This window comes from Engraulis encrasicolus, chromosome 16 (assembly GCF_034702125.1).
Source record: "Engraulis encrasicolus isolate BLACKSEA-1 chromosome 16, IST_EnEncr_1.0, whole genome shotgun sequence".
Classification (NCBI taxonomy): Eukaryota; Metazoa; Chordata; class Actinopteri; order Clupeiformes; family Engraulidae; genus Engraulis; species Engraulis encrasicolus.
In genome coordinates, this window is record NC_085872.1 from 7,316,827 (window position 1) to 7,377,774 (window position 60,948).

General features: G+C 40.8%; 4 protein-coding genes across 5 annotated transcripts in view; 1 reads left to right on the plus strand and 3 right to left on the minus strand.

The window, feature by feature from the left end:
• Positions 1-12,369, minus strand: part of acin1a (apoptotic chromatin condensation inducer 1a) — a 24,229-nt gene extending 11,860 nt beyond the window's left edge. Inside the window, exons 1-7 of one of the 2 annotated variants that reach the window (XM_063218508.1) lie at positions 12,136-12,369; positions 11,000-11,065; positions 10,590-10,704; positions 7,322-7,383; positions 3,161-6,796; positions 2,363-2,512; positions 2,078-2,166 (exon numbers count right to left, since the gene is read on the minus strand). In XM_063218508.1, coding sequence (XP_063074578.1) covers positions 2,078-2,166; positions 2,363-2,512; positions 3,161-6,796; positions 7,322-7,383; positions 10,590-10,704; positions 11,000-11,065; positions 12,136-12,273 — 4,256 coding nt within the window. In that variant the 5' untranslated portion in view covers positions 12,274-12,369. The remainder of the gene's footprint in view (positions 1-2,077; positions 2,167-2,362; positions 2,513-3,160; positions 6,797-7,321; positions 7,384-10,589; positions 10,705-10,999; positions 11,066-12,135) is intronic. The other variant, XM_063218507.1, reaches the window with a different exon arrangement.
• Positions 12,370-21,044: 8,675 nt separating this feature from the next.
• c16h14orf119 (chromosome 16 C14orf119 homolog) lies at positions 21,045-22,762 on the plus strand. The gene is made up of 3 exons (XM_063218515.1): positions 21,045-21,153; positions 21,456-21,689; positions 22,192-22,762. The coding sequence occupies exons 2-3, from the start codon at positions 21,456-21,458 to the stop codon at positions 22,363-22,365; spliced, it is 408 nt and encodes a 135-aa protein (XP_063074585.1). The 5' UTR covers positions 21,045-21,153; the 3' UTR covers positions 22,366-22,762.
• A 112-nt stretch (positions 22,763-22,874) lies between these two features.
• Positions 22,875-43,567, minus strand: LOC134465079 (myosin-2 heavy chain-like). The gene is made up of 50 exons (XM_063218514.1): positions 43,493-43,567; positions 43,323-43,391; positions 42,858-42,947; positions 42,302-42,370; positions 40,565-40,654; positions 39,328-39,417; positions 39,140-39,229; positions 38,687-38,749; positions 37,807-37,869; positions 36,859-36,915; positions 36,426-36,503; positions 36,231-36,320; positions 36,062-36,145; positions 35,864-35,932; positions 35,691-35,780; positions 34,066-34,134; positions 33,412-33,501; positions 32,408-32,497; positions 32,214-32,303; positions 32,000-32,062; positions 30,861-30,923; positions 30,694-30,750; positions 30,515-30,592; positions 30,332-30,418; positions 30,152-30,232; positions 29,962-30,030; positions 29,771-29,860; positions 29,452-29,529; positions 29,260-29,349; positions 28,754-28,843; positions 28,530-28,619; positions 28,201-28,263; positions 27,884-27,946; positions 27,717-27,773; positions 27,533-27,610; positions 27,348-27,434; positions 27,169-27,249; positions 26,979-27,047; positions 26,788-26,877; positions 26,444-26,521; positions 26,252-26,341; positions 26,059-26,148; positions 25,848-25,937; positions 25,717-25,758; positions 25,380-25,439; positions 25,195-25,236; positions 24,749-24,874; positions 24,132-24,215; positions 23,788-23,826; positions 22,875-23,490 (listed from the first exon to the last, which is right to left on the minus strand). Exons 1-50 carry the CDS (start codon positions 43,542-43,544, stop codon positions 22,907-22,909), a joined length of 4,332 nt encoding a protein of 1,443 aa, XP_063074584.1. The 5' UTR covers positions 43,545-43,567; the 3' UTR covers positions 22,875-22,906.
• Positions 43,568-44,195: 628 nt separating this feature from the next.
• Positions 44,196-60,509, minus strand: LOC134465958 (early endosome antigen 1-like). Its single transcript, XM_063219856.1, has 31 exons — positions 60,485-60,509; positions 60,348-60,372; positions 59,950-60,018; positions 59,779-59,868; positions 58,827-58,895; positions 58,516-58,596; positions 57,941-58,027; positions 57,307-57,390; positions 56,829-56,891; positions 56,386-56,475; positions 54,806-54,871; positions 54,618-54,707; positions 54,023-54,112; positions 53,826-53,915; positions 52,953-53,015; positions 51,985-52,047; positions 51,561-51,617; positions 51,180-51,263; positions 50,091-50,180; positions 49,906-49,989; positions 47,773-47,835; positions 47,401-47,490; positions 46,948-47,037; positions 46,683-46,772; positions 46,303-46,392; positions 46,092-46,181; positions 45,860-45,922; positions 45,028-45,078; positions 44,839-44,895; positions 44,398-44,475; positions 44,196-44,287 (listed from the first exon to the last, which is right to left on the minus strand). The coding sequence occupies exons 1-31, from the start codon at positions 60,497-60,499 to the stop codon at positions 44,196-44,198; spliced, it is 2,304 nt and encodes a 767-aa protein (XP_063075926.1). The 5' UTR covers positions 60,500-60,509.
• Between the last annotated feature and the right edge of the window lie 439 nt (positions 60,510-60,948).

The following is a 60,948-nucleotide window of genomic DNA, read 5'->3' on the forward strand; positions in this document are numbered from 1 at the left end:
TAGTCCTGGGATTTATACATTTGTTTGGTCATCTCAGGGTCATGGAGGAACGTTTCCTTTATCGCGGTTGTTTCTAAAATCCATAACATGAACGTCAAAACAGTCCTGATTATTTATACAAAAAGCGTGCTGTCTTGTAAGCTAACACATGTATTAGGACAGCTCCTTTGTGTTCATCTCTTGCACTCACAAATTCATTCACTTAAAACATTTCCCATTCATTGTTGAAAGTTGTACATGAAACACAGGATATTTCCTCCCTCAAGACAAAAATAATGTACAATCCAGAGGTGTTGGCAACCATGCGTTAAACTTGGCAGAAATGACCCCCAGATAATACCATGCATTGGTCTGAGCATTCACACAGTGCATGTGGATGCGGCTAGGGTCCACTAAGGCATGCCATTTACACACGCATCCTGGCAAGAAGAATATGTCATTTACACACGCATCCTAGCAAGAAGAATATGTCATTTACACACGCATCCTAGCTAGAGACATGTCGTGTCATGCCATTTTCAAGTGGGCATGACACAGTTTGATCATTTTCTGCAAGCCTGTAATTCTGTGCTTCATTCGCCATGATAATTTCCTTCCAAGACAAGTGATTATTACAACAATGAATTATATTATAATTTGATTATTACAACAATAACTGCAGAGCGGGCTTCAGAGGTTTGCAATGTCAACATTAACTTGGTGCTGATCAGCAAGACCGTGTCACATACTATCAGAAGGCTTGGAGTGTGAGCAAAGGCTTTTTTCAACCCTAGTGTTATGTGTAGACCCTCCTCTCTAGAAAGGGTGAAGTCAGTGGTACATTTTTATTCTTCGGCTAGCTTGGTCCCAAAATAAGTAGAATGCTCCAGGAAGGCATTAAATGAACATGACAATTGTTTACCATATCTATAACTACACAAATGCCCAACCAAAAATATTCTTTTCAGTCCATATTTTAGTCCTATATATATGCTATCATTTCGGGAAAAAAGAAATCATTGTTCATTTGGTTAATGAGAGTCGACACCACAAGTCAGGAAAAAAACCTGCAAATAGGCCATAATATAGCTGCTATATAACATGCTTGGCAAGAACCAAGGGATCATTAAGTCCCTTAGCAGGTCCAGTCCACATCATGTTCTGTGGATTTCACCAAAAATTAATTTTATGATTTTTCAAAACTTTCATCAACCCAAAACTCAAGTCACAAGAATCAGGGCGGATCCGGATCCGGGGATTCTTTACCATTGCGGATGAGGCAAATTGACATTCTAGTTTCTAACTCCACAAAAACGAGGCAGAAAGACAAAAAAATAGGGTGCAACATAGTGAACTGATTATTTAACAGCTTCCTTAGCAGAGGTCTGTTCTCTCTGCATGTATTTCTAGTTAAAAGATGTAATAAAAGGAAAAGGGGTAACACTTTACGGTACAGTAATTAATGTGTACTTTCTATGTAACAACAGGGTAACATTACATGGTATCTAACAGGAAAAAAGGGTGTAATTACAAAGTAAATACCATGTTATACACATATCTCAAGAATTACTATGAAACTACTGGGTATTTTCTAACCATCTAATCATCGAACTTCTCTCTGTTACCCTGTTGTTACCCCATTAATGGAATTTACTTAGTAATTACCCCCTTTTTACCCTTTAGATACCATGTAACTTCTCTCTGTTACCCTGTTGTTACCCAGAAAGTACACAGTAATTACATAGGGTAACTGTACCGTAAAGTAAAGCGTTACCGGAAAAGGATTGCAATGGAGTTTTTTGGGGAATAATATCTTAATAGTCTATGCAATGACACCAGTATGGTTTGACTCTGATGAAGACGCACTGCATCGAAACATTAGTAATCCTTGCACCACAATAAAATAGCAGAAAAATGTAACTTGTGTGCTCCCAGTCATCCTTGGCCCAGTCTCTTTGAAGTGGACCAGCTTGTTTTATACCGTCTTACAGTCCTGAACTATGAGCACCAAAAAGGCTAGAGCGCAAGTGACAACCTTTTTTGTTGTTGTTGTTTACATGTAGATGCATTGATCCTCAATATATGCCTTTGAACAAACCTGGCAGAGTCTCCCTTCTTCATGTCCTCTTCTTTGTCTTCTGCCTTCTTGTCTGATTTCTTATCCAGTTTTACTTCCGGACAGGGTTGCTGTTAGCAGGTGAAAGAATGAAACGGAATGTAAAGCAAATGGGATATATTGTGGATCCATGAAATTAGTAACAATAATTATAAGTAAATTATAAGTAAAAGTTGTTACACCATCGAATTATACGTCTTCAAAAACTATGCAACAGCTGTGGATAATTCTCTAACCCAACTAGGTGAATGGTTCATGGTGCTGTACCTTGCTTTTGCTCACATCCTCATCGCTGACATCGTTCTGCTTCTCCTCCTCCTCCCCTCGCAGCCTTCGTTTGCGTGATGGTGTGGCTGGTGTGTCATTTTCTTTCTCACTCTTGCGCGTTTTGGCAGACTCCCTTTGAGGCCCATCAGACTAAAAAGGACAGAAAATGGTCACCTCCTTGCAAGACAAGTCCAATCTACACACATGCAAATCAGACAAGGTGTCTGGGGAGGAGAAAACTTAGAAGACAATATGACAGAAATGGTAAAGTCATGCAAAGAAATCAGCAAGCAAGCAGACAGGGGGTGAGGTGTAAGAATGGAAGTCCTGGAAAAGTACATTTAATTTAGGCATGCAACCGGTATCCACTTCCTGAAAGTTGAACCTACTGTTCGCAACTTGCTTGATGACTGACTGAAGAAACTCCTACAATGAGGACATTATCCATTTTATACCATGCAACTGAAACGGACTAGTTCTGACTGGAGTTATGATAACTTACTTTATATATGATGTTAGAAAGGCCTCGACTTATAACCCAATTAATGCATGTTAAACAAGAAACCTCCCCAAATGTCCAGAAACAACCCCTTTCAAGATAGAAGTATGACCCAAGAGAATAAGTGAGCTGTAACCATAACCTGTAACCCTTTGCTTCACCTGACCAGAAAACAACCATGGTGATGGATAGTTAGTACGCACGACACCGCTGATGATCCGAAAGGCCAGAAGAAATGACAGCCACAGAGGCAAGAGATTTAGAGATTTTAGATAAGATTAACCGGCGTGACCACTCACCCTCCTACAAGCGGAAGAGGAGCGGCTTTTGTCCTGCGAGGACGAGGAGGAGTCCGAAGAGCGAGACGAAGACGAGGATCCAGAGTCGGAATCAGAAGACCCAGAGTCACTAGATGACGACGAGTCCCTCCTCCTCCTCTCTTCTTTCTTTTTCTTCTTATCGTTCGCATCTTTTTCCTTGGACGCATCCGCCTCCTCTGGTGGAGGAGATGGGGGCAGTACGGTGGCTGGGGTCGTGGCCTTCTCCTCAGACGCTCCGTCCGTATCCGCTGTTTTGGTCAACTGCTTCCCCTGATCAGATTCTCTTTGTTGTTCTTTTTCTTGTTTTTCTTCTTCACCTTGACGAACATCCCTGGATTCTGGCTTTTCTTTTCCCGCCTCGGCAAATGGCACACATGGTGAGGACGTTGCAATTCCTGTGGGTTGTTCGCCTTCGTGCCAACCGGCCCTGAGGGATCCAGAGACGAGCACTCCCTGCCTCATGAGCTTCTGAGGGGAGTTCTGACTGCCGGGCGCCTGCGTACCCTGCGGGGATGCTTCCACCGGGCCTGGGCCTGCTTTAGTTGGGGAGGTGATTGGGGACGGGGTCTGAGGGAAGGGGCTGTCTGAGAACGTGCGGGGCACCCTGGCCACGGGGTTGGCAGAGGTGGGTGAGAGCACAGGGGCGTCTCTCAGAAATCTGAACTTCTTGAAGGAGGACTGGGGGGACAGGGGCGTGGGGACAGGTGGGGATTTGGGCGGGAAGACTCCTCCCGATTGTTGAGGTGGTGCCACAGGTTCGCTGCCCTCATTATCCTTCGCCTCTGTTGTCGTGGTTTTACCAGGTATGGCAAGCGGATGGGCGGGAGAATGAGAAAAGCCTCCGATTTCACGTCCACGCTTCCAAGGGGGCAGACGGCTCTCCCTCTCCTTTTCCATCATCCTCTCCCTCTCCTCTTTCTCTCGCTCCATGGCTCTCTCTCTCTCCTGCTCGGACGCTTTCAGCCTCTCTTGCTCCAGGGCAGCCTTCCTCTCCTCTAGCTCACGTTCTAAAGTGCGCTGTTGAGCCCTTTCCCTCTCCTCTTCTTCCTTCTGCTCTTGTTCTGCAAGACGTCTCTTCTCCTCTTCCACTCGTTCTCTCTCAAGAGCCTGCTCTCTCTCTAGTTTCTCTTTTTTCTCTTCCTCAATGGCTTTTAATTTCTCCAGCCTCTCTCTCTCCAGAGCCTGTTCTTTCTCTCGTCTCTCCTCTGCTTGTCTCTCCCTTTCCAAGGCTTGTTCCCTCTTTCTCTCCCTCTCCTGAACTTGTTCTCTCTCTTGCCGTTCCTTCTCCAGCCTTTCTTTCTCAAGAGCTTGCTCTTTCTCCAGCCTTTCATTCTCTTGTCGTTCTTTTTCTAGCTGTTCCCTTTCTAGTCTCTCTTTCTCCTGACGCTCTTTTTCTAGCCTCACTCTCTCCTGTCGCTCTTTTTCTTCTCTTTCTCTCTCCAATCGCTCTTTTTCTTCTCTTTCTCTCTCTAGTCGCTCTTTCTCCTGTCTCTCCCTTTCCAAACGCTCCCTCTCTTGTCTCTGTCTGTCCAAACGCTCTTTCTCCAGTCTTTCCCTCTCCAATCGCTCTTTCTCTAGTCTCTCTCGCTCCTGTTGTTCTTTCTCCATCCTCTCCAAGCGCTCTTTTTCTAGTCTCTCTCTCTCCTGTCGTTCTTTCTCCATCCTCTCCAAGCGCTCCTTTTCTTGTCTCTCCCTCTCCAATTGTTCTTTTTCTCGTCTCTCTCTGTCAAGACGCTCTTTTTCTAGTCTCTCACTCTCCAGTCGTTCTTTTTCGAGCCTATCCAAACGCTCTTTTTCTAATCTCTCCCTCTCCAAACGCTCTTTTTCTAGTCTTTCTCTCTCTTGTCGTTCTTTCTCCATCCTCTCCAAGCGTTCCTTTTCTTGTCTTTCCCTTTCCAAGCGCTCATTTTCAAGCCTCTCTCTCTCTAAACGCTCTTTTTCTTGTTTCTCCTTCTCCAGTCGCTCTCTTTCTAGCCTCTCCCTCTCCAACCTCTCTCTTTCTATTGTCTTTTCTCTTTCAAGTCTCTCGCGCTCTAGAGCTTGCTCCCTCTCAAGCCTCTCTTTTTCAAGTCGCTCTCTCTCTAGTCTCTCCCTCTCGAGGGCCTGTTGTCTCTCCCTCTCAAGGGCCTGCTGTCTCTCTTTCTCCTGTCTCTCCCTCTCGAGGGCCTGTTGTCTCTCCCTCTCCTGTCTCTCCCTCTCCTGTCTCTCCCTCTCGAGGGCCTGTTGTCTCTCTCTCTCCTGTCTCTCCCTCTCGAGGGCCTGTTGTCTCTCCCTCTCCTGTCTCTCCCTCTCGAGGGCCTGTTGTCTCTCTCTCTCCTGTCTCTCCCTCTCGAGGGCCTGTTGTCGCTCTCGTTCTAGCCGCTCGCTCTCCTGCTTCTCCCTCTCCAGGGCCTGTTGTCTCTCCATCTCCTGTCTTTCTCTCTCGTGGGCCTGTTGTCTCTCCCTCTCCTGTCTCTCCCTCTCCTGTGTCTCCTTCTCTTGTCTCTCCCTCTCCTGTTTCTCTCTTTCCAGACGCTCCTTTGTCTCTCTTTCTTGAAGCAGGGCACGCTCTTTCTCTTTCTCCAGGGCCTTTCTCTCCTCCTTTTCCTTCTCAAGTGCCTTTAACCTCTCATGCTCCCTCTCCCACAGCCTCCCCCTCTCCTCACCTTCCCGCTGCCAGGGGAACTGAGGCTCGTGGTCTTGTTTGAGTGAATCCCTTTCCTCCATAGTGCCACGAACAACACTGACAGGTCCTTGGCTGTGGACGTGAGGGCCACCGATGACAGAGATCGATCCCGGGTAGCCTAGAGCCGAAGACGCATTCGCAGTGTGGGTTATAGCAGACACAACCGCATCCTGGTGCCCTCTGCCTGGAAAAACAGTCGCACTGCCGCCACTGCCATCCTCTCGCCCCTGGGCCTCGTCGCGTCCGCGTCTGACGACTCCTGAGAAGGCTCCTTCAGACTCCATCTTGCGCGCCAGTAAGGAGAGTGGACCGGGCCGGCGATCCGCAGCGCCACTCTGTGGCTCTGGGCTGCTACTGCGGCTGCCACTGCTGGAGCTGCCGGAGCTGGATGTGCTGCTTGTGCGCTGCCTGGATGGGGGCTCTTCCCCTGGGCTCGGGGGACTCTGTTTTGGGGTGTCTGGCAGGGGAAATGAAAGCTCCGGGGGTGGGGACGGTGGCGGCGTGGGCTGTCGCAGCTGTGGAGACAGCAGTGGGGGAATGTGTTGCTGAGGTTGCCTAGAGTCCCCAGACCTTTCTCTGGCCAGCTGAGCTCTCGGTGCCAGCAACTGCTGTTGCTGCTGCTCCACTCTGTTTCTACGCGAGGCATTCATATCCCAGTCGTCCTCATCGTCTTCTTCGTCCTCGTCATCTCTACCGTCGCTCTCCTCGTCACTATCAGTGGCGGCACGGCTGGGCGACGTGCCCTTTTGGGCCGCTAGGGCCCGTATGGACAGCGGGGCCACAGAGGGATGCAGGGCACCGGGGGTGGGGCCGGACACCGACGGAGGCCCTGCCAGCGCCTCCCTGTCCCTTGCACCGTCGTGTGTGTTCGCCTCACCTGATACCTGGAAGCCCTGGCCCAACGAACGGGGCGGACTTTTGTGCTGGTCAACTAAACCTGGGGCGACGTCCTGGTGGAGAGATGTGCAGGAGAAGGCAGGTTGAGGCAGGAACCTACAGCGGTCTACAACTCTGATCCAATAATATTTTCAAAAATAACTAATCATACCATAAGGGCTCTGTCTGAAATGTACACTCGTTCACTTAAAAAAAATAAAAAATTGCATTAATGAAACGTTCACACTGGTTGTGTCGTAATGAATGAACAACTGAACATTTCAGATTTGCCTGTGTGGTACAGCAACCACGCACAAGATTAGAGATACGACTAAATAATTTTGCCCCTTTAACACACAGCATGCACCTATTCTTGAATGGACAACACAGACAAGGATTCTTATGATGCAATTGTAATGTAATAAAACGACAAACCTTATCGTAATAATGTCAAACAGCCAGCCCACCCACCCACGATTGTTTAAAGGAACCAATCAGACCATCACGCTGCCACTGAAAAATACGGCCCTACATTGCTATCTCAACCCAGGTAAAATGAGGCCTCCTAGGGCACAGGAAACTTTGCAGAAGAGTCAAACCTGGTTTGGGGTAGGACCGACTGAGCCATCACTGGCCTCCCTCTGGTCTTCTTGGTCTGTGCCTGAGAATGACAGGGAAAATAGACATTACTATTACCGTATTGGCCCGAATATAAGACGTGGTTTTTGTTCTAAAAATAGTACTCTAAAAAGGGGGGTCGTCTTATTTCCGCGCGCTAGAGTAAATCATTTTTTTTTATTTTTTTATTTATTATTATTATTTTTTAACTTTACCTGAATGCGGCCATTATGCGTCACAACAATGACACAAAACTCAATAGCCTTATGGATAGGGCGAGAGATTGTTTTGTCCATATCAAATGTGCATATGCTAACTGCGTTTCGTGATGAGTGTTGCACCGCCCGTCTATCAACTTTCAATGTCAACGCGATGCGGGCCGACAATGCGAGGGGGAAAACACAACAGTCAATCGCGATGCGTTGCTCTGTTTTTATTTGTGTTCGGTTTTACAGTCTCATCATGAAAGCTTTGGTTGCTCTCTCTGGTCACCAGTACAACTTGAAACTAAAGAAAAAATGAAGGGTGATTTGATGAACAACCTGTAGGCTAAGTTTTGGATGCTGTCATCAGCCAATGAATGGTCATTCATGTGCGCGAGAGAGCGGCGCCTTGACAGGTGGTGCCTATTTGACGATATCCCTCACAACAATGCAACAACACAGAATAATGGTTAGGGCAAGAGATTGTCTTGTTCATATAAAATCACTAAGAGTTTTACCCTTGGCACGAAATGAATGCCAATCGGACTTCTAATGTCAACGGTGCTGATAGGCAGCGCATGGGTTTCAAGTGCAATGCGTCAATCTGCCTTTGGTCACATTCGGTGTTTATAGTCCAACGGAAAACTTTGGATGCATAAAATGAACGGCGATTTTGGCGAGACGGCTGCTGGTTAGATATTGCTGTCAACAAAGCATTTTGCCAAAATCTGTGCATTGCACAATAGATAGTCTATCTCTACTGGACTGGTTGCCTGGCTGGTGCAGACTGATGCTCTGCGAGTGTAGTATGGAATGTTGTGTCGCACTTAGAACAGTCACACCCAGGCGGCTGTACAGTAGGTGTCTACTGGCGCTTGTCAGGTAACCACTGAAGTGAGCAAAGAAAGGAAAAGAGTAGCTATCTGTAGTTTTTTATCATGAAAATTACATTGTGAAATTTGTTCTATGTAAAAAGCCTAAGCTTTTCCAACAAATTAAAAATTGCATTTTGAAAGAAGTTTCCAATGTGAAACTAAATTTAGTCTTCAAAAAACTTTTTTCCCCAAAACATGAACCTGAAAAGGGGGGTCGTCTTATATTCAGGATCGTCTTATATTCGGGCTAATACGGTATTACATTATTATTATTATTATTATTATCATTATCATTACTATTATTATTATTATTATTACTACTATGTCTTCAGGGCACTAAATTAACTTTTTTCGGCACCAGCCAAAATAGTTTGTAGATGTTAATCTTACTAGCCAAGCACACATTCACTAATGATTGTTAGAAATGAAAAAAGGAACAAGTGATTAAGAAAATTCCTGGATCTGTATCACCACCAATATTTAAAGATTCTTCGTTAAACTTGGATTTTTTTCGCACACCTCAGCTGGCAGGTGCGTCGGAGATGGCCCATGGGTCACTCAGCAGACAACTTGAAGAAACTCCCGCACACTGACCATTTTGCTGTTTTTCTTTAATGTTGTAAAAGATTCTTAATCATTGTGGGATAGGGTGAATTTTGACTATCCAGTTTCTAACTCCAAAAAAAAAAAAAAAAAAACCAACAGTCAAATGCTCTATCAAACCTTTATCCTTCCTCTATCATTCCTTGGCAGAGGTCTGCACCCTCTGAGTGCATTTCTAGTTATTGCTATTATTTGGTACCTGTTAATAATAATGTAATGTTGTACATGTACATCACAGTAAAGCAAAATAAATGATTGAAAACAGTTTGTTTGAACCACTATTAATAAATAGACTGTACTTGGCATGTTGCTTTAAGTTTCTCGGGACAAAGACAATGTAGGTCTTCACTAAAGGCCCAAAGTGCAAGAGTTAGCCAGCTACTGTTGTGTGTGATTAAGGGACAATGACAATGGAATTACTGTATATTAATAAAGCTTAGAGAAAGACTAGAGCTAAGACGAAAACGGAAATGCCCAAACAAACAATAGGCACTTACAGTAACTTTGTATACACTCAAAGAAGTACAACAATTGTCCCCAATGCAACTTTGCAGATCAGCTGTTGTGTCAGCTTATTCATCATACTCTTCATCTACAGACATGTACAGTTCTGTTTGTCATTGTGTGGCCGGTCAACTACAACGGAAAACATCCACTGTGCTCAACTTCAATTCAGCATTTTATTAAAACTACCAACCACGGTGATCTGAATGAGAACTGACATGCTTGAGCTGACGTAGTCCCAGGCCAGACTGTTGACATGATGTGTATGTGTGTGTACTATACTTTACTTTTTTAAAGACTTAACTAACCCTTCTTTGCATCTGCACTTGTTCTTCTATATTTCCTGTGCACTTTGTATCTCCCAGTGATGTTGGCTATGATTATGTCCTTGATTGTAAGTCGCTTTGGTTATAAAGCGTCTGCCAAATGCAATGTAATGTAATATGCTAGCTAAAGAATTCCAGAATCCAACTCCTCACATTTAATAATCAGATCTCACAAGAACTTGTAACCTTCTGCCAAATCTGACCACATAAATAGCACATTTGCAACATCCTCAAATCAACATAATGCACTGGAGCCAATTCACTGCACAGCTGTCCCTCTCCAGCCAGAACATTAACAACAAACAAAAACAACAATGCGTCCTTTACATGCACCTCTTTCCATATCTCTATTACTGAGTATTACTTTAAATGCACCTCTCTTCATATCTCTATTACTGAGTATTACGTTGCCACTGCTGCTTGTTGGGGCAGCCAGCATCTACATGACGAGGTTGGGCAAAAAAAGCAGAGCTTTATTCCAACATGATTATTATAATAATAATATAGAAAATGTAATAATAATAATTGCATTTTACACGTCGGAGTAACCTATTCAATAGCCTCTTGTAAGCTTAACAAATCTGTTGGCAAGATGTTTACGGCAACACTGGTTAGAGTACCTAAAGAAACAAAGAAATTAGATAGAAACACACACACACACACACACACACACACACACACACACACACACACACACACACACACACTGTTGTGACACCTTGCAGGTTATAGTCTTACCATCTTCATCCTCCACAGCCTCTCTGGCTTCCCTCTCCAAGCGTTGCCTCAAGAGCTCCTGTTGCTTGGCCAGGTACTGTTTGATGAAACTGTTCTGACTCATCTCCTCTCCAATCTGAAACAGACAGCGGCCACCGTTACACCAAACTGCAGTGACAATCCAGGCCTGTCACTCACACAGTGCCTGAGCTACCTGCTTCGTGACCGCACAGCCAAATTCGTCTGTACCTCTGGATACAAGCAAAGTCTGGCTAGGGCTATGTTATTTATCTGAGAGGAAAACAAAACACTAACTGCAATCTAAATACAACAATTCGACGTGCTGTCGTTACTGTTCTCGTGAGTTACTTAACATTGAAGGCCACACAAAATGTGTAGGTAAAGTCTATCCAATTTCGAGAGACACAAACCTGAGAGTTTGGTTGAAGTCCTATGTGATGAGTGGAGGTCTTCTGAAGATTTTCCAGCATCAGAGCCTGAGAACCACACACAAACACACAGTAAAAAAACTTACTTCTACATTTTCCCATGATATTACAGCCTTGAATGTTACACATCATACAATAATCCGTGTTAATCTGACAGTTCATAAGAAAAGTCTGCTGGCAACATTTAACTTTAGTCCACTTTGGTATGCAATTGAATGATTCGAGTGAAGGAGGTAGCAATTTATATCCATTACACTGTATTTCTGATATGAACTTGGGCAGTGTTGTGTTTTAGACGTTTACTTTGATGTGTATGAGCATCAGAGTGAATCCAAGCCATAATAGGCAATCGTAAACAAGGTATGTGAAGCTGTAACGTGTAAACTGTTTCTGTGGTGAATTTACCCATTGAGCAAAACAGCAGAATCACAAGAGATTTCATTTCCAAACATATTTGGGGGAAAGACTTCAAGCCAATTCATCACTCGTCAGATAACGTTCTGTTGCTCACGACTTACAAGCGCGCAACTAAACAAATTCATTAGCCAGTGAGCTAGCTACTCATTTCTCCTCCGCCCACACTGGGGAGTCGGGAATGTGACAGTTGCCAAGGAAGCTAGAGATATAATTTCTTGCGTTTCAAAATCAAAGGGAGAAAATCAACAAATCGGCAATAGTTAGATTTGAATTCATGGATCGGACACTGTGTAAATCTCTTTAAAGTACTTGATGTGCGCGTCCTCGTTTTATAACCCCCTCCCTCCCCCTCCATCGTGCACGCAAAACACACAAAGCGCGGACTCGCCGACAAGTTAAAAACTAGTGGCTAGTTGTTAGCGTCGGATAAACACTCTCGCATGGCAGCAAGGCTCTACATCACTTGGGCCGTAGGTACTTATGACTTTTGCTTGTAATATCTCAACCACAACACTTTGTCGCATTTCAACGTTCGCAACAACCACGGCAGTCGAAATGAGCAAGCATGGTCATTGCAACAAGGCGCGAGCTCATCGAGCTCTTCCAGCCATCATACCACCAACATTTGGCCTGTCGCTAGGACCGCGGTGTAGCAACACTGAGCAAAGGATTTTCGCCCTGAAAGACAGATACAAACTCACCCCTTTTAACCGTTTGATGAGAGCATTCTTTTGCCCACTCTTGGACAAGCCTCTTTCCTCCAATGCAGCTTTAAGATCAGCCACACGAAGAGAATGAAGCGGCCTCCCGTCCAGCGTAACATCTTCGAGGTCCGCCATCTTTCATCCCCTTCGCCCGTTCTCCAGCTACCAGTCACCGCAACGCCTTCCCCCTCTCGACGTCAGGCAACTGTTTCCGGTGAAGGCGGAGTCGGGATTCAAAGAAAATAAATGCAGATCGTCTGTGTTCCGGTCCTAGTTGTTTATTGTGCACATAGGCCTAGACTACTTCACGTAAATAAATAATAGTTATTATTATTCATATCTACTGCACCAGTCTCCTAGGGAGGTGATCTTAAGATCTGAGGATTGCAGGTTCGAATCACAATAGCCTACACAACGTACGCGCGCACACACACACACACACACACACACACACACACACACACACACACACACACACACACACACACACACACACACACACACACACACACACACACACACACACACACCCTGTATGGTGGTCTCATTTTTCTCATCCTAAAATGGTCTTGAAAAATATTAAATTGGGTGAGCAAAAATGTATAGATACCCTTGTCATCAGAAACGACCCTGTGCTAGTCAATTGATAACATGACAATTCAATGGCTAACCATTCGAATGACACTGAAAAGTTAATTGACAGAGACTTGCTTTTGAGAGATGAATTAAGGATTTCAAGTGAGGGACTGGGTTTTGCAGGTCATGCACAGTATTCCGCCATTTGTTAAAACTGCTTTAAGGACATGAATCATGATATTTTGAAAATTGCCACAAAGATTAGATAGGCCTATGCTCTTGTAGAAAAAAAAGGAATGTGGTGGTAGGGGGACTAAATCTCTATTCTGACACAAAAAAGGCAAATTGGTTATCAAGTATTGAAAATCTGAAATCTCAGACCTTTTTTGGTCAATGCTCCTGATAGGCCCACTGACATCCACCTTGCGAAATGATGTTACTGGTCCAGCCCGCTTGAGATCAAATTGACTTTTTGTTTGTTTGTTTGTTTGTTTGTTTGTTTTATTTGACATTTATTTATCTAGGAAGGTCCCATTGAGGTATGAAACCTCTTGTTAAAGGGAGTCCAGGCCTGTGCCCCCTGAACTGAAATAAGTTTAGACACCCCTGCCCTACAGCCTATGCATCTCTATGGAGACCCAAGCTGCTCATGACTCGTGGCAGAGCCACGGTTTCGTGGTTGTACACACTGCCACCTGCTGGGTCAATGTGGCTCTGCATCCACAGGCCAAATGGTAGAGATCACAGAGTACTTTTATTAATACCGAAGGAAATTAAGGTTAGAGTAGGCCTACAGTACAGTACTTTCAATAGGCCTACATTTAATTAAATAGCAGTGTACTACATTTTAAAAAGTACTCTGCTATAGTCTAGCTCTCCGTTTTGCCTGTGGGAAGGATTCATCTAAAACACAAGGCTCAACACATCTGTACAAACAACAAATGACTAGTCACTCAGTCACCACACGGGCACAGACGAGGTACTCTGGGATTTGAATAACCTGTGAACTTTAATTACAATCGCTCCTACTAGTGACCTTATTGAAAACTACTTTCATTGCAGACCAGTGCCCATTTTAAAAACAAGAGAAGGTAGACACTCTTTCAAATGATTTAAAAACCTATTTATTGCAATGAGACTTCTCGTTACACAGTGGGATCAACAGCACTGAACACTCACAAGCTGAAGCACACAGCTCTCACAATTCTCTACTCAATTTTAGCTCCAGCCCTCTCTCTGTGTGTGAGTGAGTGAGTGAGTGAGTGAGTGAGTGAGTGAGTGAGTGAGTGAGTGAGTGAGTGAGTGAGTGAGTGTGTGTGTGTGTGTGTGTGTGTGTGTGTGTGTGAAATCCTGAACCAGGACAGTCCATCATGTCTCGTGTGTGTGTGTGTGTGTGTGTGTGTGTGTGTGTGTGTGTGTGTGTGTGTGTGTGTGTGTGTGTGTGTGTGTGTGTGTGTGTGTGTGTGTGTGTGTGTGTGTGTTTGTGTGTGTGTGTTAGCTGTGAAGCCTCTGTAGGGCTACATCAATCCTCTTCCTCTCCTTTCTGTGCATGCGTTAGATGTGTGCAGAGCTCTGCAGGGCCAAGTCTGTCCACTTCATCTCGTGTGTGTGTGTGTGTGTGTGTGTGTGTGTGTGTGTGTGTGTGTGTGTGTGTGTGTGTGTGTGTGTGTGTGTGTGTGTGTGTGTGTGTGTGTGTGTGTGTGTGTGTTAGATGTGGATCCCCCATTATCCTGTTCAGCCTCTGGCAGCTCGCTCTGAAACACACACACACACACACACACACACACACACACACACACACACACACACACACACACACACACACACACACACACACACACACACACACACACACACACACACACACACACAGCTCTATTAGAGAAGATCACGTGGAGCAATATACTGTTGTGACAGTGGGAGTTCCCTGTTGTGCTTCTGTAGATGAGTTTTTCTGTCCACATCTCCACTAATATATGGTACACATACTACACCAGTACACAATTTTCGTTCATAAACACAGTGTCGTGAGGAGGGGCAAGAGACTGGCAGCCAACCACGTGAGCTAATTTTTTGACTGACAGCTGTTTCCAACAATCAGAGGTGTGCGCAGCCAGGGGAAAACAAAAAACGAGAACCCATGTATATACAGTGCTTGTCTACAGTATAGTATTGGCTTATACTGCTCCCAGACATACTGTATAGGTGAATTCAGTGTGAATAACAGACCGTGAATGTGAGCATGGGCAGCTGTGGCCAAATGGTTAGGGAAGCAGTCTTAGGTTCAGAGAGTTGAAGGTTCAAATACTCAACCTCTTACCATAACCCTACATCACCCCATGGCTGCAATGTCCCTGAGCAAGGCAACTAACCCCCATACTGCTCCAGGGACTGTAATGCCCTAATTACTTAAAATAAATAAATGATCTAGTTAACTTGCTTTAGATAACAGATAAACTAAAGCTTAATGTAGTGTAGTGCAATGTAGGCCTAAAGGTTGCACATCTCGTACACTAGTCTGCCAGTACGATAAATGTGGGTGCTCCTTCTCCAGAGCTGGAACAAGGCATCTACCCAATGATACAGTAAGTATATAGACCTCCTTGCATCTACCTCTACATTTCTCTCGAGAGATTACAACCAATATCCTAAGCACAGGAAGATGCGTCGAAAGGGGACAACTAAAGCAAGTGTAATGTCAAGCAAGGGCCAGCTAGCCTCCATCGATTCTCGCTGCGTTGTGTGAGTAAAAAGCCTATGTAACATTTGTTAACGTTAATGTTTTTAACCTTATATAATTCCCTTAAATACTCAGTGTCACATTGCGGGGAGCTCATCATGCTCAAGACCCTATACCGTAACCCTGCCACCAAGCCAGGGAACGCAGGGGCCAGCCAGAATTGTTATAGTAACCCGGTACTTTCAGAAACCCAGAATTGTTATAGTAACCCGGTACTTTCAGAAATCCAGCTCTTCTCCTCCCAGTAACCCAGCTCTTCTCCTCCCAGCAATCCAGCTCTCCTCCTCCAACCTCCACCCCGTCACCAACAACCCCAACAATCAGACCAACATCTGCCCTATCCAAGTCCCCCATAATCATGGACATAGTTTGTTAGTATGATGTGTCTGTGTGCTTCGCTCACACTAATTCTAACCATCGCCACAGAGGGCACGTGTGCACTGAAATGCTGAAAACCAGACCTACAAAAAAACTTCAAATCAAACAAACACAATCAAGACAACCCTTGCACATCAGTGCTAGGGGGGTCATAGAGCCACTAACATTTAGGCTAACAGCACGGACATAGACAGTAGTAGATAGACATCTACACTCATGATAGGGGTGAGGTGGAACAGTCAACTTGGACATAATTTTTTTTTTCATTACATTACCGGTATAATCTCAACAGTTCTGTTTTTAATGTCATTTCTTTTGTGTTCTACAATACAAGATGTGGATGTCTGATATGTCTGTGTGTGAGGGGCTGAATGTTCACTGCAGCTTTTTATTTTGGGTTTATATTATTACAAGCATGCATATGTTTGTGTGTGAGTGTGTTGGCCAGTGCAAATGGTTTATGTGTGTGAGTATGTAACGTGTGTGGTGTGTGGCTCGTGTGTGGACTGCTGCTACTGTTGGTGGTGGAGTTCTAGACTTGGACTGTGCATTGTTCTGGACTGCAATTGGGTGTTGTGCCTTCAGCTGACTTCGGCTGAGTACTGCATTGAATGTTTTCTTCTGCATTCTAGTGACATTCTCTTGCTTGTTTAGCAATGTATTTTACTGACTTCGTTGACCATTGAAGGAACTGTGCACCGTACTGCCACTTGGAACTTTCAATTAGGTCTTCAGGATTGACCTGATGTTGTCTGCTATATTCACAGCACCTGGAATCCATCACCAATCTCAGTCGGTGCTGCTCTGGATATTGCCAACTCCTGTAGGTTTGGCATCCATAACTTTCACGCTGTATTGCACCCGAGATGGTCTGGGTGTCTACTAGGAGGTGATGCTACTTCTTGACCTTTATTCGGCAGTGTTTGTGGAAGTAGTTCTTCATCCGTGCAAACACTGCTACGCACGACATCTTTGCCTCGACACGGTCACCGTTGTTGTCAAGAGGGTTCAGCTTGGCCTTGGCCTCAACCATCCTCATAGACACCATGGCTGCAGCTCCACTGCAGGTAGGGTAGAGTAGAGTAGAGTAGAAGCTTGGCTTAACAGCTCTCTTCTGTTTGTTCTTTCACTCTGTCTCCCAGCAAGTTCTAGTTGAGGCACATTTCTTCCTTCCTCTTGGAGCAATTGATCTCCGCTGACGTCTGAGATTGGTGGTGAACTCTGGGTACTGTGGGCATGGCGGACGTAGCCACCTGGGGGGTCGGTCCTGATGTCCTGGCTGTGGGTTCCGACTGTTCCGAGGTCCATAGTTCCTTCTGCTTCTTTGGGGTGGGTGGCCAACAGGGTCAGTGGAATGCCTTACTGCGTAGGCGTGAGGCAGTGTTGCTGGAGTGCAGAGGAAGGCGTTCACTGCAGTGCTCACCCGGGCTCAGCTGGGTCCACTGCACCCGGTTGTGGTCCCAGATGGTGCATGTTCTTGATAATGGGTGCCGCCGCCAGCAATAGCAGTCACGTGTTTGAGAGAGGGTGTGGGCCTGTGTAAGTGGTTTGTGTGTGAGCGTGTGTATAGCACATATGTGTTTGTCTTTTCGTGCGTGTGTCTTTGCTTGCTTGCTTGCGTGCGCGCACGCGCGCGTGTGTGCGTGTGTGTGTTTTTGCGTGCGTGCATGTGAGAGACTGAGGCTGGTATTTGATAATGACATAAAATAAAAGCTGCAGTGAAAATTCAAAGAATACAGGTGTTGGTGTCATATAGATCATTTTTCCCAACTGTATTATTTGCTATGATATTAAATTGTCTTTGACTTTGTGTGATGGGTCGTGTTTTTTTTTTTCTTTTTTTGTGGTACAGAAATGACTGGGCTGAAGTCTGAATCTCTCAGCTTGTCCATACACCACAGGCTGGCATAGCGTATTTATTTCCATTTTAAAAATTGCATATTTGAAAGGAAAGGATAAAACACAATTTCAGGAGACAGAACACTTAGAATTGTTTTTTTCTTTAGATGTCAGAGTTCTGAGTTTTGAGTCGCTACAACGCTTAAACTTGCTCTCACACACACACACACATTGTCACGAAACACAGAGTCAAGGCAGAAAGAAGTCAGTTTTCAGTTTTTACTTGCAGATTTCCAAGAATGCAAACATAGGAATTGGACTCTTCAACGCTCAGATCACATGGAATAACAGGAGTAGTAGATTCAATTCGAAGGAAAACAAAGATGAGTCCGACAATAAAACAGAGGTCAGATGTCCAAAACACAAACAGAGAACAGAATTTATCTTGCAAGCTTCTTGAGACTTCAAAAGGCAGGGAGTCAAAGGCCCGTGAGAAACAGGCCAAGGTGTTTTACCCCACTGCACTGGCTTGACCAAAGAAGTTGACATTGTTTATAACCGAAGAGGGCCAAAAAAGTATCTGTCATGTTGGCTTTTTTTCTTTTTTATTAAATGGCTTGGTGTTGCATATTCATGTTTGCTCTGCTGCTAAGTCCGAATCCTCAAGCAGTATGCTGCTCATTGTAACACTGCTGCCTGTTGCCAAATATCTTTTCATGAATATTTTACCAAGTAATAGACTGTGATGTGTGGCACTGGCTAGTCTGTAACTAATGACTCCAGGTTGCCCACCCCTTCCTTCCTATGTATAATAAAGCAAAGGCAAAATTCAACCTTGAGATATGTTCATGGAGTTTGCAGTATGTAACGGAATGGAATGTTAAACCTCCCTCCCAAAGCCTCTGACAGTGTTGATGCCATTGGGCTTAGGGACTGGTCCTTTAGTTCAGCGTTATCGTACTGTGCCTCCCATTTCCGAACCAATGTAGTTGACGTGGTGGCACGTTCGCGCCCCGAGGTGGACGAACAGGTGCAAGATGACCTCCGTCACAGTGGTGCCGTGGCCCGGATTGGGAGTGAGGTTTAAGGGGGAGAGTGGAACGGAGGCCAACTAGCAGAGTTGGCATGGAATGTTAGTAAACCTCCCTCCCAAAGCCTCATACAGTGTCAATGCCGTTGGGCTGAGGGACTGGTCCTTTAGTCCAGCGGTATCGTACTGTGCCTCCCATTGCCGAACCGATGTAGTTCACGTGGTCCGTAGAAATGTGACATTTCGCAAACAGGGTGTAATCCTTGGGGACCGGCAGGTCGGCGGTGAGAAAAAATAAACTCTCATGGTACGGGGCTTGTGGCATGGGCTGCTGGCTCATTTAAGCGAGGCTATGATAGCAGGGTCATTCCATGTCAACAGGAGCCCGCACACTTGGGTCTAAAAAAAAACAGAAAAAAATCACCAAATGTAGACTACCCATGGGAGAAACACTGTACATTTATTTGAATAAGATGTATAGGTCTACTTTCCATGTTACAGCCATTTTTGCTGGGGGAGGGAGGCGCCCATTTTGATTACACTCTTTTTTTGTCATTTTGCATGCTGGAACACACACACACACACACACACACAAACACAAAACAGTTATTAACACACACACACACACACACACACACACACACACACACACACACACACACACACACACACACACACACACACACCATATTGTTTTTCAATGCACTGCTTGCACTCACACTTGTACTTGCGCACGCACGCTCGCTCTCTCTCTCTCTCTCTCTCTCTGTCTCTCTCTCTCTCACACACACACACACACACACACACACACACACACACACACACACACACACACACACACAGGCAAGCCGACAGGGGGGGACAACAAAGGGGTATGTTGTCCAGGGCCCAGGAGAAAGGGGGCCCAGAATTGGGTCCCCATTATTGTATGTAGCCTATTGGACAGGGGACCCTTTCATATTGACTTTGTCCTGGGCCCAGCAAAAGCTGTCAGCGGCCCTGCACACACACACACACACACACACACACACACACACACACACACACACACACACACACACACACACACGCACACACTTTTGTAATAGTCATTTTATACATTGAAAGGAGGATGAAGACAAAATGTCAACTAAATTCTTTTAAGTTCTATTAATCTCTTTGGGTCAGTTTGGACCGGAACACGCACACAGCTAGTAGGCCAGTCAATCTAGCTCTAAAAAGGCCCAAACCCGGGACAAATTGCAATAATGGTTCCTACTTTTACGTGATCCTTAAACCCCCTTGTATCACATATTAAAAATCTACAGCTTTATATTTAGTGGAACATACTTTTTTCCAAGGTCAAAGTTGGCAGATTTCCCATTCATTTCTCCATAGGGAGACAATATAGGAGATACAAGGTGAATAGGGTAAAATTGTAAACTATGAGATATTAATTTGAAACTTTCACAGTTGGTAACTGACATTCAGACAAACAACCTTTGTATTGCAAGTTTTCTGAAATATGATGATGGTATATGCAAATGAGGTCATATGTACTGAAATATGTGATCAATCTGTGGCAACAGATCAAGCATAAAACAATATTGCAATAGTAATGGTTCATTATATTGATCCTTCAACCCCTCTGCATCACATATTAAAAATCTGCTTTCATCAATTCAGTGGAACATAGGCCTACTTTTCCCAAGGTCAAAAGTATCTAATTTTACCCACTGAATAGCAAAATGCATTAGAAATCTGCTACTTCTGACCTTCAAAAAAGTATGTTCCACTGAAGTGATGAAGGTAGATTTTTCATATGTGATGTATGGTGGATTAAGTATCAATAAAAAGTGTGAATCAATACTTTTGCAATTGTTTTATGTTTTGCTCGTTGTTGCAAAATGTATCACATATTTAAGATGATGTGATGTCATTTGCATATTTAATCATGATATTTCAGACAACTTGCAATACAAAAAATATTTGTCTTTGCTTGAGTAAATTAGCCTACTGTGAAAGTTTCAAATTGATATCTCATTGTTTAAAAAATTAGCCTATTAACCAAATATCTCCTTATTGTCTTCCTATGGGAAAATGAATGGGAAAGTATGTTCCACTAAATATAAAGCTGTAGATTTTTAATATGTTATTTATACATACCTAAGGATTAAAAAAAACTTGAAATGGTTACTATTGCAATTTGTCCAGGGTCAGTGCTGGCTGTCCGGCTGTGCCCAGAAATAGGGGCGTGACGTATGCTACGCTTCCAAGTAGTTGCGCTCATCTAATTGGAAGAGAAGACTTGACTGGGCTTTGCTATTGGCTACCCTAAAGTTTAAAGGTCAGCGGGTGGGTTATAAAGCCGGGCTAGCACACACACATGCTAAAACATTAGCAAGCTCATTTGTGCGATAGCGCACAAGGAATGTTTTGTTGGAAAGCTTAGTGTCAACAATTATTCCTAAAGGTATGTGTGGTTTACACGTTAAAACACAATGAAAGCCATAGGCATTAGGTGTATTTTCCTCATGTAGCTACCCATTCGTAACAGGATAGCCACACTCAACGAAGAATATCATAGAGCTACGGTCTTGAAACACATATTGTTTAGATGTTCTACGTAGGCCTGGCTGTTATGTTCCCTGAAGATGTGTATGTGTCACGTTAAACAGACAGACAACTTCGCTGGTCTACTACGTTGAGCATCATTCACTCACAGACCTCAGTTAAAGGTTAATGTATACTGTATCTTCTCTGCTCCGTTTGCAGATGTCAGGATCCAGACCACCATCCCTGGTGCATTTGGCGAATGGGCTTGGCATAGCAACAACACAATCCCCAGATCATCATTCGTCATTCGTGACTCTTCAGGAGTATCGTTGTGTATTAAGTTGGTTTCTTGGATGGGGGCCTTCTCAAAGACAGCAATTTCTAGAGGACCTTATAGCAAAAGCTGTACCAGGAAAAGTGTGTAGCCTACTTGCACAGCTAACAACAATGCAGGTAAGGTGTAGTGGTCATCTTGGGAGGAATTTGCCTATACAGTAGGCCTGATGGGCCAGTATAACTGCATAATAGACCCACTGCATAATGCTAGCACCATAGACATGTCTATGGCCAGCACTACTTGTATCAGTTTATGTTGTGTAAAGGTGTTCTGTGTAATATTTTTAGTAATGTAACCTTTTTTTCATGAATACCTGCCACCACCACCAAATTCTAATGTTCATTATGACAGTGGAGAAGATCTCTCCTTTTCATGTATGAAAAGTGCAATTTTCCCTGTCTGCCTTTTTGAATGTCCAGAAATGTACATTTTTAGCTGGAAAACTTGCTGTTCTTTGGTCATACTAATAAATATCAGTTGTAGTAAATATTCATGAAAAGCTTAATTTTGGCAGTAGACAACGCTGTTTCAATGAGCAGCATAAATACCTACTCTAGTCTGGCCACCATCCTACATGGTGCACCTTTTACACTTTGTCATATGATGCCTGTGTTGCAGGTAAAGGACAAGCCTCCCAACATCTTTGAATGCCAGCTCCGCCTGTGGACACAGTGGTTTGAGTCATGGACCGAGGAGGAGCGAAACACCTTCATCACTCGACTAGAGGAGGCTGATCCTGCGTTTGTTGCCCAGTTCTATACAGGCGTGGCCTGCACAGCCGGGACTGTGTAGATGGCCAGAGAATCACCAGTGTATTCCATGTCTATTGTACATGAGCACATTGAGGATCAATGCTGGACAGCTTGCAGGTGATGTTCTTTATGTGGCATGGGGGGGTGGGGGGATTCAGGTTAGAACTGAGCGAGTCCTCTGGACAGCTTTGGCTGTTGGGGCTACCTTTACCCAAAATAACCTTCACAGACGTGTGTGTGTGTGTGTGTGTGTGTGTGTGTGTGTGTGTGTGTGTGTGTGTGTGTGTGTGTGTGTGTGTGTGTGTGTGTGTGTGTGTGTGTGTGTGTGTGTGTGTGTACATAAATAATATATTTTTGTATTTTTTGTATGTTAAATTTTGACTAAAGTGTACGGACTGCTTTCTTCTCCGTTTGGAATAAATATGACCAAAAAAATGTTTCAATGCAAAGAACTCATTTATTGTCTTGAGCAATACAATGCGCACAAAGCAGACAAGTAGGGAGGAAGCACATGTTGCTTAATCACATCCTTGAATGTGGTGTTTTGAGTACAAGCAGCGGTCTAAGTTAACAAGAATATGTTAGGATTCTAGCCATTTTGCAGAGGTCACAGCCCTGAACACCATCGGGGGAGAACCCACATCAGTGTCCTCACAAGTGCTTATGAACGGGAAAAGCTTAGCTGGATTAGATGACTTAATTGCCTGAGTGCCAACATCCTTGAAGGTGTACATGTGAGCTCTCTGGTCTACATCATAGAACGAGATCTCCTCTTTGTTGAAATCAATCATCACCCCTATCTTTGCTGGTTTATCAACCCCCTCCCCCCTCAGTTGAATCCTTCGCCTGTCATTTGCATTGAGGACATCAGACCGCTGCAAGGTCAGGGTCCAGTACTTATTTTTGGGGGTAAATGATATTCTTCCTTTCTTCATCGCCGTTTCGCTAGCCACACCCAATACATAACAACGTTTTCCATCCACTCCGACCTCCCAGTACGGTCGGCCTTCCTGAAACCCAGTGCTAGCCAAGGTGCCCGTCACATGGTTAAATCGTTGTGGGAGGTTGGGTACGCTCTGAGGATTCTGAAGCAGTCTCATTTCTGTGTTGTGATTTGCCAGTTGTAGTTTTGGGTGTGCTGAGGCAGGATCTATGGCTGGTTGATCTGTGAAAATGAGCAAAATAATTAATAATAATAATTACATTTGGATAATTTGCACATTATGTCTACTCATAGCCTTTGTTGGGCTGTATTTCCTTGTTTTGAATTTGCCCAAGATCTATCCATGAGGTTTAAGTTACCAAAAAAACTCCAATTGTGAAACTAGTGAGATTGTAGTCCTGCTATTGCGAAAATGACTCGGTTGTATGGTGATTATCGTGTATGTATAGATTAATATGTAGATGAAAAATGTAGATGCAAAAATACTCAGTCATGTTCATTTGCCTCCAGTGTACTTACAGATTTGCACAGCCTTTTCTTTTTTTGCGCTCTCGAATTCTGTATGGGGTCAAAGTTAATGGAAGAAATTTGATGCATTTTCAAACACATTTGCAGCACAAGAGAGATGCCAATGCCGTTGATTAAGCACTCAATAACTGTCATTCTGTAAGGGTGTCATACAATAACTGTCATTCGGTAAGGGTGTCTGTGTCACCCATGAACTGAGACTAAAGCACAGCCAACGAGTACAACTGCCCAAGCATGTACTACTAGTTAGCACACTAATTAATTATCATGCACATACAGAACAAATAAGCGTAAGATCATAATGCCCTATTTGCTACCACCAACACAACACACACCTTCAATTTTTCTTTTTTGCTCTTCATTTTCAGCCTCCATTTTCCTTAATGATGCTTCCAGTTGTTTTTTCTCTTCCTCTAAAGCTGCAAAATGATTACAAGGTGTTTTAATTTTAAAAAGTCTATTTTGATTCCGCTTACATGACATGTGGATGAAAAAAAAATCACCATTGTGATTAGTGTGTTTTAGGAAACTCCAGAAGTATTTGCCCCTTTATGAACTCTGCTTCCTACAAATTCTGAAGGATAATGTCCAGCTATCAGTTTTCTACCATCAATCATTTGTGTGCATGCGTGAAAAGTAGGCATGTACCGAATCTTGATTTTTAAGGTTCTGCCGAATACCAAATCCATTACTTAAGATTTAGCTGAATCCGTAGCCGAATCCTACTCTGATCACCGGAAACCGAACCCTGTCAACAAGGCCGGAACTGGCTGACTCTGCCTATTTGAGTTATTCTTGTTCAATATTTACATTTATTTGACGATCTGAAAATGTTAAGTGTGACAAAGGTCCAAAAAGGTAAAAGAAAATCAGTAAGGGGGCAAATACTTTTTCATACAGCTATATCTGTTACAAAGGAAGAGAAACCTGCATGCTTCACCTAATACCTCACCTTTGGTTTTCCCTTGTTGGGTTTTGAGTTCATTATTTCTTTTCTTGAGGTCATCTACAGCTTTGTCTTTCTCGGTCTGCAGTGTGTTAAGGGCTCCATCCTTTGCATTCAACTCATTCCTCAGTGCTATTAAGTGAGGCAGATCAGTCGTCACAAAGAGGCAGAGTGCAGAATTGGATAAGAGGCATCACAAGCATTACAAATAAAGCATTACAACAACCTCCCTTCTACAATACTCCAACCTGTTCATATGAATAGCTTAACATAAACATACTGTATAGTATAATATTATGTGCAGTGACGATGACCCATGGCATTTCGCATAGCAATGCTACACTTCCAAACACACGGACTAATGTTACTGAGCAAAGTTTTCTGCTTGCACACATTTGAAACAATATCAATATCAAAGACACACATTGAGAAGAGATGACATTGAGCCTCACCGTCATTTTCGGCCTTGAATTTAGCAATTTCATTCTTGAGAACTATGAAGGAAATGGAGGTTACATTATTGCCTTCATGCGATCATAAGGTGTGGAGTGGACATTACTATACTCCCTATGATTACATTGTGTGTCTGTGTTTTGTCAATGTCGTGTACTCTGCATGTTGTTATGGGTCATTTTACCTTCATTCTGCTCTTCCAGGTGAGCACAGGCTTTGGCTTGTGTCACACTAGCTCTCAGCTCTACACAACACAAGAAGAAGCATTACAAGCATTCCAACAACCTCCCTCTTACAATACACCAACCTGTTCATATGAATGCTGGCTCAACACAAACGTACATATGTACATAAATAATATTATGTGCTGTAAGTGTGGCCCATGTTATTTCGCATAGCAATGCTACACTTCCAAAGACATGGACTAATGTTACTGAGCAAAGTTGTGTGTGTTCACATTTGAAACACAATAACAATGAGACATACTGAAAACAAATGAAACGTTTAATTGTGAGCCTCACCATGATTTTCTGCCTTGAGTTTAGCATTTTCTTTCTTGAGATCTATAAGGGGAAAAGGTGTCACATTTGTCATGTATTGCGATCACAAAGGGAGATACCAGAAGCCCAGTATCACAGTGATCATCTCTTACCAGCAATTTCATCTGCTGCCGTCTGCTTTATGCCTTTCTCTGTATCCAGGAGAGCAGCAATTTTATTCTGCATCTCAATGTTTTTCAAAACTGGGAAGGAAAACACCATGCGTTCCGAGTTGTCAGAATAGACACGACATTATCTGATATGGATGGACACAAAGTATTGGATTGATCATCAGTTCAAGATAAAGTGTAGCGTTTGGCTTACTCAGATCTGCTTTCTCTTTGTCTAAGCTCATCAGTTGCTTAGCGCTGTCTGCTTTCTCCTTCTCGCTCCGCTCAAGGCGTTTACTCAAGTCTGGCAGAAGGGTTGGTGGGAAGAAAAAAAAACATTTTAGCCATGTTTGCACACCATTACCACATATACACACGTGGACTGTGAGTATAAACTAATTACTCACCATCAATTTCTTTCTGTGAGGACTGTTTGAGGTTTGTTAGTTTTATTTCCAAAGCTGCTGCCTCTTTTTCCAAAGCTTGAATCTGTTGTACTAATAGGTAAGGAAATGAAAGATAAGAATTCATAATCATAAACAATATTTTTTTTCCTGCCCATGTTATATACTGTAAACTATACGTCAAGGGGTACATACCTTTCTGGCCTTTGCCACAGTCTTCAGCCTTCAAACGGTCAATCTCTATGTGCTTCTGGTTCAGTTTAGTTTCTATTACTGAAAATAATACAAATCACACTTCTGTGTTAAGTGGATCCTAACACTGTGAGGACCAGTGGAAAATGCGAAACTGAAAACTTCATTTCCCAAAATGCATCTGGTGCTTGGCATGAAAGGCAGCAGGAAAAAGTAAACTGTAGCCCACTGCTGTGCTGCTGCTGGCCTATGTCACTAAACTTCATTGTCCCGTGGCGACTGCTTTCTACAGTATGTGATGCCACTACTCTGGCCAGAGATGACATTAGTCATAAAATATCACCAACCAGCAATCTTTTGTGCAGCATCCGCTTTGGCTTTGGCCAACACGTTCTTCAACTGGCTGATTTCATCCTCATGTTCCAGCATCTTGAGCACTGAAATAAAATAGTTATTACAAATGTATGGTATTCATCTTCATGAGAAGATCTTCCAGGGAAATTTGCTAATATCCTAATGAATGGCCAGCGCAACTCACCAGCTTTGATTCTCTCTCCTTCTTTGTCCTGCAAGGCATCTATCTTCTCATCAAGCTCATTTTCCAGTTCTGTCAGAATGGTAATGAAGCAAGAAGATATTTTTTCATCAAATATTTGCAAGTAGGGGTCTCATTGAAATGAAAAGTAAGAAGTCTGCTGTAACTTAAATTAAGGCCCCTATGGTCTTACCAGTGATGCGTGCTAAATACTCCTCCGTGTTGTCAGCGATCACATTTCCCTTTTGCCTTAATATAGCAATCACTTCTATGACTGAAAACGGAAAGAAGTGTTGGGGAAATCAAAGTACTGCTGTTTGCCTTTCAGATATATTCTAAGACTGTTGGTACGGTATGAACCAAAAAACTCACTTTGTTTAGCTGCTGGACTCTTTCCTCCAAGTGCTCCTTCTATCTGGGCCAGTTCTTTCAATTTCTGCTCCAACTCCTTCTTCAGTTCTGAGTAAGGTACATATACAGATTTACAGCACACAGTGCGTTTCAGAGATGTTTCAACATTTAAAGGCCTTTGTGAAAAGGATTTTCTAGAATATTACCAGTCTCATCTCCAGTCTTGCTTGCTATGGCTTTGTTCAGAGCGTGAATTTCCCTATTCAAATTGGTGATCTTCAAAACTGTAAAGAATAACAAAATTGCAGTAAAATGTTTAAAAAGTCCCTCTATGTCATAGACGTCGTGTTCATTACAGCTGAAATGTAGTACTGTGGAACACCGCCATACTTAGGCCTGGAATGTCCTGCATCTTTTTCAGGTCTTCTTCCACTTTTATCTGCAGGTCTGTGTGTGAATGTGTGATGATTGTTAACACACAGAACCAACACAAAACAGCAACAAAATGGAACCAATAACTTGAAAAGATAGATAACAGCAAACACAATTCTTCTGACCTGTGTATTGCTCTTTAACTGTGGTACAGCTGTCAATCACTTCCTGTTTGCTTGTTTTAAGCACTGAAAAGTAAGGGAAATAAATAAACAGTATTTAGTTATTCATGGCCAAAGGGGTTTAGTGGAAGTACACTTTGGCAAGGGATAACTAAACACCAAGTGCCAGAAAGTTTTATTTTTCCTGAAAAAGCTGTTGGATCTGCACATGCTGGAATACAGTCAGGTTTATGTATTGAGTTTTGCGTCATCTCTTTGGTCTTCACAAGAAAATACATAGTGCCCAAAGTAGGCTAACTTAAAGTAAGTTCTACTCTCACCATCATTTTCAGCTTTCAGGTCATCAGTCTCTTGTTGTTTCAATTGAAGTGCTTTCTTGAGATCTATGAGGGAAAAGGAGATTTCATCGTCAGGTTTGTCATGCATTGCGATCAGAGGAGGAGAGATACCAGAAGCCCAGAGGAGTATACTAAGAAGCTGGTTCAGGAGTAAACCAGGTTAAGTTAAGAGGTAAATCATCTAATAGAAGACTCATCGGACTCCAAGCTCTTCTCTCTTCTATTAGACGATTTACCTCTTAACGTAACCTGGTTTACTCCTGAACCAGCTTCTTAGTTCACCCCCCAGTATCACTGTGGTCATCTCTTACCAGCGATTTCATCTGCTGCCGTCTGCTTTATGTCTTTCTCGGTATCCAGGAGAGCAGCTATTTTATTCTGCATCTCAATGTTCTTCAAAACTGGGGAGGAAAACACTGTGAGTTCAGAGTAGTCAGAATAGACACGACATTATCTGATATGGATGGACACAAAGTATTTCAAGAATGTAATGAAATGCTCATCCGTTCAAGATAAAGTGTAGTGTTTGGCTTACTCAGATCTGCCTTCTCTTTGTCTAAACTCATCAGTTGCTTAGCGCTGTCTGCTTTCTCCTTCTCGCTCTGCTCAAGGCGTTTACTCAAGTCTGGCAGAAGTAGTGGTGGGAAGAAAAAAAAACATTTTAGCCATGTTTACACACATTACCACATATACCAACCGTATCTCTCACAATATAGTGCTGTCACCACGAATTCACCAGGAAAAACATCTATAACACTTGTGGTGCCGTCATGATAAAGCCCCGTTTTTCGTGGTTGGACAACACTTTTGCGACCTATGTATTTGAATGGGCTGTCCGACTCGTAGTTGATTTACGATTCATGAGCCAATTTCAGTTGGCAACCAGTTTGCTCCACAGAAGACCAAAATAGTGTCAATATAATCCACAATCATTCAAAGTCATAAATCTACACGCACACAAGTCATAATAGGCCTACAGCCTACAGTCATGACAGGCCTACTCACCTACATGTGAACGGTGAGTATAAACTGATTACTCACCATCAATTTCTTTCTGTGAGGACTGTTTGAGTGTTGTTAGCTTTATTTCTAAAGCTGCTGCCTCTTTTTCCAAAGCTTGAATCTGTTGTACTAATAGGTAAGGAAATGAAAGATAAGAATTCATAATCATAAACAATACATTTTTTCCTGTGCATGTTATATACTGTAAACTATACGTCAAGGGGTACATACCTTTCTGGCCTTTGCCACAGTCTTCAGCCTTCAAACGGTCAATCTCTATGCGCTTGTGGTTCAGTTTAGTTTCTATTGCTGAAAATAATACAAATCACACTTCTGTGTTAAGTGGAAAATGCAAAACTGAAAACTTCATTTCCCAAAAAGCATCTGGCGCTTGGCATGAAAGGCAGCAGGAAAAAGTAAACTGTAGCCCACTGTTGTGCTGCATCTGGCCTATGTCACTAAACTTCATTGTCCCTTGGCGACTGCTTTCTAGAGTATGTGATGCCACTACTCTGGCCAGAGATGACATTAGTCATAAAATATCACCAACCAGCAATCTTTTGTGCAGCATCCGCTTTGGCTTTGGCCAACACGTTCTTCAACTGGCTGATTTCATCCTCATGTTCCAGCATCTTGAGCACTGAAATAAAATAGTTATTACAAATGTATGGTATTCATTTTCATGAGAAGATCTTCCAGGGAAATTTGCTAATATCCTAATGAATGGCCAGCGCAACTCACCAGCTTTGATTCTCTCTCCTTCTTTGTCCTGCAAGGCATCTATCTTCTCATCAAGCTCATTTTCCAGTTCTGTCAGAATGGTAATGCAGCAAGAAGATATTTTTTCATCAAATATTTGCAAGTAGGGGTCTCATTGAAATGAAAAATAAGAAGTCTGCTGTAACTTAAATGAAGGCCCCTATGGTCTTACCAGTGATGCGTGCTAAATACTCCTCCGTGTTGTCAGCGATCACATTTCCCTTTTGCCTTAATATAGCAATCACTTCTATGACTGAAAACGGAAAGAAGTGTTGGGGAAATCAAAGTACTGTTGTTTTGCCATTCATATATATTCTAAGACTGTTGGTACGGTATGAACCAAAAAACTCACTTTGTTTAGCTGCTGGACTCTTTCCTCCAAGTGCTCCTTCTATCTGGGCCAGTTCTTTCAATTTCTGCTCCAACTCCTTCTTCAGTTCTGAGTAAGGTACATACAGATTTACAGCACAAAATGCGTTTCAGAGACGTTTCAAACTTTAAAGGCCTTTTTGAAAACGATTTTCTAGAATATTACCAGTCTCATCTCCAGTCTTGCTTGCTATGGCCTTGTTCAGAGCGTCAATTTCCCTATTCAAATTGGTGATCTTCAAAACTGTAAAAAATAACAAAATTGCAGTAAAATGTTAGTCCATCTATGTCGTAGACCTCGTGTTCATTACAGCTGAAATGTAGTACTGTGGAACACCGCCATACTTAGGCCTGGAATGTCCTGCATCTTTTTCAGGTCTTCTTCCACTTTTATCTGCAGGTCTGTGTGTGAATACGGGATGATTGTTAACACACAGAACCAACACAAACCAGCAACACAATGGAACCAATAACTTGCAAAGATGGCAAACAGCAAACACAATTCTTCTGACCTGTGTATTGCTCTTTAACTGTGGTACAGCTGTCAATCACTTCCTGTTTGCTTTTCTCCAGATCTGAGGATTAAAAAAAAAATACAAAAACAATATTAAGAGTTTCAAGATGGGTACATTGTACCTAAAGGTAAAAGGAAAATGAATGTTAAGGAGTATGGGGGGCATCTTTGACCAAGCCCATTTTGTGTCAGACTACTAAAAAAAGAAGAGAAGGCACCAAAATGCAATCTACGTCTTGCTTTGCTCCAGGTCTGAGGACGAAAGGGAAGCAGACATGATGAAACATAAACTCTACTAAGCTCTGCTTTGGCTAATTATTTGTTACATGTTGTAACATGTTACATACAGAGGACAGATTTCTTTTACAAAGTTGCCATTCACAAAATGGCAGATAAAACATGACAGAAGTCATGGAATACCTGCGTTTAGGGTAATCTTAAGGAATCATGCATGTTCATAGACAGACATTCTAAAGCAGGGTGAGACACAATGTAAATAAGCTGAATACATGACACAGTACAGGAGTAACCATCAAAATCCTGGTGGAAATCTACTGCATTGCAGACAAGTCAGAGGGGCTTAGGTGACAAATACTGGACTTATCATTTAATATACTGTGGGGCTGCTTTTAAACAGGCAGGCTCGGTAACACTTAATAATAGTGTATACTTATAAAGATTATTAGTTAATAATAATTATTTAATAATAATAATTAATCATTCGTATCCTAAATAATTGACTAATGATGAACAAAGGATTAACAAATGTTTTTATTATTATTAACTAAATGTTATTCATGCTTTATAAAATATCTACAAATGTAATATGTTCAGGATTTTACAAACCTTTCAACAGAATATTTTTATTCATTTACAAAAATGTGTAAATGTTTGATAGGCCTAAATATGAAATATTAATATAACATTTCCCAGTCATTTACAAACCTTTGTTAAGGTTTTGTTCATCATTTGTTCTGTGCGGCAAAGCTTTTCATTCTAGAATTCACGTGCACATCACAGTAAAATATCTTGTATCTTGTATCTGGTTCATTATTTACTAAGTGTTATTAATGCTTTATAAGCAGCCAGACATTATTATAAAGTGTTACCACATTAGTCTTGTCCAAAAATACAAACCTGTTATTCTGATTTTCAGTTCGTCATTTTCCACTGTCATGACTTGAATCTTTTCTTTCAGGTCTATAAAAGTAAGCACAAGGTTATGAATGACTGCACTTATTAGTTATAGTGCAAATTGTGATAGGCCTATACAATATCTGTCATAGTTGTCTTCATTTAATGATTCTGAAGCGATGAGTAAACAATACCATTGTCATGTGAAAATGCATACCTTTAATTTTCCCGGCTGATGTATTTTCCAAGGTTTCAATGTTTAGTATCACATCCTTCATTTTATTTTCCATAATGATCAGCTTCAGTACTAAATAGGACATAAATATCTCAATACACAATAAAAAGAAATAAAAAAATGACATATATATATTTTTTTAAACCAATTTTCAACATTTTACCCATAGAGATTACCTAGTTCACCGTTTTCTTTGTCTAGGCCAACCATTTTGTCACTTTGGCGTTGCAGTTCTTCTTTCTTCAGTTCTAGCCGTCTCTCCAGTTCTATCAGATGAACATTTCAGATAGATTAGATTAGGAGCACATATGCAGCTTTAATTGTGTGGTTATTTAGTCATCTGGTGGGTGATTAGAAAGTGAATAAAGACACTTTCAACTGCTTACTGTCTGTGGCCAGAAAAATACACTTGCAAAAGTTAACTTTGTCTGGCAATGCAAGAGATTAGGGCATGCTCCCACGAGAACCAGCTAAGAAAAGGTTCAGAAATAAAGTTGCATTGTGCATCTTTAAGACAAAAGGGCAAACCATCATCACCAGAGCAAATATCCATCAACACTGGTGCCAACATACATATGTCAGTGTCCAAAAAGGGATATTTGAAGAAACATACATGCACTCCAGATGTGTTATCCTGTTAGTCTTAATTGTTTGTCATCTCGCATAGACACACTGTGACTTCACATAAAAAATAATAATTTTCTGACATTGAGTGGCTTCTCTCAGGGCCATTTAGCTAGCTTCAGAGTTAAATGTCAATACTGTACTATATATCAGTGTTTCTCAACCTTTTTTTAGGTGAGGCACCCTTTCAATTCATGAAAAAATTCAAGGCAACCCAAACCAACAAGCTGTAACATGGCACCGCATCCGATACCACACTAGTTTAGAAAGTAACACTTTTGGAGACGTCACACAACCTACGTTCGAAGTTGCAGCTGACTGGGGCGACCTATATTTACTTTATTGCGCGTAATTGGCAGATGAAAGATTCCACTGACTAGCATTAACTTATCAATTTAGACAAATATGAATTATATTACATAATTTATTCATCAGTCACGTTTCCACGGCACCCCTGAGGGGGGCCCGCGGCACCCCAGGGTGCCCCGGCACACCTGTTGAGAAACACTGCTATATATCATCCAGAATCATTTTACTATCAATTGAAAACAGGCACCTTCGAGTTGGTCATTTGCAGTCTGTTTGGCCTTTGATAAATCCAACTCCAGTTTTCTGGCTTCAGCCTCCAATTCTTCAATTTTCGCACCTGAAATTTAATACATTTTATTAGATACTGAGTATATTTTATTTAATGTATGCAATCATAGATAATGGTTCAGAAATGCATCACAAAATGTATGAATACATAAAAAATGTATCTAATAACAGTATATTTTCCTCTAAGCTAATCTAATTTAATTTGTACATTTTACTGCGTTCTAATTATACTGCACATTTCTGCACATCTATACGTTTCACTTCGTTCTAATTAAGATCTGCTAGCTTAAGCTCCTAATAAGAAAAAAAAATAAATTTTTGAGGTCTTTACAACAATATAAAGTGATGCGTATGTTTTGCGTACTAATTTGGAACAGTGGATTATAGCTTTTTTATTTTTAAAAAATACTGTTTTCGTTAGAAGGTTCATCCAAAAACATGTGATTTGTAGTCTAAAAGTTGACGACTTGAAAAATGATGATGGCTCTTATGTATATTATGTTCAAGTGCATACAGCCATGGTCATGGATGGTAGGGGAACTTATGACGTTTCGATTTCAAGACTGACTTCCTAACCATTAGGCCACGGCTACCCCATACAGTGTTCACTTACTGTGTGTTTTATCTTGTACTTTCAGCGCATTGATCTCCATGTACTTCTGTAGAAGTTGTCTCTCGATCTCTTAAACATTAAGAAAAACAATATTTCAGTGTTTCTGGAAAGGCCCAGGGGGCCCAGGGGTGGGGGAGGTATTGGGAGCATATTTGGGGGATTTTCCCCCTAGTAAGGATACTGTCAAGCTTCAATCAGATTAGACAGTTCACTGACAAAGAGACACACAGCATGATTGATTTTTTTTCTGAGAAGCAATTGGTTAACATCCACAGATTTGGGCAACCACCCACTGGACAACCCTTCATTCTTCTTCACCTGGCCCTGTTCACACAAGCCTGCTGGCAAAAGTCCTTGAATTTTCAACATAACTCTGGAAAATTATCTTCAACACACCACACAAGTAATTCAGGAGAGGTCTAAAAGCACTTTTTTGTTCTGCCATGCAAAACGTTTGATAGGACTACATGCTTTAGAGCAGTACAAAATATCTTAATTTAAGGGTGGAAAGCAAACCCCCACCCGCAACATTCTCATCACATCACACTTAACACTTTTATAAAATCCAGACCAAACCAATGCAATATAACACGTATTTAGCTATACAGCGTAGTATCACAACTATGAAGTTGACTAAACACACTTTCAAAATACACATTCACACACCAGCTCTCAAGGCAGCCGTATGGTGCCAATTGTCCAGGGTTCCAAAGTGACTTTCTGTTGTGCAGACACAGTACAGACAAAAGAGACCGTCCCCGGAACAATGTGGCTGGGCTCAGACTTAGTGAACGGCACCTCAGCATTCCAATTTCAAGACCAACTCTCTAACTTTTAGGCTGTGGACATGCTTGCTGTAGGACATGCGTTGCCGTACGAATTTCATGTCAATTCTAAGTCAATTCTACGCACGGTAGAGCACCAGTCACAATGTAGGCCTACACAGACGCGTGCATACAGTGCAGTATTGACCACACCACGAGGTACAATCTTTTGATTCCGAACATCCATGTTGAAGTTGACGTAGAGTGAAACACTGGAGGAAAACAACAATGCCCCATTGGCTATCTGCCCCTAGATGATACCTCCAGTATTATGTGAATTGCTCCAGTTGTCCTGAAGCAGGTATGTGTGCTCAGTTGCACACACTTGCAAGCTTAGTTTTAGGCACACAGCAAGCATGTCCCTAGCCTTAGGCTATGTTTGTCTGTGTATGATAGTGGCCAAATTACAGTAGGTATTGCAACTGAACTCATTGAAACTGTGATGCCTATTGCCAAATTTTCTTTTCATTAATGTTTACCAAGTAATAAACTACTATTTATTAGTATGACCAAAGTACAGTACATTTTGCAGTTAAAAGTGTCTATTTCTGTAAATTGCAAATGGTGGACATGGAGTAGATTCACCTTTTCATGTATGAAAATAGCATTTTTCCCGGTCATAAGGAATACTTGGTAACATTAGTGAATGGGCAGAATGAATTGGAATGCAAGCAGGATATAAACTACTAAAACTATTACACAGTGCACCTTTAAGGGGAGGTTCTCTTGTGGAGTGGCCCGGTGATGTGAGTATTACTGTATGTCCCTTGTTTTGTCACCAGTGCTACACATGGTACCCACCTTTGATTTTATAGGTGGCCTCCTGTTTAGTTTTCTCTATTCTGCGCTCCAATGAGGCGATATCACTTTCAAGGGCTAGTACCTTCATCACTGAAAAATAAATTGAACAGATTCAGTATTTTGTGCATTTTTAGAAACACACATCCTGATTTCTTCACTCAGTTGCTACTTACTCAGTTTTATTTTTTCAGCTTCCTCTCCCTTCACCATTGAAATCATTTCATCCAGCTCTTTCTCTAAGGCTGTAATACAACAATGATAATATGGTATATTTGAACAGGATGCTGATGAATGCATAGTTTACTAGGTATTACTATGTATTCTACCATGCACCGTTTTGATATTTCATTAAATGCATATGAATGGCTCACCATCAATCTGTGCCAAATATTGCTCATTGGTCTGTGCCATGGCTATCTTTCCATTGTTGATTATCGTTGTCATTATAGTAGTTACTAGAATATAAACAGTTATATTTTAACATGCAGTACAATGATTTCAAGTATTCTTTTAAAACTATGGTAACTTGACAAAACATACTCTTTTTGGAGTCCATTCTGTTTCTAAGACCCAGCTGTTTCTCCAGTTTCTCCAGTTCTTCTATTTTGCTCTCCAGCTCATATTCCAGCTCTGGGGACACACAAAAACAACACAAACAGAATAAGAGCCGAAAAGAATCCCTTTTATAAAATCGAATGTATTCTTTAACAACTGAGCTGAGACATGTGTGGATACCTCTTGAATCCCCTGTCTTTCCAGGCAAGTCCCTTTGTAGTTTCTCAATTTCCGAAATTAACAGATTCATTCTCAGAACTGAAAATACAAACAAAACACTGAGTAAAACTTCAATACTAATATACATACTTATTAGTGATACTTATTATACCATCATTATTTTCTACACTTCATTGTCAAATATTAATATATTGAAATTGTTGTATTTTAAGAAATACTATGACATTATGGATGGTAAACATATTTAATAATAATGAAGTTTATAATTACTCATGCAGGTTGACATTCTGTGGCAATGATCAGTTTAATCAAAGAATCTCATATTACGGAAATATCAGCATTAAAGACATATGTAATGATTAAAATGGTGATGATGACTATGATTCAGACATATGGGATCTTATTACAAATGTGTCTTTAAGGAGATACATACCTAGTCTTGAGTTCTCATCAACTTTTGTTATAATTGCATCAAACTCTCTCTGCGTCTCTGTGACAAATAATAAATATGGTGTTAATAATAGACATGGCATGATCACAGTCAGGAACCACATCACGGGCCTAAATAACAAACTTGTGCGAACTGGAGAACGCTGTTGCTCAACAGTCTATGTGATCACTTCACATATTATTGTTAACTATTTATAGATCTCTACAATTTTTGAATTGTATTCATTGCATGATGCAAAGACATCAAGTTCCCATTGGTTCCCCAAACTTTTTCAACAAATGCCCTCATCATACAGTAACCCTCCTAAAGCCCGTCGTCATTATGACGTCATCATAAGCCTGACATTGCCCCCCTCATCATTAATAAATAAAATAAGGCCCTCCAATGTTCTCCTTCTCAATACCCCCCTAGGGCTCCCGAACACCCCCGTTGAGAAACACTAAACTAACCCCTACTATATGAAAGTCAGACATATTGATGACGATGACGTAACAGCTCATGATTTTGTTTCATGACGAGATGTGATGACTGATAATGTACAGCAGTGGTTCACAATCTCTTTTTCTCAAGGCAACCATATTTTTGCCCCCCACGGCATCAGGCATTCAAAGCATTCACGTCACACACACTCTGTTCCTAATAACTAGCCTACTAATTTTTTTATTCTATTTAAATAGGTGTTTAATGTGGACCTTGAATTCAGTTGTTTTGTCAAACATGAATTAAATGCTTTCTCAAGTGTGTAACATATGAATTACATCAAAATGATTAAACCCCATAAAATACAGCGGGTTTTGCGACCCCCCATGGATGTGTGGCGGGAGTCCCCCAGCTTGGGAACCACTGATACAGTAGGCTATAATAATACTACGTGTGTACCACCTGGGCAATCAGGAGTCCAAACAACGTGAAGAAAGGATGATATCTCACCCCAGTATGTGTCATTGAGAAGACTGCACTGCTCCATTATTTTCCTCTCATTAATTTTCATCTCTAGATTAGGGAGCAAGACAATACAGTTATCTCATGAGTATCAGGACAAAGATGTCAAAGGTAAAAGTAGTAGTAAACTGCAAATGCACCCAGAGAGTGCAGACCTCTGCCAAGGAAGCTATTTGATAGAACATTTGACTATGTTACACCCTATTTTTTTTCAAGTGTTTCTGCCTTGTTTTTGTGGAGTTAGAAATTGGAACGTCAAAATTCCTGGATCCGGATCGTGATGCGGATCACCAACATAATTTAATCGCTTGTTCCTTTTGTCATTTCCAACAACTCCCCAAAACTTCAAACTTTTTGAGTTATCCTGAAGACAGACAGACAGACAGACAAACAGACAGACAGACCGACAGACAGACCGACTGTCAAACCAACGCGACTGAAAACATAAACTCCTTGGCAGAGGTCAAAATAACAACAATACACAGGTAACTTGACTGAGTACGCAGTAGACCAGTGTGACTTTCACCTGATTATCTGCTGGTTATATCAAATTTGTGGTGGGCCCTTTTTGGGTTTTTATGTATTTCAATAATAACACAGTCTATCTCCCTCATTAGGTACAGTGGAATAACTGGGGTAACAGTTATGACATAGCCTATCATGTGCTAGTGTTGTTCCTACACCATGAATTTACTTCTTCTTTCGACACCTCTACATTGGGATATTAACACTGTAAATGTTGCATTGTTAAATCAACATGTAGAGAGTAGGACACACACTATGCGTGTTAAATTTGAAATTTTGAATTAACATGACAATATGTACTGTGTGCACCTGCTTTCTCAACAGGACATATTACCAAACCAACCTTTGATGTCCACTGTCAATGTTGCTTTCTCCTCTGAGCAGGTCTGAACACGTCTTTTGAGAGCTGTGGGATGGAGGCAATGGCAGAACGGTGAGCTAGCCTGGGGCATGTAAGTGATTTTTATGGTGGCAGGACAATTGTTGATTTAAAATAATACTAATGAGGTGGGCATTGGAAGTGGATGTCATAAATTGTGGAAGAATACCGGAGGGGGTGCCGGAGATGGGTATTACACACAAAGACAGCTGTGCTGTGGTGAAGCATGCTAATGGGGACCTGGGTTTGAGTACGGCCTGGGTCATATCCCAACCCTTTCCCATTTCTCTCTCCCACTCGTTTTCTGCACCCCCTCCTCCTCCTCCTCCTCATTTTCCTGTCTGAATGAAGGCTAAAAAGCCCAGACACAGAAAATAAAAAACATGCTCTGTGTGTGGGAATGGGCTACACTTGTACCTTCTATTTCAGCTTGCAGAGACTCTTTCTCTGTGATTCCTTTGTTCACTATGGTGACCATTTCAGTCTGGATTTCAATCACTTTCAGGACTGTCAAGATGAAAATAATGAACATGTTATACAAAGAAAAAAGAGAAATTCTTTGCACTTGATAGATGCAAAAAACTCTGAGACAGTAAGGCACAAACCCTGTTCGGCCTTCTCCCCTTCTACAATCTTCAGCTGTGCAATGGTGTCCTGCAGCTGTTGAGTGATGCGTAGGAGTTTCTGCTCCAGCTCTAAACCAGAATCAGAATCAGAATCAGAACCAGAACCAGAATCAGAACCAGAATCAGTTTTATAAGCCAAGTGCACATATCAAATGTGACTTTCACAGATGTTAGCTCTCTACACATATCCACCTTATTCCTAGTTCTTCTTCTTATACAGCGTCTTAAAGGGACAGTTTGGTCAATTTCAACATGCAGTTGTATTGCTCACGCTACCCTTGACTTGTCAGTACCTGGTGATGCCACATTTTTCGGCTCAGCCCTTTCCGAGATATGAGCAATTCTAATGGGGGCAGCGTTTGTTTACATTTTTTAAAAATGAAACATAGGCCAACTCCAAATATTTTCCCAAAAGGTACTGCTTTTTGCTAGTTGTCTGCTGATGTTTTATAACCTTTTGGATGTTTTTGGGAATAAATAAAAACGTTTTTTTTAAATGTAAACAAAGAGCTGCCCCCATTACAATGACCAGGATCTCGGAAACGGCTGAAGAAGAAGAAAAAAAAATCTCAGGCACTGACAAGTCCAGGGTAGTGTGACCATTACAACTGCATGTTGAAATTGACCAAACTGTCCCTTTAAGTAATACTGTACCATTAAAATAAAACCAGCATATTTAACCCATTTTAGCCTGATGCTGCATATACGTAACATATACTACTTGTACGCTGCATTCATGCTCTTGAGATTTGAGGGGTTTTTTTTTCATTAAACGTGTGTATGTTAGAGCTGAATGGCCACATTCTAATGCAAGATGTGGGTCATAGTGTTAAATACATTTTTTTCACGTTTTTATGTGCTTTGGAGGCTGAGATATTTAGGTTATAATAGGCAGCGGGCACCTTTTCCCAAAAAAGGGCTTAGGCATTCAGCCGGCGTTAAAATGGGTTAAACAACTTGTGTTTCACAAAAACTTTTAGAAAGTTGCTGCTTAGTTTACATGTGTCTTCGAATAAACCAAAAATTGCACTCCTTTTACATTGCTACAACGGTGACTCCAGGAATAAGACGGACAACATTTATGTCCAATTTACAATGTCAAATATTCAGTATCACGCCCCAGGAAGGCCATTTGTTTTCAGACATCCTCTGTCAATACCCTTCATGACTGTGACTGGGCATTGGGAACTCAAACTCCTTCTTCATATTTGAGTACCTGCATGCTTCTGTTGATTCACTTTCTTGAAATGAGTCACGTTGGCCTCATACTCTGAGATCTCCAGAATCAGACTGTCTATCCGTTCAGCTGCAGAAGATGAGGCATAATGTTATTTAATCACCGTTACATCATTGTAAAATGACATAGTAAAACAGTTCACTAAGATGATGTCCCTTGACAATAACAGTTTTTCACCCAACGCATTTACCTCCAGCACGACTATCAGGGAGTGGGGTTGCAAACCATCCGGCCATAAACCGTCTATGTATGATATCTACAGGTTTTGTCATGGCCTTGCATTATCTAATGAGCCTATTTATGCTCTATCAGGATATACTGTTATTAAAATGATGGTATCTATCTATCTATCTATCTATCTATCTATCTATCTATCTATCTATCTATCTATCTATCTATCTATCTATCTATCTATCTATCTATCTATCTATCTATCTATCTATCTATCTATCTATCTATCTATCTATCACCTCCCACCTCAACCCTATCCACACTCCTGCCCCGCCCGCAACCCAATATTCACTACCTTGACTAAGCCCTTTCCTGTGGGAAACATTGACAATACAGTATTTCTCAATTGGTTTTGTACATTTCTCGAATCTCTCTCGCAATTTTCAAAACACAGTATTCATTCTCAAAACAGCTTTAACAAATGGCAAAACACCATGGATGACCTGCAAAACCAAGTCTCTTCCTCAAAATCCTTAGTTTGTCTTCCAAAACCAAGTTTTTGTGTCAATGAACGCGTCAGTGCCAGCAGAATGGTTAGTCATTGTGTCATAGTGTATGGACAAGCTAGTCAAATCGATTTGTCATGTTGTCAGTTGACTAGTACACTCTTGAGGATGCTTTCTGGAGCGAAATGCTGTTTAGAATGGATGGAAAATGTTGTAAATTCGACTTTATATTACATTGATCAGGTAAGATTGTACTAGATATACATTTAGAGTAGACATATTTATTGAAAGGTTTTCCCATTGCAAAATCAAAAAAATAGTCAACTCTGATTGAGGTGTCAAAGTGCGCCCTCTACCACCCCTTTTTACTTGTCTTGCAGGCCCATGTGGGAAAAAATATAGAAGTGTAAAGAAAAATAAATTTGAAACAATACACTGATACTGTATAAAGTGCACTTACTGTCTTGTGAAATTCTAGGGAAATATTGTAATTTTGTGTGGAGCGTAATTATAAAGGGCACATGAGGCATAGAGTAATGTAATGCAGTACTGTGCTTATTGTTGTATTGCATGCTTGTTTCCTCTTTCCCTTCTACTGCTTTTGATTAGAGAGAGTCAATATTTACCTGCGAGCAATTCACCAATACAGATCACATTTATAGACACAAATCCAATGGAAATTATACAGTGCTTAACACATTATGGCAGCTTGGTAAATCATTTTGCATGTCAAGACTTATACTATGCCATAGGGCCTAAATGTTTTGGTGTTTGAGATAGTTTTGTGTATTCAGTGACAATGCTTTTTGAGTGATATGACAAAAGCAATTGCTAATGTACAAAAAAGCTGAGAATTGTACACAACCATCTGCATGATGATGAAAGCATTTGCTAAATGCTGAAAACTATGAGAAACATATTTTACCATGTGCACAGATAACAGCAGGAAGTCACAATTGAACAAGACGTTTTGAGAATGATTATTCTGTTGTGAGAAATGTACAAAACCATTGCAGAAATACTGTAATGAAAAACATACCTTGTCTATTACATCTGGTTGTCTCCAACTCAAGCTCCCGAACTTTTTTCTCCAGCTCCTTCTTGAAATCTGAAACATTGATACCAGTGTTTTAACCTGGAAGAAATCTGTGTCAGGCACACATTTTCTGATGGCCCTATTCAGTTTACGTAACGTGGAAACAAAGTTGACTAGTCTGTATTTACAGTAAGTTGGGTGATTATAAGAATTGAGTTACATGAGGAAAAAACAGACTACATACATCACACTGCTAATGTGCATTTTGTGGCTTGAGGTGTACAGGTATGTACAGTAGGCCTATCTATGTTAGTGGCAGCACATGTGCATTGTAAATGATGAAAATGATGTAGCACGAAAGGGTTTTATTTAACTTCAGTAAGGAGAGCCTCAAAAGTTGCTTTCATTTTAAATTATTTATATGTTTTTATTTTTATTTTAAGCATCGGCTTTCACTAAACTTGGACTAGTGACATTCCCTTCTTCTTTCTTGTTTTAAATGTGTATTGATTTTTGGGCTGGTGTATCAGAGTAGCTGCAGTTATGACACTTCACCTACCTTTTGCTGTTTCATCATGCTGGTGCTTTACAGATTCTATTTGTTTGGTCAACGAGGTCTCTGTTGCCTTGAGGACCATAATTTGTACAACTAGAAGGAAGAGAAAACCAAAGTGATGTGCAAAAAAAATCATGAAGGTCAGTTCAAATAATATTTCAATATTTTTTCCCAGATGCAGATACATTATCACCTTTAGCACCCTCTTCTTGGTTCTAGTAAACGTACACCATCTGAGGTGCGCACAGCGGTCAAATAGGTTACTTGAAAACAGTTATTGTCATTATCGTCACAATCAGAAAAAAGCAGTTGAAAACTCGGGGGCAAAAAAACTGTTGAAAACTGTTTCTGTTAACATTGGTCAAATAAAATACATTACTGCAAAAAGTTCTGAGTGTGCAATGGCAACTGTTTCCTTTCCTAGTATACTTTATTTCCCTCAGAAAAAAACGAAAGCATCTTGCTCACCAAGGGCCTCGTTCTCACTGGTTTTGCCTTCCACCAGTCCTAGTAGCTCCTCTAACTGTTTCTCCAAGTCTGTGTCAGTAAAAAGTACAAATGTACATAACCATCAGGCCACCGTTGCTCCAAAGACGGAAGACCATTCATAAACTGCCACAAACGCTCCATAAACTCACCACTGATGCGTTGCAAATACTTTTCCGTGGTCTCCGTTTTTTCCTGGTTCATTACTGTGATAACTTCAACGATCTTGATGACTGAAAATGCAGTATTACAACTCTTAAATACTATGTACAAGTGAGCAAGTAATTCATTTATTTATCCATCCATCCATCCATCCATCCATCCATGCAGCTATCCACATGATTCATTCATTCATTCATTCATTCATTCATTCATTCATTCATTTGAACAGAGGTGGAAAGAGTACTAAAATATTGTACTCAAGTACAAGAACTGTTACTCTGTTGAAAATGTACTCAAGTACGAGTAAATTTACCAGTCAAAAAATATACTCAAGTAAAAAGTAAATAATTTAAAATGTACTTTGATTAAAAGTAAGAAGTCACTTTTTTACAATCAGCGTCTTCTGCCTCTAGATGTGCAGAGCAAGGGGTGCACTGGGTTAGAGGAAGAACAGCTAATGTTGATCTCCTCTGAGCTAGAATTCTAGAGGTTTTTTTGGGGTTTTTTACTCAGTAACGCTTATGCTGTAAAATGTACCGAAGTACATTACTCGAAAGAAAATGTACTCAAGTAAAAGTAAAATTACAAATTTTAAAAAGTAGTTTAAAAAGTACAAGTGCACAAAAAAGCTACTCAGTTACAGTAACGCGAGTAAAGTAATTAGTTACTTTCCACTTCTGCATTTGAATAAGGCTACTCACTCTCCTTAGATCCAGGAACATTGGTTGTTTTATTCTTGAGTGCTTCTAGCTCTTTCAGCTTTTCATCCAGTTGCTTCTTCAACTCTGGAATAAAAAATAATACATGAGAAAGACCAGGTTACAGTCAGCCACTTTTTAAGTTAAATTTGAAAATGAGATATCTGCTCCGAATCCTACTGATGTTGGGTACTCACCGACAGCCTTGTCTGGTTTGCCCGCAATACTCTTCTGGATGTCTTCAATTTCAATAGTTAGATCGTTAATCTGCAAAACTGGTGAAATACAAAGAGGACCGCTGAGACAACTTTCTACCATTCCGAAAAACCGATGACTGTGCAATAAAACAACACAATACAGGTCATCTGTTTTGATCCTCCAAGCAAACAGCAAATCGTAAAAATAAAATGAATATGCTAAAATGTGTACAAGGTCTTAGTAATAAAATCTGCAAGCTTAACATTTCACTTAGAATACTGTCTAAGGCCACTGGATCAATGGGTCAATGGACTAAATGTCTTTTTATTTTAGCATGGAAAATATTCAATCCTTTTTTGTCAATTACTTCATTAGTAAAATATAGTGCTAAACATCTGTCAATCTTTGTGCCCCTCTTCGGCCAAGTTTGGCCTACTTACTGAATTTGTGGCTGTCACTGACTGTACTCATGAGATCGTCTATTTCCTTCTTCAAGTCTAGAACAGAAATATTCACGCAATGAGGATGGAGTCACCACACAGGCTGGTACAGTACAGAGTGATAGAGACATTTAGGCTACATCCCAGAAGCTGAATCATGTTCAAATAATCATTTTCAAAGCCCCTCACCATCATATCTCTGCTGCAGTCCAGAACACTCTTCGATCTCTTTCTCCAGAGCTGAAATGAGATAAAAAATATATATTTTATTTTATTTAAATGTTATATTATTTATACATACATTTAGACCTATGTTGTCCATGCGTGATGCTGAAACACTAATTCATGCATTTGTTACATCTAGATTGGACTACTGCAATGCATTATTTTCTGGCCTTCCATCTAGCACTCTAAGTAGGCTTCAGTTAGTGCAAAAGCAGCAAGGGTTTTAACAAGGACCAAGAAATTTGAACATATTTCACCAATCCTAGCCTCCCTCCATTGGTTGCCTGTTCACGTCAGAGTAGACTTTAAATCTTGCTGCTCACTTACAAAGCCCTACACGGCCAAGCACCCACTTATTTGTCCGAACTGCTCACACCCTACACTCCAGCTCGGTCCCTGCGGTCCATGCATGCTGGACTCTTATCAATCCCTGTGGTGCGGAAGAGGTCAGCTGGCCACAGGGCTATTGCCTTCTGTGCACCCATATTATGGAACAATCTTCCCCTTAATGTTAGGCAGGCAGGCTCTATAGGGATCTTCAAATCCAGATTAATTTTTTGTTTTCATCGCATTATGTTAGGCTCTGAAATGCATTGGTCTTTTGTTAATAATTTTGTCTTCTGTCTTAGGTTCCTACTTCTATTATTATTACTAATATTATTATTATTACTTTTTCCCCCATCATTCATTTTATTTTATTTTTTGTTTTTACAGTGTTTTGAGACCATGTTGTATGGTGATACTGCACTTAAAACAATAAATTATTATTATTTAATTATTATATAGAAAATCTCACCTTTGTTGTTTTCTTTGATGTTGTTGTTCTCTTTGGTCAGACTTTCTACTTTCTTTTCCAGTGCTGAATATTTTTAAGACATGAGAAAGAGTTGACATTATGACTTACAGTATATTCTGTCATTGAATCATACAAATTCTATGTACCATAATCACTCCAGGAAACACATACAGTGTTTTGCCAGTAGTAGCAGTCTAAATAGTTACATTTTGGTTTGCTTTGCTGAACTTACAGGTGATTTGGAATGTGAGATGCTGGTTCTTCTCATAAGCATTTCTCTCTGTCTCCTCTAATTTCGCCACCAACGTAGTAATGCGGATCACTAAAAACAACATTGGCACATTCATTGATGAGTTACACCACAAAACGCATCTGGAACAAAAATAAATGGCACATGTATATTGGCAATATTGAAAATACTGACTATGACTGGTTATACTCACAGAGTTCACCATTTTTCTTGTCAGCTTCCTGCATCTGTTTAGATGCCTCCCTCAGCTCCCGCTCTCTGGCCCTCAGCTGTTGCTCAAGATCTTTAACCAACACAGAATGTCGCCATTTAGTCAAGGACAATGACTGCCACACGAATACCAACTGCAATCTCAATGGCCATTGTGGCCTTTGCTACGTATTTAAAAAAAAATACATTTTGCAGTCATTTTTATTGTTAAAAAAAGGGGAAAAAACTATTTAGTAAATATATGCCAGCCACCTGGGTATTGCAAAACAAAAGTAAAAGTTTGAATATTATGGAGCTCTTCTTTTTGAGGTGAATAAAATCTACAGTCATTCAAATGTACTGTGGAGTAGTGTAGACACTTACCTGCAATTTTGGCACTGGCGGTCTTATTCAGTGCTTTAATGTCTGCGTCCAGCCTTTCAATTTCACTCTGCAACGTTTTGATCTGTCTTTCTGCAAATGAATGAGCAGATGAGTATCACATGGCAACCACACTGACCCACCACAGACTGAAGTTAACAAAACATACATACGTATGTGATCTGACAAAATAACACCCTACTTGGTATTTTAAGGCAGCAGAATGCTGAGTGAGTTAATACTGCTTATAATGAGTAGTCTTACTCACCAATCGCCTTTCTGTCCTTGTCCTTGGTCTCCAGTTGTAACATTTTATCATTGAGCGCTTCCTCTGTCATATTCAGCTTAGTGTGCAACTCTACAAGTGGCACAGTTGTGTTGTTGTAACGTTGTCGATTATGAATACTTCACAAAATTTTAGAGATAGATGTACAATTCTTCATGCGTACAAGGCTTGACATTACAAGCTACCATTTCCCCCCTTTTAACATACAGTATGTCCAAGGCCCCCGACAGGCCATGGTCAAAATCACCTCAATGAGCCCCCCACCCAATACATTCAATGTAATGAGGATCCAATGATGGGCCCCACATCTACCTGGGCCCGGGACAGCTGACCCCTTTGTCCCCCCTTGTCAGCTTCCCTGAGTATGTCATACCCACTACCTGACCTGAAGCATTACACATCATCCCAACACAAGACAGAGGAATGCCTATTCACCTGCGAGTGCCAATTCGTATTTCTCACTGATGACTACTGTCAGCCTTTTGATCCTGGTCTGGTCTGTTTGGGATGCCAACACACTCAGTACTGAAAGGCGGATGAGAGAACAGTGAGGTACAGTCTAGAGATGATCTATCTATCTCTCTCTCTCTCTCTCTCTATCTCTCTCTCTCTCTCTCTCTCTCTCTCTCTCTCTCTCTCTCTCTCTCTCTCTCTCTCTCTCTCACACACACACATACACTATAGTTAGTCCATTCTAAAAATCTATTGGCGTTACTGTGTTTGGATGAAGAATTGGGTCATTCTTTCGATATTCAAATGGCAGTGGAGAGACCTATTCGAATATCATGAAAAAGATTTTTAACTTACATAATTTGCTGTTAACAGTGTCCTTCAGAGTATTGATCTGGCGTTCTACCTCCATTTGCAGATCTGTGGAACGGAACAAACAGACGAAAAATCCAAAATTATGTGTCCCTTCGCAGTGCTGTACACTGTGTGAGTTAATAGCTGGGTTTTGATGCATGTCCATTTTACATTACTTTTTACTCGTCAGGAGGTAAGGGTATTGTTGCGCTCTAGATGTTACGAAAAATGACTAGGTGCGTGGACCCAAAAGAAGTAAGGTGTCTTGTTTAGTGTGCGAACCGGCTCCAACCTTATAGCCTACATTACTTTTTACTAACATCATTTTTCAGGACATCGTTGATGAACATCTACAAAGCGGATTCCAAAAAAGTTGGGACACTTGGTATTTTGTGAATAAAAGCAAAATGCTGCCATTTTCAAAACATTCATTCCATATGTAAGATGCACAATCTCACAAGGTCGGCATAGCAACTGTTAAATGGAGGCAAAAGTATTGTTTTGGGGGAAATATGTGTTCATTTAAAATTCGACCCATGCAACAAATCTCAAAAAAGTTGCGACGTGGCCAAAACATGTTGGTATAGTTAGATAATTCTAAAAGTAACACAAGGAACAATATTTTAAAAGGAACTATATTGACTGCCAACATGAATGCACAAATGAAATACCATCACAGAAAGGCTGTGGCACTCAGTAGCGAAGATTTTGAGGCACTAATTACTGATCTATTACACAGAAAGATTGAATTATCAAAATTGCAGGCATATAAGGCCTATTCCCGTAATATGGAGTTCTGTAAAATCATTGCACGGGTTATGATATCATGACATACTCATTGTCAATAAGCAAACTCTGACACTCCAACAATGACAGCTGTTGAAGAAATGACCATAAACACAACACTTGATTAAAGCACATGATGCCGACATTAAACAGAGTTGCAAGTGGCAAAGCTCATTCTAAATGGACCTAGGAGACATGTGAAACTGTCCTCTGATTACAGAATGGAAATATTTCAATCTTCTTTTAAATCATGGAGGCATGCACCCTCCAGGTTATGAAGAAAATGAATACTTCAGCTTGTTTTAGTAGTCAGTCTGAAAGAGAGCATATATGACGGTAAAGGGGTGCAGAGGTGCCTTGGTTATGGTCTTCTTACTCATGTAGAGCATTAAAATGAATGTTTAATGATATATACAGACTTTAAACAGCATACATAGCTACCAAGGCATTATATTTTGGAGTACCGCCTTTGGATATTACCCCATAATGGTGGCAGATTTCAATCTCTACTATGTTCCAATGATGTGGTTCCATCCTAAGAGTAAACAGGTGACACAATTGAAGCCCTGAGACGAAGAACCATACATGTCCACATTTTCACATTTTGAACATAGGCCTATGTTTTTTTAATTTGCAGTTGGAACATTAAATGTTTTATTTTTATTTTTCTTGAGGTCAGAAAACAAAAGCTTCTTAATTATAATAATATAAGCTTTTTAATGTCAATGTTAAAAATAAAATGTTACCAGGTATTTACAATTCTGGACATTAAAAAAAAAATTGGACTTGTATGGTTCTTCGTCTCATGGACTCAATTGTTCTCTTGCAGTCAGGATATGCCACATATTAAGCATAACAATAAGGGGAACAAGTTGAAGAACACACCTATCAGTTGAGCTGCTGAAATCGAGTCTCGCACATCCAAATATTTTTTTAATAAAATCATGGCATCAGTTAAAGTATCTAACTGTTAAGTATCTTCCCTTGTGTTATTTGTAGTCTTATCAAACATAAAAAGCATTTTATTGGCCCCGTCCCAACTTTTTTGGGATTTGTTGCAAGGGTGAAATTTCAAATGATCACATAAATACCTCAAAACAACAATTCTGCTGACTTTAACAAATGATATCTTGTCTGTACGCAATGCTCTACCTTATTAACGTATTGAATGTTTTGAAAATGCCAGCATTTTTATTTTATTCACAAAATACCAAGTGTCCCAACTTTTTTGGAATCCGCTTTGTACATAGGCCAATACACATGTATATGCACATGTGCCAGATTATAGCCCAACGGCTAATTTCCATCTGGTGTCCAATATATGGCGAGTGGTCTATTTTAAACCTTTACCTCTGATCCGGATGAGGGTGTCCTCACTCTCCACACCGGTCTGCAGGCCCCATATCTCCACCAGAAATGATATTATGTTCACAACTACAGCCAAAAAACCCATTGGACATGGAGTGTGAGTAACACAATTCAATCCAAACAAAGCATACAGCTACAAAGTGTGATTGAAAAGCGAAAATGCTAACCTTCGGCAGAACCTTCCAAACCACTGTTTATTATTTCGGTAGCTTTGTCTTTCATTTTCTCCTCCTCCTGCTTCAGAACCGCTTTCATTTCTGTGGGAATAAAGCGGATCAGATGACCAACACTGAATGTATAACTGATCCACACCGGTCCTCAAGTCTAGACATACAGCCTGTCCTTCAGGGCACCACACCATTTATCAGACTCACTGGGCTTCGGACCACCAATTACATTACATTACATTACATTACATAACATTGCACTTCACTGACACCTTTATCCAAAGCGAATTGCAGTTATTTAGATCACAGGGTATCTGGTTCCAGTCCCTGGAGCAATGTGTGGTAAGGTGCCTTGCTCAAGGGCACCTCAGTCATGGCTGGGGGTGTAACGAGAGGTAGGCCTAAGGGGTGGGATTCGAACCTGCGACCCTCTGATCTACTCAGCTCCTTAACCACTAAGCCACAGATGCCCAATTAATGATTTGGCGCTGTAATTCACATGTTTACATAATCAGTCAGTTAAGAATTAAACACAACCCTAGTTGTACGGTAGCCATCCTGGGTATATAACTGTATATGCTGGAGATGTATTATGTAAGGGTTAACGTTCGGTGAGAAGGTCGCTACCGTGGAATAGCAGCACGACAGAGAGAATCTTTAGACCCCGACGCGGAGCGGAGGGGTCTTGTTCTCTCTGAAGTGCTGCTATTCCACAAAGCGACCGACTCGCCGAAAGTTAACCCGCTTATTATATGGATATAGGCCTACTTAAATGATTCACACATGCGGGGACATTTCTTTAGACATATTTATCGAAAAATAACAGACGTCCGAACGTTGGGGAGCCCCGTTGAAATGAATGGAGCATTCGACAGATGACGTCACAACCATATAATAACATAGTTTGGTGACCACTAAAGGCTTCCTTCCCTCTTTCCTTCTTTCCTCCTTTAATTAATTAATTAATTAATTCATTCATTCATTCAAAAGGGCATCAAATCAATACAAAAATTGCCATACCAACAGACATTGCATATGAGCCAGATGTTAATAAGTCCATTCACTGTTGAGACTTATGCGTCCACTTACCAATAATCCTCTCAGAAGTCTTCTCAGAGGCTATGTTCATTTTGATTTGTTGTATGCGTAACTTAAGTGAAAGCAGCTCCAGAACTAGGAAAGAAGAGGAAGGTTGGTTAAACTTCATCATCTTCCCAGCATTGCAACTTAATATAAACTAAATTGAACAGTTGTGTTGCACAATGACAGACAAAAACAAACAGCTTTCAATGAAATAAACACCTTTCAATAAAATGTTGTGTAATGGAAATAAAACATCAACCAAAGCAAAATGCAAACTGAAGATAAAATAAAACAATAATTAGAATAACAACACATAAAAACAATAATAATAAAAGTATATAATGTTTTTTAATTATAGTAATAAATCATAAAACCTTATCCACTCACTTGCTTTCTGATCCCCCTTCACTTTTTGTATTTCTTCCACCAGAGAGCCCTCCAGCACTGTGGAGAAGAATAGGCATCACAGGATGTATTTGAACCCAGTAAGACAAGGCCTCAGTTATTACCAGAATGGCAATGGCCGAGTCGTAATGAATTACTAAAGGCCTTGTGTGCTGTCACAGTGTTGTAGTACTATGGTAGTTACGTTTTTTTCAGTGACTATTACAGCATTCCACTGGTGGACCAGCGTGTATTAAGGGGCTATATTATATGATTCACGCACGCTGGCATGCACGCTGGCACGCTCGCGCTCGCGCGCGCACACACACACACACACACACACGCACACGCACACGCACACGCACACACACACACACACACACACACACACACACACACACACACACACACACACACACACACACACCTTTTATCTGGTCTTTCACCGCTGAGCATTCATGAGTCATGTCCTGGAGCTGCTGCTGAAGCCCTGTAGAGTAGAGTAGAAAACCCCTTTTGAGATCACATGACAACTTTCACTGGAGGGACCAAACAAACAAACCAAACAAAAAATGTGTACATGTCTATGGATGGAGCAAAACGTCATCTCAGCTTGGAACAACAGTTTTCTCTGAGAGGTTAAGGTTATCATGACGTCATCTCGCTGTGCTGTCGAGAACAGAAAAGGTAATAAGTGGAGCTGTGCAATATACTGTATTGAATTTATATCGTGATATCAATATTGGTGTCAAGCTATATCAAATTTCATAACATCAAGTTGAAACAATATTTTTGTCATTTGTTTATACTGCCAAAAGGTAGGTTACGCCAAGTGCAATACATTCCCCTCCACTTGAGCCATTGCAAGCAGAGAGCAGACTTGCTACCCAACATTCATGCAGAACACAACTGTGTGTTTGCTATGGCCCTCGACTCACACTGCTGAAGGGAGGGAAGATTGTGAATTGTTCAGCACTGTTATTTGTCTTTAAAAGAAATACTGTCCAAAAAAAATGTGATATCAATATTGACTGAAATAATCGTGATATTGATTAGTCTCATAATCGAGCAGCCCTAGTAATAGGCTACATACCATTTAATGTCATTAGCCGTTTTAACAAAGATTTTAGTGTTGAGGAGAGGAGAGGAGAGGAGAGGAGAGGAGGTGTCCAGCAACATACATATATGCAACAACAGGTATGTACAAGATCATCGGGTGTATTTTCCGTTCCCCATTGCAGAGCTGCTATATGGACATAGGCAGGGCTATAGCCCTCAGGTCTCATCCCCAGCAGTATATCCATTCACAAGGTGGGTTTAGTGAACTGTCTCAATTTCAAAATCATCAAATCACATATGAATTATAAAAGAGGAAAGACAAAGAAGAGTGCTTACTTTTATTATTTTCCTGAAGATTGATGATATCTGCCTCTTTTGCTGCCACTTTCTCCTGGAGTTCTATTTGGGGAAAGAAACATGCATGAATTTCTTAATGTTTGAAAAGCACTCACACTATCGCCTAATGATTTTTCGTTACAGTTTTTTACTGGCTGCTCAGTCCCACACTACGCATCAATGTATGGAAGAACTGAAGGCGCAGCACTCTTAGATGTTTCTTTCTTAAAATAAATAAATAAATAAAATACTTTGGGCTTTTAAGCCTTTATTTAGACAGGTCAATCTGAAAACAGGAAATGAGTGGGAAAGAGAGATAGGGGAGGATTGGGAAATGATATTTGGTTGGAATCGAACCCAGGTCCCAGTGTCACAGTCCAGTGCTTTAGCTGCTAAATAGGGCTGTAACAATATTATCGAATCCACAAATGGTTGCCTAGTTCAGGGGGGCTGCAGACAGAAGGGACTGTTTGCGTGGGACCTTACATATATGCCTTTATATGATACAGTATAACCATTCAATACATTGGTGTGCAATTAGTACTCACAATGTAGCAATATTAAAGAGAAAATGTTTGTTTGCATCTTGCTGTGGAAGGATGTATGATTTTTTTTATTTAATTAAAAAATATAGCTATTATATAGTTATTATTACCATATTATTATAATGATGTGTTACTTATATCAAGAAACTATAAAATATCAATACACACAATCAAGAAACTATAAAATATCAATACACACACACACACACACACACACACACACACACACACACACACACACACACACACACACACACACACACACACACACACACACACACACACACACACACACACACACACACATTCACACACACTCATTACACACCAGCCAGAAGGTCCAATGCGTCCTTCTGTGCAGAGCATTCCTGTCTTTCTATCTCACCGATTTCAATCTGCTGTGCGATAACCTTCACAACTGTAAAAAAACAACAACAATCAAACAAAAAAACAACACAGTGAACACAGCGGTATTTTCTCAAATTCAGATGCTGACTCTCATTTGATCGTAATATTAAAACTCACTGAGATCATAGTCAGCTTGATTAGCTTTCTCCAGTGCCTTTAGTTGCTCCGTCATCAAATTCTTGTTGTTGGTTATAGTCCTCTCCAATTCTGACAAACATGAAAACATAACATATTACTGTTAATAATAATAATAATAATTATTATTATTATTAGTAATATTATAATATAATTATTAATAATAATAATTATTAATAATAACAATGATAATAATAATAATAATAATAATAATAATAATAATAATAATAATTATTATTATTATTATTATTATTATTATTATTACTATTACTATTATTATTACTGTATTATTATTACTGTTATTATTATTATTATAAAATACCGGTATGTACCTAATAATATATCTGTATGTGTTTGTAAGATGTTTATAATTGATTAATGGTTAGATTTCTACTCCCGTATTGAAAGAGTGTTTTTGAACATTAGTGGTCCTCTGACTTGACTTTACTTCAGAATGCTGCTTCACATGAAAATGTATTTTGAATGAATCAGCCTTGGTAAACACAAACTTACAACTGACAGCCAACCACAGCTGACTGCATAAAATATGAGAACAGCCTTTTTTCATTTCTTTTACCTTCAGTCTGGGCAGATAATTTCTTCTTCTCATACTCAATGTGTCCCAATATTGCATCGATCTCTTTTTGAATGATAATAATTTGTGAAGCTGGAGGGAAAAAATAAATGTATAAAATACATACAATGTAATAAATGTACTGTATAGGTTTGGCTTGGCACTGGCATGGAATGAGCTTGCCCACTCACCAGCAGGGCCCTTGGAAGACTGACTTTCCAGCTGACTATTCTTCAGTGCCAACTGCTTCTTCAATTCTGTCACACAAACACACACATTTTACTTCTTTATTTGGATTGACAGATACACACACACACACACACACACACACACACACACACACACACACACACACACACACACACACACACACACACACACACACACACACACACACACACACACACACACACACACACACACACACACACACGAACACACGGCTCCAGTCACAATCATCCACTTAGTGAATTGTGTGACCCCAAACTACTCATTTCATGCTACAGTGTGTCTTGCCAGGCTAGGATTATACTATTCTTTTTTTAGTTTTGTATTTGTCTTTTGGGGGCATTTTGGACTTTATTTAGACAGGACGGTTTAAGATGGAGACAGGAAACCAGTGGGAGAGAGATGGGGTAAGGTTTGGAAACCAGTGGGAGAGAGATGGGGTAAGGTTTGGAAACCAGTGGGAGAGAGATGGGGTAAGGTTTGGAAACCAGTGGGAGAGAGATGGGGTAAGGTTTGGAAACCAGTGGGAGAGAGATGGGGTAAGGTTTGGAAACCAGTGGGAGAGAGATGGGGTAAGGTTTGGAAACCAGTGGGAGAGAGATGGGGTAAGGTTTGGAAACCAGTGGGAGAGAGATGGGGTAAGGTTTGGAAACCAGTGGGAGAGAGATGGGGTAAGGTTTGGAAACCAGTGGGAGAGAGATGGGGTAAGGTTTGGAAACCAGTGGGAGAGAGATGGGGTAAGGTTTGGAAACCAGTGGGAGAGAGATGGGGTAAGGTTTGGAAACCAGTGGGAGAGAGATGGGGTAAGGTTTGGAAACCAGTGGGAGAGAGATGGGGTAAGGTTTGGAAACCAGTGGGAGAGAGATGGGGTAAGGTTTGGAAACCAGTGGGAGAGAGATGGGGTAAGGTTTGGAAACCAGTGGGAGAGAGATGGGGTAAGGTTTGGAAACCAGTGGGAGAGAGATGGGGTAAGGTTTGGAAACCAGTGGGAGAGAGATGGGGTAAGGTTTGGAAACCAGTGGGAGAGAGATGGGGTAAGGTTTGGAAACCAGTGGGAGAGAGATGGGGTAAGATTCGGAAATGACCCAGACTGGATTCGAAAACGGGTCCCCATGGACATGTAAGCCCTGTGTGTGTGTGTGTGTGTGTGTGTGTGCGTGTGTGTGTGTGTGTGTGTGTGTGTGTGTGTGTGTGTGTGTGTGTGTGTGTGTGTGTGTGTGTGTGTGTGTGTGTGTGTGTGTGTGGTTATTACACATGGCCACTTCTCTACCAACCAAGAAGAATGACTATAACCAAAGATATTCAATATGGTGACGAAGGTACATCATACCACACCAATGCAACCAAGTGGGATCAAGTCCAGTCTCCTAAATGGGCATGACTTCCATTGAACTCCATTCATTCTATTAGTCTCCTAATGGGGTGTGGCTACCATGGAATTGCAGCTTAGAACCTTATGTCACTTGGGTTCCAGAAAAAAAACTCCTTATGAACTGTCGCTACTTGTCTCTGGTATAACCAGGTAACATCTGGTGGTACTTACCAGTGATTTTGGTCTCAGCCTGTTGTTTGAATATCTGCAGTCTTTTGCTCAGATGTAATATGTGTTCTTGGAATTGGATGATCTGTGTAACTGAGAAATGAAGATACACACACAGCCTATGGTTTATAACCACAATCATTTGTCATGTGATCCTGTGGACAGGCTAAACTGAAAATTTCAGCACATAAAGCTCCACCTCCCTACCAGGCATGGATGATCAGGAAAAGATAAAAATGATGATTAGGCTTTGTACCCCACATAATGGCTTTGAATGGGATACTGTACATTCTATTTCAATATAATATAATATAATATAATATAATATAATATAATATAATATAATATAATATAATATAATATAATATAATATAATATAATATAATATAATATAATATAATATAATATAATATAATATAATATCTGGCATGTGTAGTTACACTCACCTCCTGAAACATCTGGCTTGCCCTCTATTTGTTTGAGCAGCTTCTCCAATTGTTCTCTCAACTCTGTTGACAAACAAACAGGATCAGCGATCAGGACCCCGTTTCTCAAAAGCATCGTTGCTAAGCAGTCAGCAACTTCCTAGGTTTCCAATGGGAGACTGCATTGCAACCAAGTAAGTTAACTTGGTTAGCAATGATGTCGTCAGAAAACCCCACCCCAGTATGACTTTTTGCTGATCATATACGGCACGCTAGAGGTGATTTATGATACTGACACATACTTACTGTATACCTGTTGTAAAGGAACCCTGTGACAGAACATTAGAAAATACCAACAGGTAGCATGAACAAAAAACAGCATTTCAATAGCCGTATGTCGTAGTCTGACTCATTTCCCAAAAAAATCTTCTGGCTGTTGAGCCCTATCGCTGGGTTGTTTGTTAGGCTCAATAGAGATTCTACTTTATCATGCACGCACCATTGATTTCTTGATCCAAGTCATCATTCGGCTCTCTGCTCTCTAATTCGATGATCCTCTCCCGCAGTTTCACTATTTGCATTACTGGAAAGAGCAAAATGACAAAACACGCCACATCAGCCCAGTTGTTGTATATAGGCAGACTTCAAATAATGATGGAAAAACAGCTGGATATGTGAATATTGCACTCATTTAGGCTACATGTGACTGGATTTCTACCCAACATATAAAATAATATGTCTGTCTGTCTGTGTCCGCCCACAGTTTGTTTCAGTCATCTAGGGGGTGCCAAACACACTGAATAATACATACAACTTTTTGGCAAGCATACACACCACACACACACACACACACACACACACACACACACACACACACACACACACACACACACACACACACACACACACACACACACACACACACACACACACACACACTCTCACACACACACACACACACACACACACACACACACACACACACACACACACACACACACACACACACACACACACACACACACACACACACACACACACACACACACACACACACACACACACACACACACACGCATGTAGTGTTCATCTGGGCTGCCATCTCTGATTGCCCGTGCTGTCGATGTACTCACTCAGGTTGGAGGATCCACTTGCACCAATGAGGTCAAGTTCAGCTTGCCTCAGTGTCTCCTCCCTCTTCTTTAACTGGTCTTTCAATGCTGCCGAAAACAGAATTCTTGCTATTATTACACAGTGGTTGTTGGCTAGATACTGGGTAGGTCCTGCACTATCATGGGCGTATATCTGAAAATACCAGTGCACGAATGAATGATTACTGCCCTGAAAACACTGTTACCTTCTTCAGAATGATATTATAAAACAAATAGCCACTGAAGGAAATGGAATAGGCAAAGTCACAGGTCATAGCCTATTTATTTAGAAGGGGGGAGGGATCTGCACACTGCTTGCAAAAGACTTAATTTATTGGGAGCAACGTTTCGATCATAGATCATAGATCTTCTTCAGGCATTAAGACCTGTTTATGCTCTGTTAGGCCTGTTTTCACACTGTACTGGTTTCTGGCCATGTGTTTATTTGGCAATATTACCTGAGATTTGGTATTTTATTAGGATCCCCATTAGCTGATGTAACACCTTCCTGGGGTCCACAAACACTAAACAAAAAGTGGTAGTGGACAGAGTATTACCTGTGCGCTCAGCACCTTTCGCAAAGGACATTTTTGACTTCAAGTTTTGCACTCTCATGTATTCCTCCAGAACTCGAAGAGCTAGAAAGAAGTGATGTAGATGATATTTAAATGCCGTAAGACATACCGAATTATGTATTGTATTATTTAGGCTATAGACTGGTGTGCAATTAAAGGGTTGTCAATTGTACATGGGGAATTTGTTGTGGGAAGGACCGACATTGGACTGCATTTGTGTGTTTATACAGTTTGGCCACTTTTAAAAATCATATCCTCTGAGTTTTAAATCTGGCCAGTTGTACAATACTTACTTAACTTAGCAACAGATATGGTCTTGGCGTCCATCTCCTCTATCCAGCCACTAATCCTCATCTGCATTTCTGTACAGAAAGAAATGGGGAAAACACTTGAAAAGGGCGTCCATTCATTCCTCAGCCTGGAGCTTCACCATTCTGCCTCAGCATAACAGAGATATGACTAGCAGCAGGCCTATGCAAGTGCCACTTCTTTAATTGGATGGGTGGTTGCAAGCTTTATCAGACAGAACACAGCCAGTATTATTAAAAAATGTGAACATGCGACTATTACAGGTTGAACATAAGTGGTTGAACATAAGGGGCTGTATTTTAGCACGCCATCAAATAAATGGGCACCCATGGCCTACCAGTTAGTTGACTGTACTTGATAGTAGGGTGGGTATTGGCAAGGGGTTCACGATTCCATGCGCATCATGATACACATGCCACAATGTGATACTATCACGATGCATTGCAGTAGGCTACATGTATTATTGTGATTCAGGCTGATATTTACTTCAGTATATTGCCAGTTGCAGTGTAGCATTCATGTGTCAATTCATCTGGAACTACAGAAATATTAGCTACTCTACTGAAAAAATGAACCCGTGGCACATTCCACACACAATGTTTTTTACTTTTAAAAAATATTATATTAAATAATCGATTTTCATGAATCATGCAGTATAACGTGAAAATAAATATCATAATACATGAGTCATGAATCGACGCAGTATATCGTGAAAATAAGCATTGCGATACATTATCATGAATCAGTGCAGTATATTGTGAAAATACGTATGGAGAAACATTGTCATGACGATTCTGCGCACAGCCCTAATTGGGTACTTCCAACACCACCCTGCTGCAACGCCACCCTGTCCTTGTCATAAAGGTGTAGTCAGTGCCACTCCCAATATCCCGTCATATCACTTCAACAAACTTAACCCCACTAATTTTTACTCACCACGAATCCGAAGAAAAGGCATATCTGCTTGTTGTCCATTTTGCAGTTTCTCTTGCCTCAGCTGCCTTTTTACATCTGAGAGGTTTTTGCCTGACAAGATTATTTTGTTACAATGTTGTATCCACATACAAAATCCCCTTGATATTCTTGAACATGTTTCTGGCTACTTACTCAAAACCACGATTCTACTATTCAGCTCATTGATGTTGAACTCCATGGATGTGTCCTTGCCATTAAAATCTATAAGACATAGCAAAATGTACCAAATATCCAGTACACATATCCAGTACAGTGCAACTTGTTCTGTCATTGTGTTGTCAATAACCTAGTACATTCATATAAAACAAGACAAGACTCATGTTCAGACTTACAGTAAGTAACTTTACATAAAGGAAGAAGCACAACTGCAGATATAATATAATATAATATAATATAATATAATATAATATAATATAATATAATATAATATAATATAATATAATATAATATAATATAATATAATATAATATAATGTTTACTTATAATCAGCAAATTCAAAAATATAAATGACTGTGATGATTTTCACTCACCCAAGCATGTCATAATAAATGTTTTCTTTATCAACATGAAAGAAGAGAAATCAATGTCAGTTTGATGTCAAGTAATGATTGTTCTTAAAAAATATTTCATGTCTTGAAGACTTTATGTAACACAAATATTCACTTACCTCTTCTTCAGTCATGCTATCTATTCCATCCTGAGAGAGAGAGAGAGAGAGAGAGAGAGAGAGAGAGAGAGAGAGAGAGAGAGAGAGAGAGAGAGAGAGAGAGAGTATTTTGAGATTTCATGGCTAACATAGACTGTCAATGACGAATGACCAATGTTGTTGGCTTACCTGATTTCTAATTTTGTTGACCTTCTCCATGTATTCGTCCAACATGCTTTGTGTAACACGACTGGTCGATTTAACATCCACATCGCTAGATCGAACTGACACACATCACACTTTGCATTACATTGTGTTTAGTTTAAAAAATAAAAAAAAACACAAACAATACACAAAAAGATGATCCTCAGCATGCTGCTAAATATACAATAGTGTTGATGAAACGGATGGTGTTGTGCAGCTCACCATGTCTGCAGTTGGTGATGTGAAGCAGGGAAGGAGAGAGGAGAGCCAGTAGCAGCAGT

Bases quoted from the DNA above. Each gene is read 5' to 3' on its own strand.
- c16h14orf119 (XM_063218515.1), top strand. From the start codon at position 21,456: ATGTCAGGATCCAGACCACCATCCCTGGTGCATTTGGCGAATGGGCTT. The intron at 21,690-22,191 runs GTAAGGTGTAGT...CCTGTGTTGCAG, and splicing joins CACAGCTAACAACAATGCAG to GTAAAGGACAAGCCTCCCAA.
- LOC134465079 (XM_063218514.1), bottom strand. From the start codon at position 43,544: ATGAACCAGGAAAAAACGGAGACCACGGAAAAGTATTTGCAACGCATC. The intron at 39,230-39,327 runs GTTTGTGCCTTA...TCATCTTGACAG, and splicing joins AGGGGAGAAGGCCGAACAGG to TCCTGAAAGTGATTGAAATC. The intron at 30,593-30,693 runs GTATGGCGGTGT...TATTTTTTACAG, and splicing joins GCAGGACATTCCAGGCCTAA to TTTTGAAGATCACCAATTTG.
- LOC134465958 (XM_063219856.1), bottom strand. The intron at 56,476-56,828 runs GTGAGTGTAACT...TTCATTTCTCAG, and splicing joins CAAGCCAGATGTTTCAGGAG to TTACACAGATCATCCAATTC. The intron at 54,708-54,805 runs GTGAGTGGGCAA...TTTTCCCTCCAG, and splicing joins GTCTTCCAAGGGCCCTGCTG to CTTCACAAATTATTATCATT.